This window comes from Coffea eugenioides, chromosome 2 (assembly GCF_003713205.1).
Source record: "Coffea eugenioides isolate CCC68of chromosome 2, Ceug_1.0, whole genome shotgun sequence".
Lineage (NCBI taxonomy): Eukaryota > Viridiplantae > Streptophyta > Magnoliopsida > Gentianales > Rubiaceae > Coffea > Coffea eugenioides.
This window is the reverse complement of record NC_040036.1, coordinates 63286259-63358347: the sequence shown is the minus strand read 5'-3', so window position 1 is coordinate 63358347 and position 72089 is coordinate 63286259. Positions and strand designations below refer to the sequence as shown.

The following is a 72089-nucleotide window of genomic DNA, read 5'->3' as shown; positions in this document are numbered from 1 at the left end:
CATTAAGACTCTCTTGTTGAAGCATTGACAAACAAAATTTGAGTCTTACCAATTTATTGTCATCAGTAAGGTGAGGCTTTAATGCATTTGAATGTGGTTTGATAACACCTTCTTTTATTCGTCGATGAAGAGTGGACTTGGAAACTTTCATTTTGGTTGGTAGAGAACGAATATTTGTTTGACACCGTAGAGGTATTTCCATGATAGTGTTGAAGTCTATCTCTACCCTCTTGCGTCCTGCCGTCTTAGGAAACCTGTGAGAGATGTCAACCGAACCTTCATTAATGATTGAAGACTTTGCTCTTTCCCAAATTCTTTGTACTGTCCTTGTGCTAATTTTGAATTAAGTTGCAATAACTTTGGTTACTCCTCTTTCTAGTTGCCCACCATAATTATATTGCAATAATGCTTCAAATATGGCTTGCCTTTGCTGATTTGTCAACTTTTTCCTAGAAATTTCATAATTTTGAAAACTATAATTATCCATGTTCACTGTGGAATACTATCAAACAGAATATGGGCAATAGACAAATCTCTCTCTAATCTCATTATATATAGTATAAAGACGTCAGAATTATCAGCTTCCAAAATCTCTTTATAAGAGACGTGAGAACAAAAATGTTTAAAAAAATGCATCTACAAATTTTCAATGAACTGCCAAATTTCAAGGAAAGAAAGGAACAATAATAAATGGCGCCAAATAAAAGATTAGCTAAATTATGCTAAGTCTCAAGATTATCTACTTCAAATTGATCAAAAGATCATAAAACAAAATGAAAATAAAAAAAGATAAGCACCAACAAAGTGATAGACGGATGCGTAGAAATCTTACCTTTTTCTGTTGTCAATCTTCTGGAGCTATCTTGTTGATTTTATGAAACCCAAATAGATAGAGAAATAGCCAAAGTTGCAAACGGTTGTCTGTTTTACTTTAACTTGTCTTTGTCTTTTAGTCAAAGTGACTAAATGGCAATATAAGTGGTCCCCAGCAGCTGATTGTTTTAGTAAACATCAAAGGGTACGATTGCAAGAGTAAGATACGTGTGTCCCCATAATGCTACTGTACATAAAAAGTGTGTTTCCCAAAAAGCGTCCCAAATTTTGGGACAGAGGGAGTAGTAACAACGGTCGAATCTATTGAAGCTATTGTCAAGTCCTTGCAAACCTTCAAACTTTTAAAATCAATAGCCTGAGTGACCAAGTTGAAACTCATGATATAACCAAATTGAAGTTTTAATAGACTAGTCAATTGTGGTGTAAAAAAGAAATATGTCATATATTAGTAGATTGGTGAATTAATTTCTTGTGCTTATATCCTTTTATAGAATTAGTCTGCTTGTATCTTAGTGTTGTAAGTACTACTACTACATAAATACATGGATTAATAAAATGTACGTTGATGATATGTTTATACATTAAAAAAACTAATATGCAGATCAACTAGTTTTGTAAAATCTAGAATCCTTTTTTTTAATCATTATTTGAAACTCAACCATGTAACCATACTTAAAACCACCACCAATCCTATATTAGAGGATTTGATGCCATCTCTTGCAATACTTGAATTAGTTCTTATTAATCTAAAAGCTTTTGCTCTTGTCTTTAGTTATTTCTATTGCAATTGAAAATTTATCAATAGTTTCCATCCTATAGAGCAGATTAGGATTGCTTGACTATTAGACAGGTATAAAACTCACTAGATCGTGAATAGCCGAATTTAGGATTTGCAAGTTGGCTTTGTTAGAGAAGAGTGAGATGAAAAGCTTGAGATGGAAAAGAGAGAAGAGAGAGATAAAATTTTGTATATGCTTTTGAAACAAAAATTGTGACGAATGCATAAATTAATAGAATTAACAGCTTTTAAAATATGACCATTTTTAATGATTTTTTAAAATATTTTGAAATCATGTTAACTTTGAAGCACCAAAATTTTATAAAAGAATGTCAGCAATATAAAAATTTTCAAAAAATTTAAAATATCTAGCCTAGAGATTCAAACTTAGCAAGCACAAACTCATAAGTCATGGGAAAATATATTTTTGCGTGAGTAATTGAAGAAACTTAGTTGTTTGACTACGTGACACCATACTGTAGAACCCAAATTTTAGGGTTCTAATAATAATCAATGCGTGCGGGATTATAGAATTGAAGGAATAATAATCACTCAAAATATATATGTGAGAGAGAAGAAAATAAGAAATTCAACTCACAATATTTTTTAAATTTCAAACAATGAAGAAAGTCACACCATAATAGAATACCTTACAAACTCTTCTAAATTCTCTCAAGAAAACATCCTAAATAACGTCCTATTTATAATCTACTAGATTTGTTAGAAAAGAAACCACTTGCATAAGAAATTGCCAAATAAAACACAAATTCCTAAATCACATAACTATTAAAAACCTAATTCCAATAAAACTAATAAATAAATACTTCTAGCCTTGGTTTGGTTTGCTAACATTGCCTCCCTTAAACCAAACTCTCCATTGAGACAAGTCCAACACCATTTTGAGCAATAATTTCTATGCAAATCTCTGTCACAGTATAATGGACATGCAACTCCATCTTGTTACCCGTTATTAATTTCATCTTTATACGTGGCAGTGGACATACGTTGTATTTTGCCAACAATTTTTCAGCAATTTCTTCTTGATCAAATTAGCCACTCATACAAACTCATTTATCACCAAAATCACCATATTTACCACCAATGTAAGTGCCCAAAAGTGCAAAATCATACATTACTTTCTTACCAAAATTATCATTACCAAATAATTCAAAAATAACCACTACCATAATCATCCAAAATTTTCATATTGTCAATCAACTCTTTTTGAGCAAAATATTTTTGAACTCCAGTGAAATTCATATCTATCAAATCAAATATCTTTTCATCATCTTGAAAAGATTCCAAACCAATAAAATTTTCAACAATTATTTTTTCTTCATATACCAAATCAGAATTTTCTTCTTCCTTTATCAAATTACCACATTGTTTTTATTTAACAAATTCATGACTCCCAATTTCTCCAAATAAGGTATGCAATTCAAAACTATCAACTGATTGAAAATTTTCAATATCACCCACATCATCAACAAATCCATCTTTCTCAAAATTCACAAACCAATACTGTGAGAATTTGAAATTTCGGTTATATTTTCTTATAATCCTCTTTTATTTTGAATAATTAATTTATAATTTCTTTGATAGTAATTTACTTCTCTTAATAGTTGTAATAAATAATAGAGTCAAAAATTTTACTTTTACTTTTATAGTTACTGTATGTTAGGGTTTTTGGTGCATTGGGGTAGTGTGATCAATTGATAAGGTGTATGCATTAAATTTGGTGGATAAGAACGGGTATTAACTAAAAAGAGGTATGTGATTAAAAGTACTAAGAGTAAGTTAGTGAATCATAAGTTAAAAGTACAAGAGAGATAGGGAAATAGGCATGAATTGACTCGCTCCGTTTGTTATCGCTCGAGGACACCACTTGACCAAGACTTTCTTTTCCTAATCTTCTTATTTTTCTTTTATTTTTCTTTCCCTAATTTTTTCCTAGGGTTGGTCGAAATTATTGACTAAGAAAGAGAGGAAAAGAAAAAAAAAGAGGAAAAAAGCCTTCTTAGACCAAAAGCTTTCTTCCATCTTTATCTTTCCTACCAACAAAATTTCATTCATTTTGCTCCCTTCTTGACCGACTCTTGAGAGGAAAAAAAGAGAGAAGAAAGTTTCAAGTTTCATCTTGATCTTGCCTTGATTGAGTGAGGAATCAACAAGAACCACAAATCTAAACCGAACAAAGTTGCAACAAGGTGACAAGGAGGCTTGTAGTGGAGTGATTTGGAGAGGAAAGCCTTAGTTTTTCACTTTCTCCTAGAGGGTTAAAGGTATTAAGTTGGAAAACTCTCATTCTCTTTCTTATCTTGCAATTTATTGGGTAGACGACTTGAAATTGGAAGTTTTATGGAAGATATCATGGATTTGTGAGGATTAGTGAAATTTCCAGCCTAGAGTTTAATTTTCCAACCTTGTTTTATATTTTTCAGCCATGATATGATGGTATCTGGCCTTGTTATGGACTTGTATGAAAATTTCTAGGTTTAATATGACTTTTTAGCTTCCGAATAAGGATTTTCTAGTTTTAGTTCCAAATTTCCAACTTTAGTTGAGAATTTCCAGCTTAGGTATATGATGAATATATGCTAAGTATATGCTTGAATATAGCTAGTTTTGTGGCTAAAATAAGCACCTTATGTATCTTATAACTTGTAGACTTGTTTGGGGCTGTTTTGTTATGGCTTGTTAGCTTGGCAATTTGAGGAAAAGTGAAGGCAAAATAGGGAAAGTGCTGCCCATTTTTCTTCTTGTGGGGTAAGTGAGTGAAAGTGGAAGTAGAGGTATGATTTATGATCGATTTGGACTTAGTTTACTTAGGGATGTTTAAGTTGACCTTAATGGTGATTCATAAGCTGAATATTTGCCAAAAGTATACATTACTCAAAGGTGAAGTAACGGTCACTTTAAACGAGATTTTCTAATTGCATATGACAAGCTATAAACTTAAAGGTTTCAATCGTTTCTTTACCAAAACCAAAAGAGTGGGCTTATATTTTCTAGGGTTTATCAAGCATTATGATTACTATTTAAATGATTTTTATTTACTTGGTTTATCCTTGATATTAATAAGCAAATGTCATATATTTTGAAACCCTATTTGATTATATGTTGTTATACGACATTTTATCGTAGATTTTGACTCAAGCCAAGGGGTTGGACCTAAGTTTGATTTTGATAAACAGTGAATCACTGGTAAGTGTCTCCAATTGCATAACCGAACTTGATACTTGAATGCAATGCTTTCTTAATGTGATTGGATAGTACTTGGCTTGTTTGGTTAGGTAAGGGTGTACTTTATCGCACTTGCCCTAATTTGACTAATTGTTGCACACTGGTTACGAATGGTTTAATGTATATGCGCATGACTTGAATACTGTCTGGGATCCCAACCCTATTAGTTAGTTGGTCAAATCGAGCCAGCAAGGGATTGGTCGAGGAGACTAGCGAACCATAAGTACTGTTTATTATTTATTGTGTAATCCACTGGATGTGGTCCATTGGATTCGGTATATTCGAGTATAACCACCACTGTTAATGTTGAAGTTCGGGTCCGGTAGGGGTTTGATTGGTGGATGGTGTTGAAGTTAAGTGGTACTCTACCGAACTTGCTACAGTACCTTGAGAGTTGACGGAGTGTCAACTACTTCTTGACAAGCTACTGCCAAAATGGCTCGCAAGCGTGAACTGTATCCTTATACCTGGAAGTGTCAAATACCTATTTAACATGTTACTTGAAGTGTTATTGCTTATTTCATGAACTTTTGTGCTCGCTCACTTTGAAATTTCAAGTTTTGTATAATGGCCAACTTGATACTTGTGTTGCATGATGTTTTGGAACCTCACTAAGTTTTAACTCACCCAATTAGTCAGGGGGTCCGAGCATGGGCGTGAGGTTAGGACAAGCTGATTTTGTATAGACGTTTTGACTTTTGTATTCGTACTAGCGCTAGTGCTCGTTTAGGGTTAAGAGTTCGACTAGATCTTGAATCTTTTGTTACATTTGAATATTTGAGATAGCCATGTATATAAATATACGTTTTAAAGTTGGAAACTACTGTTTCTTTTACTTTTAAAGTATAATTTATCTTTGAAATTGAGTGAGTGAGACCTGGCAAGAGTTGAACAAACGGTCTGCTAAACCCTGAGGTATGCCCTAGGGAGAGGTAGAGTCGTCACAAATACCAACAACCAGACTTGGGTTTGAAAGCATAATTTTTCTCAATCGTTTGTAAAACATAGTAAATATCCTTTCAAAATCTCCAAAGTATTTTTGTACGACGAATAAAAGTTTAGTAAATACTTTTTGCCATTGTTTTACGCATCACTTGGAAAAACAATTGTGCCTTCTTCTTGAAAACATATTTTGGCAACTCACTTGCATCCACCCAATAAAGAATATCATCCAAATTACATCGTTTAAAATATTTTTCCACTGTTAAAATCCAACCAAAATGTGTATGTGTATTTGTGCTTATAGGAGTCCATATGGCAAAATTTTCACCAATCAGATTTCAATAATATTCTGGCATTATTTAACAATTCATATACCTGAACAAATTTTTTTCTCCCTTCTACCAGGTTTTCGTGACCTCCATGGTTAATTGACCAATCAAATCCTTCAATCTGACAACCTGTAGCAATCAACAAACTTGACAAGATTCCTCTCTGATCTCTGTCTTCACACCTGCAACAATCTAACAATTTTCGGACCAAACTTATGGTCGTATTCCTTACCAACTATACACTTCAAGACCAACTTTGTAGTCTAACTCAATTAACTGAATACTTTTTGATAACTTTGTGCTCTAATTCTTTGACAGCGGAAATGCCCAGAACTAACTGACAAATGCGGGGTATACATATACAATTAGTTCATCAACAATTAAGTTTTACATTTATATCATCATAAATGCCCCACACGCTATTTTTCGCAAGTATACGAGTCAAAAGCGAAAATAGGGTATTAAGGGTCGATCCCACAGGGAATATTTCAATTACCGGTGTTTTTCGAACTTCTTTATTATCTAGACTACCATAAATATAAAAGTAATGAAAATAACACTAGAAATTTCTTAGAGATATGGAATTCCTTACTACTCTTGCAAATGAGATTACCGGTTAAGTGAATGCTATTGTTTGGACTAGTTATGACGTAATTTCCTAATGTATGTGAAACCTACTCTCGTAGTGAATCAACTCTACTTGTAGCTAAGTCATACCTACGCTCGTGATTATGAAATTAACTACAAGTTCATTTATTTTATGAAATTACATGAAACAAGTCACTAAAGCTACAAAGGTGCTCCTCTACTCTCGTGAGTGAACTCCTTAGGCTTATCACTTCCTTGAACTAGTATTAAATTTTAATTCTCATTGCAAATTTAACACCTTAAGATTATCACAATTAATGGCCAGTTAATCATGATTAGAAAAGCAAAAGTGATAAATAATTTGCTCAAGAAAATATCATCAAATAACCAAGTAAACATCACAAACAAGACATAGAAAGTTCATCTATAACTCTAGGCATAAACTTTAACTACACATATTGAAACACAAATCCAAAACTTGCATATTAACCATACTTAAGAATTCAATACAAAAGATAAAGAGTTAGAGAAGAGATAACCCTTGTCATGTGAGCTTCAGCCCATCCTTCTTCATCTCCATCTTCATCCTAATCTAGCCAATACACAAAAGTGGATAAGAACTATACTACTCTATACTAAACTACTAAACTAAACTAATGGACTAAGAAAATTCTAGTGAAGACTACATTTTTGGTGGAGTTTCTCTAGCCTTCCAAAGTTATGAAAATGGTTTCCAAAGGCTGCTATTTATAGAAGATGCAAGAGCCAAATTAGTTGTTTCTAGTTGTCATTTTTTACTCTTGAAACTCTCATGAGTTGTTTCTCCAACTTTTCACCCTTTTTTTGGTCAGATACAGCCGGAATTGCTAGTTGGAATTGAGTTGGAAAAGTTGTGTGAAAGCAAGGCAAGTTGATGAGCAAGTTGCAGAAATTAGGTGAGAATACGCCACTTCAGGAATATGCGACTTCTTCTCGCATATTGAATAGTCGTGTATTCAATTCTGCGCACTTCAACTGCAATTTTCTTGATGATTAAGGCCAAACTAATTCTTGTATAAAACATGAAAGTTGTATTGCGCTAGCATTCCAATGTCTCAAGAATCATCCAATTTGGAGTTCTATAGACTGAGATATGACCAAAATACTATCAACTGGTCAGAGCTCTATTTCAGCTTTAGACAACAAAATTGTACTTCTGTATTTCGACTTTTGACCATGAAAACTACTGAACTGGATTTCGATATTTTCATACCAAATGTAGATCTATCTCTTAAATTCAAAATGGTTCAAGAATCACCCCAATCCGATTATTGTATCTCAAGATATAGCTAAAATACTACAAGGTGTCGAAGTTGTGAAACTTTTCTTCTTTTGTTCTTGATTGCATTTCCTCTCTTGCACTTCATATTCTCTTTTTATCACTTCAAACCATCATCAATCATCCAATTATCTTCTCAAATCATGCCATTTTAATGATTGAATCCTTAAACCTACAAAAACGTAAAATTTTGGCCATTAAAATCTATAGAAATGCAATTTTTACCACTTAAACCATAAAATGCATATTTTTACTAGAAACTTAGTTAATTAGTTAAAAACATAACTAAAACACACCAAAACTAACCAATAAAACACACTTAAAATATATACTTATCAAATACCCCCACACTTGAACCATTGCTTGTCCTCAAGCAATAAGAAATACCAACCAACAATGATCCAACATTTTGAAAATAAACATATATGCACAATCCAACTTCATTTTCTCAAGACAAGGTAAATAACCATTATGCAATCATTCAATTAAGTTTAATTACACATAATATCAAGTAAAAGAGAGCTAATTATACCCTAATTATGCTAGTTCAACTCAATTTCTCATCTTCACCAAATGTCACAAGTAAGTAACTCATATGGTCAATAAAAATGCTTCATAAACTCATGATCATCTTCTTATTTAACTAAAAGAGGGATTTATTCATATAATATAGCTAAATATTACTCAAGTTGTAAAAGTGTCTTTTGACGTGAGGATGTGAGGATAAATATAGCTAAATTGCCGGTTACTCAACACTTCGCATACTCAAATTACGTTACATACTCTTATTTCAAGTACCGTTTTACGCGAAAGTCGACATTTGTAGATGAAGACTCCCGGTTACTAAGTACAAGAACCATTGGAGTAGAACAACTCTTATTCTCTTTTTTTTTCTTTTTTTTTCTTTTTTATCTTTTATCTTTTATCTTTTTCTTCTTTTTTTTTCAAAGCAAAGATAATAACATTCCTTCAAAAAAATAATCATGAGAAGAGTGTTACACTTATTGACCATATTAATCACTTAACTTATAAAATCTAGTAAAGAAAAAGAAACTTCATCAAATATGCAAAATATAGGCATAATTTTCTCCAATTTACAAAATATACTTTCCTATAAATACACCAATTATAATCACATAATAGTCATTTCCAAATTAAATGAGAAAAGAAGGTTTCAAGCCACATACATTTATTTCAAAAGTAAAGCAATTTGAGTTACTAATGGTATGGAACTTGTTACCCCTTGGATAAAATTGAAAAAATTTGAAACTTTTTGGAGCAATTTTGCAATTTTGGACAAGATTTTGAAAAAATTTTGGCAGAGTTTCCCCTTAAAACTAGACAAAACTCCCTGCCAACAAACCCAATTTTTTGATAAATTAAAGCACAAGAAATATTTCCAAGGCAAGTCCAAATTATTTCAATCACAAGTTAATCACAACCAACATATATAATCTCAATTCTCTCCCTCCACACTTAACATGCACGTTGTTGTCAATGTGTAAAAAGGAAAATCAAGATAAAGAAAGTAATACTCCCCTATTGTTGCGATTGAAGTGTGGAACATTGAAGTTTCACAATCCATTGTCCGTGTTTCTTCAAAACTTCATGAGTTCCATTTGAATCCATTAGCAATATAACCTTAAATGCAAAGTAGCAAATAAACTAGATAAGGGTCAAAGATGCAAAAAGTGACAAAGGCATGAAGAATATTTTGCAAATAACTCTTTGCCAAAGTCTCTCACATTAGCACACCACATTTTCCAAACTCTTTAAGCATTTAGCACAATGATCACACTCCTTACCTAGAATAAGAAACATGTTTTCTTCTCTAGGTAATTATAACATCAAGTTCAAATGCATATTCTCCAAAATGTCAAGATATAGTGCATGTAGACATGTAAATATCATAAACAAGTCACATTTTGCCTATTTGAATAGTCCAATTATGCTTAACAACATTCCAAGACTAAGTACCACATTGATCATAAAATAGGAATATGCATAAAGTAAACATTGCGTAGATCATCACATTCCTACATTTGATAATCTAAATATGCTTAGAGATGTTAAATAAGTATAAGGGAGCTTATATACACCAACAAATAACATCACAAATTCACCATCCAAAGTGTATCAATAAACTCATAAGATATGCAAATGGTGAATGTAAAATACCAAATTAAGTTCAAGAAATTTACCTCAAGTTGGTAGTGTGATGGTCGGTGATGCAAATGATGCAAAAAGTCTATGAAAATCACCCCATTTGACCTCCAATTGATTTGGATAGAAACTATGAACCATAGCCTTAATCTGATTTTTGAGATGGTTTGTGTGAATTTCAATCGGTTAAAAAGACTCTATGAAGGTCAAATGATTTTAGTTGGATGATTTCATGCAAGGAAAATGTGTATAAGAGGAGATTGGTAAAGTGTGTGTAAGTGTGTATGAGAAAACGTGAGATGAAGTAAGAAAAGAAGAAGTGAAGAATGGAACTCGTGTTTTGCTCTTTAAAGCAGCCTTATAATACGCGACTTCAGATAAACGTGACCTGAAGTCGCGTTTTGCAAGTCCTCGCATTTTTTGCTTTAAGTTTGCAGAAGACAATACGTGATTTCAATGAATATGCGGCTTTGAGTAGCATATTGGAGTCACGTTTTTTGCTTTAATACTGCAAAAATGAAAACGCGACTCATGGAATACGTGAGTCAAAGTCGCGTTTTCTTGGGTTTCGCATTTTCTTCTGCAAATTTTGCAGAAATGTTAATTTTCTTGAAATTATACATGGTACCCCAATTACTCAAAATGCATCCTAGTTCATTCTTTTGTCAAAATTATCAATGCACGCACATGTAAAATGATCAAAACATGCATTTTTCCCCTTTCTAATAAATAAAAAACAACAATTACTCAAATTGAGGGGTGCAGTTCCTTGATCAAATTTCGCCTTTTTCACCTCATTTTGTGAGGACTTGAAAATTTCCTTATATTCTTTTTAAAAATTCCTTTTAATTTGGAATTTATTATTTTACAGTAGCTTTACTACACATTCACTTTCCCAATAGGTACAAATAATCATAGAAATAAGGATTTCTTTTTTACTTTCATCGTTACAATAAACTAGGGTTTTTACGTCTTTTCGTAATATGAGAATCGGTACGGAGTGTGTATTAAATTTAGTAATTAAGAGTGAGTTTTAAATGATATTACGTGTGATTAGTAGTAATAATAATAAGTTAGTGAATTATAAGTGAAAACCCTAGTACGTGCGATTTAGGGAAAACGGTGTGAATCGACGTGTACCGTTGACTACCGATTGAACACACCACTTGACCACCACTTTCTTACCATAAAATATCATTGATATTAGTGCAAAATATCAGCCCCTTAATCAGCTCTTGTTGGCCGAAAATATTGACTAGAAAAACCAAGGAAAAGAAAAAAATTTTGAAAGTTAATCTCATGGTGACAAGTGGCGGCCATCCCAAGGTTATTGACCAACCAATTTCTTTCATATTTATCACCAAAAATCACTTCAATTGCTCCTTATTTTTGCCATTCCAGCCGTGACATTGAGAGAGAAAACAAGAGGAAGAAAATTTCATTTTCATCTTGAGTTTAGCTCATGTGAGTGAAGAATCAAGAAATATAAACCGATTAACTTCTAAATTGGGAGTTTAGGAAGCTTGGGGTGCTAATGTTTGGGAAGAAAAGGTGAAGGATAACTCTTGCAAGCATCTTAGTGAGGTAGTATGGCTGCTCATCCTATTTCTTTCCCCTTAATCTTGCTTAAGTTTATGTAACAACTTGTATTCTTGGCTTACGATAGCTATTTAAGTAATTTTGATGATTATGGTGGATTTGTGAGTTAGGGTTTTGAATTGGTTAGTTGTATTTCTTATTGTTTAGATAGAATATGATGTGAATAAGCTTAGATAGGGAGTGGTAGTAGTGGTTTTATACATGAATAAGAAGATTATCACTTGAATCCATTAATTTCAGCTTTAAGTTTTTGTACTACAATGTTCTGACCAATTTCATTCGGCCATAATGGAGGCCGAATTGGGCTTAGCTTAAAACATGAAAGTTGTAGAAAATGATGTTTTATTACTGGCTGTAAAATTTCAGCTCAATCCAAGCACTGTATCATGTGAAATGACAAAAATACCCTTGACTGCCATAGGTAGAGTTTTGCGGACAGTTTTGACATTTCACCATTCTGGCTTCATTTTTCACCTTGATCCGTATTAAATCAGCAGTTGGCCAAAACATAAAAGTTGTAGTCTTATGTTTTAGATTTCCAACACATCTAAAAATGTCTCAATCGGACTTATGTAGCTTGAGTTATTGTCATTTGAACCCAGTGCTATTATCCAGCCTGACAGTGAAATTCTGGTTCTGTAATCTGTAAATTCTACCTGGATAAACTGTGAACCGGGCTGAGTTGTCCTCATGAAATTTGTAGTCCTTTGTCTTAGCTTTGAAACGGTATAAATTGTACCCCAATCCTATAAGCGTAGTTTCAGTTGTGACCGATACGCTAAGAGACGTCAAACCTGTCATTTTGTTCTTTACCGTAAACCTTATTTCCGGTCACTTTTCTAGCTTGGTTTTGTAATGGAATGACTTTTAGCCTATTGAACGGCTATTGTAATGAGATTATTTGTGTGTGATTTTGGGGGCTGATTGAGAAAAATAATGAAGTCATAAATGACTGAAAAATAGGTAAATACAAAGGGCGTGCTGCCCAAATTTGCACTCGAGAGCTAGGTAAATGTACTCGCGACTTGAGTAAAGGTTGAGGATGAAACTAACTTGAATCATCTAAGGTATTCAAGTATTCTTTCTTAGAGGTATATAAGTTAGAATCTGGCCGAAACTTGTATCCTTGAAAAAATAAAATTTACGACTAATAGAAATACGTTTTCTTCGTTTCTTCGACTCAAATGAAGATTTCAAAGTTTTATGAGCGAACATAAGTTTTACAAATATTTTACTCATGTCCTTTGGTTTAAATATACTCTTTTCACTTCCAAAACTATACTTATACTTTGTACTAGTAGTTATTCGAATTTTCTTTGGTTCACCTAAATTTTGGATAGTTTAACTGTAATATTTTCTCTTGATCATTATTAGGGTTCCTTGGCGATTGAGGGTATTATCCGGAAGGAAACTTTGGACGTTATTTTACTTAAATAGGTGAGTGTTCTTTGAACGTTATGTTTTTAATGACTATGTGGATTGTTGTGACTATGTGACTCTATGGATATGTTGGATTAAATGTTAAATGTTTTCAATAATTTCTAAAAATGAATTTTGCTAGGCGAGTGTGCACTTTATCGCACTCGACCTAAATGAATGTGAAATTTACAATGATTAAATGATTAAATGTTTAAATACTACTTGTACATGAATGTAAGCATTTGGCTGAACTGGGCCCTTGCCCTTCGTTGCCAGTCGACTCGAGTCAGAAGGGACTCGGTCGGGTGATTGGTGACCCTGGGTTAATATTTGGTATACTCGAGTATGACCACGAAGTCTGGTGGAGACTGGCCAATGTCCAGTAGGGGGAAAATGAAATGAATGAATGAATGGCAAGAATAATGGAGGGGTTTTCACTTACAAATGAAATTATTTTGAATGCTGGAGGAATAAGGAAATGGTTGGTGGAATAAATGAACGAAGGACTCCATGTGAGCATGTATCCTTTTAATGAATGTATTATCATTACTTTATATTGTAAATATTTTCTGGATTACTTGTTATTACATGATTAATGTCCTTATTTAATTATTTGGCTATGTGTATGGAACCTCACTGGGCTTTTAACTCATTCCGTTAGCTTTGTTTTCCTTACAGGGGATGCGAGCGAGTGTGTGAGCCCTGTGCAGACTAGCTTGGTCTAGTTTTTTGAAAATTTATTTTTTTTATTGTTCTCGCGCTAGTGCTTGGATAAGGTTGAATGTAGTAAGAACTTAAAGTTTTTGTTCTAATTGGGATTGTATTTCTGTTTGAGATGGATATGAATGTAAGTATATGTTTCAAGTTTGGAAATTGTTTTTTGCTTAGTCTCGAGGTTATATCTTATTTCACTTGATGAGAGCGATCGAGTCCTGGCGAGAGTTGGACAGGTGGTCCGCCAAATTCTTTGGTTCACCTTAGGGGAAGGTGGGGCTGTCACACATTTGGTCATTTTTGTTTCTATTTCTAATACCTACACATGAAAAACAACAAAACAACTTAAACGCATAATTTAAACATGAAATCATATAAAATTAATATAAATAACAAAAACATTGTGTTGCCTCCCAATAAGCGCTTTTGTTTATAGTCGTTGGCTCGACTATTTTGTCTCATTTCTCAAGAAGGCTTGGTTAATCAATAATCCACCATTTTAGTCGCGGTGGATCACTAAATGGTGACTTTATAGTGAAAGCCACGTATTCTAATGATGTGAAATATGGAAGTGACTTACCTATCTCAAGTGTTTCATAAATATTACTTTGAATATGCACCACTTGAGAACTTACCAAAGGAACATCTGCATGGCTTTCTTGGATGATAATATCTTGAGAACCTACACCTTCAAAGCACTCTTCCAGAGGGGTTAAACATGAATCATTAATGTTCATCTCTTGAGGCTCATCATTAGTTCCAAGGATATTATCTTGTGAAATGGACTCTTGCTCATGGAAACACAAATTAGATGCATTAGTTTCATCAAAATACAATCCACTTTCACTTGCAACTTGCTCACCATACATGCTAGGGTCATAGTGCATATGATTAGAAGAAATAACTTCACACAATGCATGCAATTGGTCTTGTATTCTACCAAAGTAAGAAGCTAATTCATCTAACCTTTCCCTAACCCTATCAAACGATTGGAGGTTGCATTAGTTAGTTTTTCTATAGCTAATTCCCAAGATGGCTTAGAATCGTTAGCTAATGGTTCACTTTCTAATTTCGAAGGTGATGGTACATTAACTAACCTTTCTATTGCCAATTCCTAAGATGTTTTGATTCAAATTGGACACATTCAAGTTGGTAATCATAAAAACATAGAGAATCACTATAAGTACATTGATTATCCCAACCATAAGCATAAGAATTCTCCCGATTAGGACCATATTGATCAAAACAATGATTGCAATGCGCTAGTTCATCATAATAATCCATATTTTGTGCTTGTCTACATGTATGAGTAGCATAATGACCTCCACACAAGTCACAAATCATATAATAAGAATTAAAAGTATTAACATTTCTCTTTTCTCAATTTCATGCATAAAAGTGTCCATTTGAACTTTTAACATTATAACATCAAATTTAGCCTTTAAGCACCTTAAACCATTTTCAAATGACATACCTTTAGTAATTTCTTGGTTACCTCTATCCATGGAGCTTTGCACATGATAATCATCCATTGCTAATCTTCCTTCTCTCATGCATTGTTTCCTTATGTTTTATACTCTCCTTGAACCCCTAAACATGTCGTTAAAGTAAGTTAAAAACAAGTTTAGTCAAGTAGAATAGGTGACTCTAAACATACAAAAAAAGGTTAATTCCACTTTGTCCCCCCAAACTTTGGACGATTATCCACTTAAGTCCCTAAACTTCAAAATGAGATACTTAAGTCCTTAAACTTATAAATACCTCCCACTTAAGAAAAATTGTTAATAAATCCTGAATGCTGTTGGTGGTCGAAGTATCCCATTTTATAAGGGTTTAGGGATTTAAGTATCCCATTTTATAAGTTCATGGACTTAAGTGGGAGGTATTTATAAGTTTAGGGACTTAAGTGTCCAATTTTGAAGTTTAGGGACTTAAGTGGATAATCGTCCAAAATTTGGGGGGACAAAGTGGAATTAACCCTACAAAAAAACATAAACAAAGACTCAAAAAGACACTAAAAACAACAATTAAGACACCGGATACAACAAACATAAGAAAAACAAATAAAAATGCCTAAATTAATAAAGTTATTCTTAGTACCGATATTGATAAATCTTCCCCGACAACGATGCCAAAAACTTGACTGAATTTTAATATAAGTACAATTTGAAATCCAATTTATACCCATTTTAATTGAAGTATACAGGTCAACTAGTAGTTTAGGGTATATATCGAGTCGATCCCACGAGAAAGATTGGACAATTACCGGTACTACTAAAATTTCTCTATTATTTAGACGATCAATAAATTAAAAGAAATAAAACTATGCTAAATTTATGCAAGAAAATAACAAATTAAAGCTCCTTAGGTTATGGTATTCCTAACTACTCATGCAAGTGCTACTTTTGGATCCTTGAATACTACTATCTTAATTAGTTATGGCGTAATTTTCTTATGCAAGTGAAACCTACTTTCGTAGTGAATCAACTATACCTATAACTAATCCATACTTACTCTCATGGTTATGAATTAGTTACAAGTTAATTACCTCTATGAAATTATATGAAGTGAATAACTAAAATCACAAAGGTGCACATCTACTCTCGTGAGTGTATTCCCTAATTTAGCACTTCTTGAACTAGTGTTAAATCTCAATTTTCATTCAAGAAGCAACACTTTTAGATAATCACAATTAATGGTACCAAATTAATCATGATTTAAAGAGTTAAAGTGCTAAATAACTTGCTCAAAATAATAGCATCAAATAGCCAATTAATAAACACTAACAATCACAGAAAGTTCAACCAAACCTAAGGCATAAACTTTAGAAACACATAATAAACATAGAATTCAAACTTGTGTATTAACTAAACTTAAGAATCCAATACAAAAGATAAAGAGTTAGAAAGGTAAAGTAACCCTTGTCACATGAGCTCTTTCCTTGCCTTCTTCATTTCCATCTTTATCTTTGCCTAGCTAATAAACAAGAAGGATAAACTACTAGTTAAACTATCCTATACTATACTAATCTAACACTAAGAAAATGTAAGAACTACATTTTTGTGGTATTTCTTGCTGTCGCGCCCCATTTTTTTAAAAAGGAAAATATTTTAGCTTCAAAAAAATGGATTTTGATTTATTTTGAATGAAAAATGAGTTTTGATTTTAAAAAGAAAATGGGCCTAAATGGGGTTTGTAATGCGACGATTTGGTCCCAAATTATAGTTTAAAAAGGGTTTTTGAAATAAAAATCGGAGTCGCCACTTGGTATTGAGTTAAGGTGTACCAAGTCACCTAAAAATGAATTTTTAAAGGAAAAATAGAAAACCCTTTTTAAACGACTCCAAGTCTACGAAAATCAGAGAAAAAGTTTCGGGAGTCACATTTGAAGAAAGGGAAGGCAAGGATAAGAATCCAAGGCACCCTTTCAACCTAGCCAAGGCTAGTTGCGCGATTTAGTCAAAAATTTTCTTATTTTAACTTAAAGATTTATCACATTTGGATGTACTATATGAATGCAAATCCTAGACCTAAGAGGGTATCGGGGGGTCGAAATTTCTCTTCAAAACTCAATTTGTGCCAATCATATTAATTGTGATGCCCAATTCGGACTCTTTGGAGAGGTCACGAATAATGCAAAAATATGAGACTCTAAAAGGAAAAGGAAAATAAAAATAATTATACAAATATACATGTCCTAAAGGAGTGCATCATGTCGGGTATGGGGAACTAATGTTCGTGACTCAATTTTCCCTTCAATAGAGGAAATACGAGCGTGCTAAGGCCAGAAAAGCCAAACTCGTCCATATCCCATATCCAAGGGGCTTTTCCTATCTAATCAAGCAAATGATTTAATTCTAATGCTTATATGAAATGCAAGTCTAATGTCATGTTTCATACAAAAGGGGCAAGTAATATATATATAAGGGAAAGTATGGGGGAAGGGGTATACATATATAAGGAAAGTGTCATGCAACATGGTGAAATAGGCCCTAAAAAGTGAAAAATATGCATGAGAATGTAATGTAGTCATACGAACATGATCTAACACTCAAAGGGCTCCTAAGGGTCTAGCATTGGACTAGCCCATATTTCTACTTTCTCACTAGCGTTGGACTAGTGAAAAATCGTACAATGGGAACCACAACTAGCGTTGGGCCAGTATGGTATCGAGAAACGGATCACAACTAGCGTTGGACTAGTGTGATAACAAGTCACATTAATTATAACTAAATTAATCATGTAAAAACTTAATGAAAACATGTAACCACATAATATCACATAAACACATAATACATCATCATGATATCTAGATGCAAGGTCCTAAGAAAGCGGTAACACATAGCACATAAGCATGCAAATCACACAAAGCAAACAAGCCGTAACTATTACATTCGGGGGGAAGCCTACTACAATCTAAGAGGGGAAACGGAATAAAATAAAATAATAACCTAGCTATTACAACTTTGGCATTCAAGTGCCTTTCAAATGATCGAAATTGAAAATAACTATACAAAACTAAAAACAAATAAAGTGGATAAATAAATAAATAAATAAAATAAAAACATTCAAAAGGCATGCAATTAAGCACATAAATCACATAGACACATAGAGTCAAATAAAATGAAAATAAGGGATAGAGTGTACCTCCCTTGCAATGGTAATCAAATGAAGGGAAAATAGCTTCAAAACAATAAAAGAGTCAAGGCACCAATTAAATAGTAAAGTATAAACAAAATCACCAAATCCCTCCCAATTGCAACTTAAATGAAATCAAATAATACATAATTTACAAGAAAGTAACTTATTAATCAAATTTCTAAAATAGAAAAACTAACAAGGACCCAATTGCAAATATCAACCCAAGCACTCAAGCCCAAGTGAAACATTTTTAGGAACTTCAAGGGTCCAAGAGCAACGAATGGGTCAAATAATGGTTCAAATTGCAATTACTTTAGGACCTCATTGCAAGAAATCAGAACCTAATTGGGCTTTTGTGGCATAGATGGAAGCTAAATGGAATAAAGTGCAACTTTGAAAGCTATTTTGCATGCAAATGCATGTGAAGCTACGAAACATTGCCTGCAACAAAAAAATTCTGATGAAAGCTTCCTGCAACTCAGCACTTCACAAAACCAGCTTTCAAACATAATCAAATCCAAACACAACTATCACACAATCCTCCCGCTTTGCATCATGAAACTTGTAGATTTAAATACCAAAAAGTCGGACAACAGACATGCAAAATCTGAACACAAGCAACTTCTTGCAAAGCTTACGAAACTTTTCTGCAACAAGAAGATGACTTTCGACAGCCAGCTAAAACTTTAGGAACTTCAGCAACCTTGTGTGGCAAACAAAAATTTTAACAAGGAGCAAGATTCAACTTCCAAGTTCACACTAGACCTTAGGAATTCATTGCCAAGATACTATGTGAGAGAGAGACAGAACAAGGGAACAAAATTTTGAGGTTTCAGGTTCATTCCAAATTATATTCAAGTCAAGGTTTGCTGCTGCAATTTTTCCCTTTGGTTCATCAACTACCCGAAGTAATGGTTAGGCTAACAAGATCATACAATTCACGGGCCATACTTCTATCATTCAATCATCGAAGATTCATCAACACAACAAGATTCATGGTTGAAGAAAGTCATCTGAAAACCAGCGTAGCAAAGGGAAGGGAAATGATTCAAAACCCAGCAACAAAAGCTCAACATTTCACGCATGATGGGATCCAGTTCTCTAAAGGAATACGTTAAATTGACATGGGAAGGGACCATGTTTACTTGGGAACGAATTCTGAACGATGGTGAAGCAACGAGAAAGAACGGACGCTGACTCCAATGAGATTCTCGCACACATTTGCAGGAGTTTCAGCCAACCAGAGCTGTGGTTTTCGGGGGTAAATTCGAAGGCCTTTCCGATGTTTTCTCTCAGAGATTCCTGAACAAGAATTGCTTCTCTGATGTTGGAGAGTGTGCAGAAACCAAAATCCAATCGAATTGAGCAAGCAGAAAGGAGATAATCATGCCGCAAGGTGTGTCGAAAATCAGCCCGTTCTGCCGAAAACTTTGCAGAAATTTCTTCTTCCATTTCTTGTTTTCTGTCCGAAGCCTTTTCCCCTTTCCTGGTTTCTGGTTCTCCTACCCAGACCCTCGAAGCTCCCTCTTCCAGTTTTTCTCTCTTACTGGCCCTCTCCCACTCTCAAAGCTCTCTCGGTTATATCTCCAGCCGCCGTTCCAAAGGCTTCCCTCGTTTGTTTCAGCCGGCCTCTATCTAAAACTCCACCTCTGTCCAGCCGTCGCCACTCTCCTCTCACCCTAGTTCTCTGCTCTCCCTTTTTCTTTTTGTTGCCCGAAGCTTCCTTCTCCTCAATCTCTCCAAACCCTCTTTCCAGTTTTCCTTTCTTTTCGTGTTTTCCTCCACCACCCGAAGCCCCACCTTCTCCTCTCTTAGCTGCTCAAAGAGCCCCTTTTCCTTGCCGCCAAGAATCTTCCTTTCTTCCTTGGCTTTTCTCAACCGAAAACCCTTGTTTTTCCTTTCTTGTTGCTCTCTATTTTTTTCGTTTCTTTTTCTCCAGCTCCAACCCGAGGCTCCTCCCAACCTCCTCTCAGTTCCTTTTGTTCTTTCTTTGTTTGTTTCTTGCTCTTCACCTGCCCGAAGTCTCCTTGTTTCTGGCCACCAAAACCCTCTCTTCCCTACGATTTCTTTCCTTAGCCACTGCCCTCTATTTTTCTTTCTTTGCTTCTCCGCCGCCTAAAGCTTTTTTTCCTCTAGCCCTTTCCTTAGCTTTTCTTTCCTTTTTTTCCGAAACCCCCCCTATTGCTCTGCTTCCAACCCCCAAACCCTAGCCGTCACCTCCTTATTTTTTTTCTGTCCTCACAGCCGCCAACGAGCCTCCTTCCTTTCGGCTCTCCCTTTGCTATCCTTTTATAGGGGCCGAATATTCCTAGAACCTAAGATCAATGGTACCTGTTTTTCTGTATTTTTCCCGGTGATTATTAAGCCATTAGATAGTTTTTTGTACTAAGATTCCTTGATAATTCGGATGGTGAGGTGACCAGAAATTTGAGGAGCAAGAAATAAAATGAGTGGAACCGGGCTCTTCGTTTTTTTTCACTTGAAACAAGCCTGATTTGATTTTTTGCTGTTTTTCTTTTCCTTTTTCATTTCCAAATGAACCAGTTAATTAATAAACAAAATAACGAAAAATAACAAATTAAGCAAAATTGAATAAAATAGACAAATACTAAAAAATAAAACAAAATTGCTATACTTTTTTGTTTGATTGATGATCTTCTTTGTTTTCCAGTGGATTAATTAACAAAAATAATTGTCTTAACACAAAATGAGAATGAGATAAATTAAGCAAAGAAATAATAGTAAAATAAAAATAAATAGATAAACAAAAATCACCTAGAATAAATAAAAAGAAAGGCTAAAATTTGGGTGTCTACACTTGCACTCTCCAAACTCTCTTGAATCTTGCAATTCCATGACTAGATATAGATGAATTTAGTCAACAAATGAGGCTTCAAGCGCCCTTTTTACAGCTGCAAAGTGATTGTCACACGTCCATCAATAGTTGTGAATTATTGGAGGAGGACACAAGTTGTACAAGTGGAGAGCAGCCATTTCTGACCAGAATCTGGCCAAGAATCCGTTTTGGTGGTTTGTATAAGGACCCTCCTAAGGGTCTACATTTTGGTTTTGGTTGTAATTAGAAGGATGTAATAGTATGAGCAGGTAATTATAAGGATGTAATAGTATGAGCAGGTACTTTTGAGGAATGTAATTAGAACTTTTGGGGATTGTATATAATGTATATAGTGTTCTTTCGATTTCTCTAGTTTTATTACTTTAAGTTTTGAGTCCTGGCGCGAGCTTGGCAGGCGGCCTGCCGATACCCTTGGGTTCGCCCTTGGGAGAAGTGGGATCGTCACAGTTGGTATCAGAGCGCCTAGGTTAGAGGACTTGGGCATGTGGGACATACGCGATAGGCACTAGGCATATGTGACCCTTTTAAGTTGAATGATATATTTTAAGCTGAAATGCCGGTTGACTGACGACTTAATGTTTTGTAGGTATGTATCCGGGCAGTTCGAGTGGTGCGGGACCCAGTGGCGTGGGACCGAGATTTTCGAGTACGAGAGGCGTAGAGGATCGAGTGCTGCGTAAGCGGGCGATCCGCTATCGGCAGAGACCTGGAGAGCCTTACACTTTATACTCCCCTTTTGGTCAGGTGGCGCACCGACCTTGTGGATGTTGGTACACATACTGTTACCCTGACGAGATCGTCCTGGCTGTGGACGACGAGCGACACAGCCTGCTTAGACAGTTAGACGAGGCTACAAAGATTGGCCTTGGGTAGACGATGCGTATTAGGGACTTGGAGCAGAGTCTCCGAGAGGAGAGCGAGAGGACGGACGCTTTACGCCGTCAGCTTCAGGACACACACCAGCACCTCTTCGCTATGAAGAGGCAGCTGAGGGATAGGGCCCGGAGTATGTCTGTCGACTGCGAGCTCCTACTAGATCTAGCCGCAGAGGCACCGCCACGAGCCACCGGTCCAGAGAGGATGGACGAGGTGGACACGTTAGGTTCCGTTGGGAACCTGGGCCCTAGGAGAGGCGATTAGGGTCACTTCTGTACTTTTGTTTAGCTAGTGTATGACTTTTGTTAGAACTAGCATGACTACCTTCTTTTGTTATTCGGTTGGTTGACTAGATTTTGGAGCCAGTGCTCATGTGTACATTGGGTTTTGTACCGACTGGAGGTCGGTAATGTGTAAATCTTTTGATGTGACCTTGTAAATATATGTGTATATTTGAAAAGCATTTTGACCTTATCTTTTGTGTGTCTTCTGTGCATACGCTTTACGTCCGTACTTTTGTTCATAGTCTGGATAATAAGTATACGTAATGTTCCGATCTATAGACTTTTGCACTTAAATGGCCTCCGGTACTCGAGGTGGAGGTAGAGGGCGAGCACGAAGCCCTGAAAGGGAACAAGGACAAGAGCCAGATCAAGTAGCTACAGCCATTCAGCGGATGGCTGACTTGCTAGAACGTATGGTCGACCATCAGGGTCAGGGCCATGGGAATGCTGTTGGAAACCCTGGAAATAATCCGGGTAATCACGAAGGAGAGGACCGTGCTTTAGAACGATTCCAAAAATTTGCGCCCCCTAAGTTTGTAGGTGGACCCAACCCTGACCTAGCGGAGGGTTGGATGGACCGTATGCTAGATATTTTTGCCGCGCTTAGGTACTCGGAGGAACGGCAGATATCCTTTGCTGCTTTTCAATTTGAAGGGGCCGCCCGAACCTGGTGGAACGTGATTAAAACCAAGTGGGAGCGCGAACAAACCCCCTGGACCTGGATCAACTTTACACGGGAATTTAATGAAAAATATTTACCACCCATTGTGCAAGAAAAACGGGAAGATGATTTCATCCGCCTACATCAAGGGGCATTGAGTGTGGCGGAATACGAAACTCAGTTTACGAAAATTTTCCGTTTTGCCCCCGAGCTGGTGCTGACGGAGCAAAAGCGAATTCGCCGTTTTACCCAAGGCTTAAATGTGGAGATCCAGGAGGCACTAGCAGCTGCACAGCTGGACACGTTTAGCCAGGCACTAGAAAAAGCACAGCGGATTGAGACTGCCAGGGGACAGGTTAAAGCCTTCCATGACCGGAAAAGGAGGCAACCCAGCTCGAATGACTCAACGATTGGACAGAGTTCGCGAAACGAGCCACCAGCTAAGACGAGTAAAGGCACAGATGGTCCGCGACCTACAAGAACCCTGAATAGCTTTGGGCGAGGTCAGATAATGCAAGAGCCCCAGAGGAGTGCCCAGCGTGGAGGGTCAAGTACGGCCACTAAGCCAACCTGTGGTTTCTGTGGGGCCAATCACACCGATGAAAATTGCTGGAAAAATAGTTCGGTACGGAAATGCTTCAAATGTGGTAGCACCGAACATCTGATTGCCCGGTGCCCTAAGATGCAGAAGGAAGGACTCAAACCACCAACAGAAGGGACCACAACGAAGCCGTCAAATGCAGGGGAAAATCGACCCAAAGGGCCAGCAAGAGTGTATGCAATGGGTCAACACGAAGTGACTGATCCTTCAGTGGGTTTCGAAGGTACGCTTTGACCAAAGAATTAATTTCGAGGACGAAATTGTCCTAAGTGGGGGAGATTGTGAGGCCCCAGTCCATTCGTAAGTTGATATGAGGGTTATTCATTATTTTGTACGGGTAAATTAAGGTTTTAGGGCTAAGGAGAAACCCTAATCTCGGCTAAGATTGAAACCCTAACCTTGCTTATGTAAAACCCTAGTTTATGTATTATTCGTAAGCTCGAGCTATAGTTTATATGCGGTATTCTAGTGTGTGTTTTGGCCCAAGTAAAAATAGGATTCGTTATAGTTTACAGAGGGTTAACAAGTTTGAAAACGGTTGGCAAACTCTGGATTAGCAAACCTCTAGTGTTACAATATTAGAAAGCTTAAGTGGAGTTTTATTTATCGCCCGCCTTTTTCCACATTTTCTTTATTAGAAAAATTTCCCAGATAATTTTTATGAGTAAATATAGGGCCTGTTTGGAACCTGAGTTTTTTGGGAGTTTGTCTAAAACTTTACTGTAGTGCACTGTAGAAGTTTTTGAAAAAATTTTGTAGAAGTTTTTGTAAGGTGAAAAACTTTTTTGTAGAAGTTTTTGAAATATTACTGTAGACGTTTTTCGGATTATTTTTAGAGGTATTTTTAAAACATATTTTTGAGTATTTTATAATTTATATATTTTTAAACATTTATGCATTTATAATACATTTATAAATATTTAGAAATAAATATATTTATATATTTATATAAAAATATATAAATGTATTATATTATATATAATACGTAATATACATATATTTATAAATGTATAAATTATAAATGAATATTATATAAATGTATAAATTATAATTTTTAAATGTATATGATGATTATGTATAAATGTATTAATATAATTAATATAAATGTATAAATGTATTAATATTATGTATAAATGTATAATTAATATTGTTTATAATTTATAATTTATATTGTTTAAATATTTATATGCATTTATGCATTTATAATACATTTATAAATAAATATATTTATATATTTATATAAAAATATATAAATGTATTATATTATATATAATACATAATATACATATACTTATAAATGTATAAATGTATAATTAATATAAATGTATATATTATAAATAAATATTATATAAATGTATAAATTATAAATTATAAATATTTATGATGATTATGTATAACTGTATTAATATAATTAATATAAATGTATTAATGTATTAATATTATGTATAAATGTATAATTAATATTGTTTATGATTTTTAATTTTTATTGTTTAAATATTTATATATTTATGCATTTATAATACATTTATAAATAAATATATTTTTATAGGTATATAAAAATATATAAATGTATTATATTATATATAATACATAATATAAATATATTTACAAATGTAATAATTGTATATTATTATAAATGAATATTATATAAATATATAAATGAATATATTATAAATATATAAATATATAATATTATGTATTAATGTATTAATGTAATTAATATAAATGTATAAATGTATTAGTATTATGTATAAATGTATAATTAATATTGTGTGTTAATATTATGTATAAATGTATTATATTATATATAATACATAATATAATTGTATATAAATATACATAAATATATATACATAAATGTGTAATATATATAATATGTATTATATATATTAAATATATAATATATAATATTTATATAAATGTATAATTACATATTTATATTAATATTAATTTATATGGTATATTATATTTATATAAAAATATAAAAATATATTTTAAATAAAATAAAATATTTATAATATGTTTAAATAAATATATAAATATATAATATTATAAATATATAATATATATAATAAATTTTTGAGGGTGAGGGACTCAAAAATTCAAAATTTTTTTTTGAGGTTACCGGCGGCGCCGGAATAAGTGACCGGCGCCGGGAGAGGTGGTGGAGGCGGTGTCTGGTGTGATGGGTTGGGTGAGGGAGGAAGAAAAGTTTTTGAGAAATTTTTTGTGTATAGATTTTTGAAGTGTGTAGGTAAAAAACTTTGAAAAGTTTTTTGGGGTTCCTGTAGCAAAAGTTGTTAAAAAATTAGTAGCTAAAAAACTTGGTAAAAAACTAGGGTGCCAAACTGGCCCATAGATTTTAGATTATTTTTCTAGTATTGGTTAGTTTTTGAGAAATTAAGAACGTATATCGGACGTGGGACCCACTAGTGCGGTAAGTTCGGAAAAATTCGGCCGATTAGGTTAAGTTTCGGATACTGGGTTTAATTTATCGGGTGCTAAGAGATAATTAGAGGATACTTTATGAATTAGAGTGAGAGGGAACAAAGTGATGACTTGCATTAATGAAGGTGACAAGTGTCATCCTTGGATTAGTCCTTAAGTAAGACTACTATTCCTTGTCTTACCATTTGGTTAAAATATCTCAAAAATTACCAAAAATTCACTCTTTTCTTCTCCATCTTGGCCGGCCTTCTCTAGCAAAGGAAGAAAGAAAACTCTTCAAAGTTTTGGCTTCCATCTAGCTCAAATCCTCCAAAACAATCACTTAAACTTGTTTCTACTCCATAAAACCTCTTCATTAGGTGTTAGTGAGTTGTTTGGTGAAGTGTTTTGGGAAGCTAAGGTGACAAGCAACTCTCCCTCTCTTGTTTTACTAGGTGAGTAGTGAATGAACCTTCTCCTTCACCTAATGAAGCTTAATTTGTGCTTAGTGGTAGTTAAAATGTTGAATTTTGTGGTTTATTTCTTGATTTTGGATGAAGTGGTGAAGTTTTCCATTTATTGGTGATTTTTCTGTTTATATATGAATTTGATGGTGTGGCCTTGTATGATGATTGGCAATGGCCTAAAATGAGGCTAGTAGGTGTAAATGATTGTTAATTGCAAGCACTTTTTGGTTTGGAGGGAAATTTGGAAGACTAGGGTTTCATACCCTTCAATTCTGTCCGGTTTTGTATCTCCTGGTTAGAGGCCGAATTGGCCTTAGATTAAAACATGAAAGTTGTAGGGAATGACATTTTAGAGGTTCCTGCAAAATTCTCAGGACAATCGGAGTAGTGTAGAATGCGAAAAGTCGAAATTACCCTTGCTGTCCTGTTTCTACTCGAATCTGAGAACTGCGATTGTAATTGGTTATTTTGGTTTGGAGTATTTTAGAATTGGTTGTTGAGGCCTTCTTATATAATTTATCCCTGTTTCTTAGCTTTCAGCTGGTTTTGGAATTTCTGGATTTGGACTTATGTAGGCTGTTTTATGATGTTTGTACTAGATTACGGTTTGTGAACCTGTTTTGCGATTCTGGTGTAGTATGTTACATTTTTGACGTAGTTACACTCGAAATTTGACTGAGTGGCCTTCTTCACATTGTAGCCTCTTAAGTCCTGAATATGCCTGTAAAATTTCAGGTCAAACGGATTAGTGTATCATGAGTTATAGATGAAATACTCAAGCCTGTTTTGAACATCAGGTTCTGTGCGTTTTTAGTTTAGCTTCTGTCCGTGACTTTTTCGGTTTTGATCCCGTACGATCTGGGTTTTGACTCCTTCATAAGAAATGTAGATCTTGGTTTTGGCTTCGAAACGGTATAAAGTGAATCGAAATCCGAGTTCCGTAGCTCCTGTTATGACCAAAACAAAATCGATCGTCAGAACTGCCTTGAATCTGGACAGTTCTGACGAGTACTTTGACACTCAAATTTCGTTCTGTTCTGAGTGGATTCAGGTCTTGGCCAAAACATCAAAGTTTTAGCCTTATGTCTCAGCTTTCTAATGCCTTTGGAATTTCCTGATTTGGATTTGTGAACTGGGAGTTATAGTCCAGCAAACATACCCTGTCCGTTACTCTGGAGTGCAAATTCCTGGAACGGTTTTCTGCACTTTCGACCTATTTCTGTTCAGATCCGGATTTAGGTGTCTTCATGAAAATTGTAGACTTTTCTCTTAGCTTCGCAACGGTACCTCATGTACCTTGATCCGACACTCATAGCTTCGATTAGGCTCAAAACAGTTTTGACGGCAAAATGGCTAGGCCGCCATTCCCGTTTCCGTTTTGCCGTTTCCGCACTTACATGTGCCAATTTTGCCGTTTTGCTTATTTTAGGCATATTAGTAGCCGTTTATGATATTATGTGACGCAATCTTCTATTTCAGACGGTGGTGAGTTAGGTGGAGCCGGTGGGGCCTACTAGCTACTTTCGCGACACAAATTTCGAACTTTTGCTCTTTTGTTCGTTGGGTAAGTATTCAGGCCGCTTTTACGTGTTAGTTGTTTATGTGTTTTGATATGTATGAAAAGGGTACCTAGGCGAGGGTGTACTTTATCGCACTCGACCTAAACCCTAATTTGCGCACATATTTGTACATGACATATGTATATGAATCATTTTGGAACTAAACCCCTTGAGCTTGTGGCTCGGGGTGACTTTTGAATAAATTTTGTGAAGTTTGTGAGTTTGGGGCCCGATCTCATGACCTAGATGGACTATTCGAGCCGGTTAGGGCTTGGTCGAAGTTAGTCCAACCTGGTTTGAGGTCACCAAGTTTGTGAATCCGGTTCACCGATTATGTGGACCAAGTTTGTGACCCGAGCTTGTGAACCAAGCTCAATTTCGTTCGCTCGAGCAAGTTTGTGAGGTGCCTGGCCAGAGAGGGTGATAAGGTGTACGGTGGGGGTACAAGTGAAGTTCTACGGACCATTATTTGAGGTCGACGGAGTGTCGGCAGGAGGTCACACATGGCAAACGATCTGGCTTTGGAGCCACCTGTATCCTTATTATGTGATGTTACTTTTCTGATTTTACTTTACTCTTACTATGTAACTGTTGTTACGTGAAATTTACGCTTTTGCCCCTGTTTACTTACTAAGCATATAGTTTACCCCATTCCTTTTGTTTTCCTTAGCAGGGGCCGACGCGGGGACTTTTGTCACACACACTAGTATAGTTAGATGTGCATGTAATAGTTGGACAAGTAGGATGTTTGTTTTAGTTTTGGTGGTTTGTATAAGGACCCTCCTAAGGGTCTACATTTTGGTTTTGGTTGTAATTATAAGGATGTAATAGTATGAGCAGGTAATTATAAGAATGTAATAGTATGAGCAGGTACTTTTGAGGAATGTAATTAGAACTTTTGGGGATTGTATATAATGTATATAGTGCTCTTTCGATTTCTCTAGTTTTATTACTTTAAGTTTTGAGTCCTGGCGCGAGCTAGGCAGGCGGCCTGCCGATACCCTTGGGTTCGCCCTTGGGAGAAGTGGGGTCATCACACTCTAGTTACTCAACATTTCACTTATTCAAATTGTTATGCATACTCTTAATTCAAGCACCTTTTTACACGAATGTCGGCATTTATAGATGCCAACCCCTGGTTATTTGGTACAAGAATCATCTGAGTAGAACAGAAAACTCTTATTCTTCTTTTTTGTTTTTGATTTTTTTCTTTTTTTCTTTTCTTTTTCTTCTTTCTTTTTTTTTCTTTTAAGGTATAAGACATTAAATGAACATTCCCTCATAGAAAATATATAAGAATAATCAAAGGAAGAGTATAGTTTTTATTGACTATATCAATCACTTACTTACAAATTCAGCAAAGAGGAGAAATCTCATTAAACATGCAAAATTTAGACATAATTTTCCTCACTTTACCGGATATACTTTCTAAAATGCAAAAATCCTAATTGCATAATAATCATTTCCAAGTCAAATGAGAAATAAATCTTCCAAAATACATATAAAATTTCAACAAGTGGAAGAATTAAAGCACTTAAAGTTGGAACAAATTGGCCCTTTTTAAAACAAAGACAAAAATTGCAATAATTTTTGGGTCATAGTGAAACATTGGAAAAGATTTTAGAAAAATTTTGACAGAATTTTCCCTTATAAATGGACGAAACTCCCTGCAAACAAATCCAATTTCAAGAAAATTATCCACATGGCAAGACTTCCAAGCACAATTCCACATTTCTAATGCTTTTAAATTCACAAAATATCATCACATGGCATTAGAATGCAAGTTCAAATATTTTCCTCTCCCACACTTAAACTTCACATTGTCCTCAATGTGAGAAAGAAAAAATAACGAAATGAAGAGAAAGTAGTACTCCCCTAATGAACTTGCGCTATCCAAATCCATGGCCAAGTGATGAATTTTCAACTTTAAGAAGTTTTGAAGCACTAAAACCACAACATAAGTAAAGATCACTTGGATGAGCTCATACAAAAAGAATTAATTAAACACCAAAAACTACCAAAAGTGAAGACTAAAGGCAATGATAAAGAAAACATGCAAAGTTGAAAAAAGGGACAGGGTTAATGGTGATGAGCACTCCCTCAAGTAGCCACTTGCTCGAGTGAAGAAGGTGGAGTCGGTGGAACATCAATGCCAAGTTTAGCCTCAATGCGACGAAGGCGCTCAGAATTCCATTTGTGCTCTTTTTGACTCTTCTTCACTTTGGCCTCAATACAAAGCAACTTATCCATCATTTTTTTGAGAAAAGAGTGAGTGTCTTGAGGCGATGATGGAGGACGTGAGGAGGAGGGATCGGTTGAGACCGGTTGGGCAGTTATCTTAACACCTTGAGTTTCTTCAATACGTGCAATTTTAGCTTCTTCCTCTTGTCGAATGTCTCCTTGAGCATCTCCTTGAGTCGAAGGACCACCTGTGTCTTTGATCTTCAAAAGAAATTTGCAAAAATCTAATGTAAAGATGTCCTTCTTCTTGAGGCATGTAGGGATAGCATTAGAGAAATCGACTCCAGCCCTTTGAAACACCAAGGTTAAAAAGCGAGCATAAGGGAAGGCATACTTGACATCATTACTACGAACCACAGCCTACATGTGATTGGTGATAATACTTCCCAATGGTATACCTTGGATGTTGGTTAGACTATGCTCCATTTTGTCCAAAAAATAGATGTCACTTGTGCGTGCCTCATTAGTACCACTTGCTCTTGGAATTATATTGGAGGCAAACAAGTAAATGAGAAGACGATGAGACTCCCGAAACGAGGAAGTCAACACAGAATATCGCCCAATTTTACGAGTGGCCTTGTACTCAACTCCCAAGCGTACAAGTGCCTCTAGCATGTTCCATGAATCCAAATCGCGAGGTTTAAATGTTTTCTTCAAATCAACCTTATATCCAACGTCAAAAACTTGGAGAAGGCTTTGCAAATGAGCTCTATGGAGTCGGACGCTGGTTCCTCGCACTGTACTTGCAATTTTTTTCGTTTCAAAGTGAAAAGATTGTTTGCCCTCCACATTTGCATAAAATTCATGCACAAGCTCTTCATAATAAATGTTTGGGAGGTTGAAGAAATTCTCCCATCTCAACTTAGCAAAGTAGGTCTTGAGATGGTAGACCTCCTCGACATCAGGAGTGACATCCTTCTCTACCAAAATCTTAGCTCCCCTTCGAGAATTATACCAAGCTTCATTTTCGGCGGGGGTGAAGTGCGACCTATCATATAGGATTTGCTCCTCTTGTTCTCTTCTTGCTCTACTTGTTGTTGAGTCTCTTCTTCGGATGATGACATATCTTCAAGCACAAGTTGTCTACTTGCTTTTCTTTTTGAATGTTGTGGTCTAGAAGTAGACGTAGAAGCTTCTCCTTTTCTTTTGGGAGGTGGAGATTTACCCCAACTTTCTTAGTACGAGCTATTGTAAAAATTATTAAACATTAGCTTTATTTAATAGGTACATTGTTAAATAAAGGATAACGAACACTTGTTCGCATTAACTCTTATCTTTAAAGAGGCAAATTCATTAACTTACTTACATAATAAGTATCAATCAACACCATAAGTAAGTACCAAGATTCACTATCAACAACAAGTGTTCTTATAATTTCCCAAATGACATATATGAGTGCAATAAGCAATAATGTCCAAATAATTAGAAGAAACAATTAAACAAACACACAACTCACTCATATCTTAATAACCTAAATAAGCATAATTAAATGCTAAATAACACCTTGACCATGAGTTTTAGGTTTAAAAAGGTCATTAATTTGCTATTTACCAAAAATCTTAGAATAAACATGCCAAAAATCAAGAAGTAAGCAAATTAAGCATACACTTAGCATGTAAATATCTTAGAGCAAATCACCTATCTCACAAACTTTTCTCCAATCCAATTAACTCAAGAAATTAGCTAATAATTATTTAGTCACATTAATTCTCAAAATTAGCTAAAAATTTGCTGAATTCACCAAATAATCACAAGCCCATAAGTTAAACATCACCAATAATCATCAATTACCTCAATAAGTACAATGGAAAGCATCAAACTTCACAAAATGAAGAAATTCGAAATTGCCCAAAAATTAGTAAAAAGTGAAAAATGGCAAAATTCAAATGACAAAATTTGGTGAAGTTTTGTTACCTCAAACTTGTTGGTCGATGATTATGGATGCAAATGGTGAAGAAACCCCCTAAAATCTCACTCCAATTCAGCCTCAAATGGAGAGTTCAAAAATTTGAACTTGTTCTTGCCAAACTCAAATCCGAATTAGAACTTGCTTTTGAAGAAGTTTATGTTATGAAATCATCTTTAGAGGTAAAAGGAAGTGTTTTGGTGAAGTTGGTTTGAAGATTGGATGGTGAAAAGAGTGATTTTAGTGAGTAGTGTGTGTTTTAGGTGAGAGTGTGTGTGTAGGTTGAAGAAGAAAGAAATGAACGGATTCCTCTTTGAGGCTGATGGGCCGCCAGAATTCGGCCGAATTTTGGCCTGATTTCTAGCCGGATTCGAGGTAGTGAGCACCAAAATTTTTTTTGCCTTCCCCTGGCAATCTGACCATGAATCCAACCAATATTTGGCCGAATTTCTGCAGTTTTTTCTCCAATTTTCTACTTGACCAAGTTTCTGCACTCACCCGATTTTTAACTGTTTTCATGTTTTTTAAGAAAAATTCACTTTAAACCATAAAAATGTGCTTTTTTCAATCAAATACACTTAGAAATACATGATCATGCATTAATATAACACAAACATAAAGTACTTTAAATGCATGAAATGTATCAAATGAACATGAAAACTCCCTTTTCGCTTCAATATAGACACTTTTGCAATTGAGATCATTTGCATGAATTCTTGCCATTACCACCTACAAAACACACAAAAATACTAATCAAACAACTAAAAGCTACTAAAAACAAGAAATCGTTGGGTTGCCTCCCAACAAGCGCTTCTTTATAGTCATTAATTTGACTATAGCACCTCATTTTTTTAAGGAGATTTAGTTAACGAATAATTCACCATTTTAGGTCGTGGTGGATCATTAAAAGGTGGCTTAACAACTAGAACCACGTGTGCTAATGACATGAGAGGTGGAAGTAGCTTACCTGACTCAAGTGAGTTGTAAATATTACCTTGTATGCGTGTCACTTGAGTACTCAGCAAAGGAATGTCCGAATGACTTTCTTGGGCTATAATGACTTTGGAACCTACATTCTTAACACAATCCTCAAGAGGGATTATATATGAATCATTTATACTTGTCTCTTGAGGTTCAAACTTCATTCCAAATTCATTATCATATGAAATGGATATTTCTTTATTAAAACACACATTAGATGCATCACTTTGATCAAAATATAATCCATTGTTACATACAACATTCCCACCATTCATAATAGAGTCATTTTGCATATTATTAAAAGAAATAACTTCACACAATACATGTAATTGTTCTTGTATTCTACAAAAGTAAGAGGTTAATTCATCTAATCTTTCCTTAAAAATAAAAAAATTAACACTAAAAAGCTCCTAGAGGTATGGAATTCCTTACTACTCTTGCAAATGAGATTACCGGTTAAGTGAATGTTATTATCTTGGCTAGTTATGGCGTAATTTCCTAATGTATGTGAAACCTACTCTCGTAGTGAATCAACTATACTTATAGCTAAACCATACCTACTATCGTGGTTATAAATTAACTATAAGTTCATTTCTTTTATGAAATTACATGAAATAAGTCACTAAAGCCACAAAGGTGCTCCTATACTCTCGTGAGTGAACTCCCTAGATTTATCACTTCCTTGAACTAGTGTTAAATTTCAATTCTCATTGCAAATTTAACACCTTAAGATTATCACAATTAATGGCCGGTTAATCATGATTAGAAAAGCAAAAGTGATAAATAACTTGTTCAAGATAATATCATCAAATAACCAAGTAAACATCACAAACAAGATACAGAAAGTTCATCCATAACTCTAGACATAAACTTTAACTACACATATTGAAACACAAATCCAAAACTTGCATATTAACCATACTTAAGAATCCAATACAAAAGATAAAGAGTTATAGAAGAGATAACCCTTGTCACATGAGTTTCAGCCCCTCCTTCTTCATCTCCATCTTCATCCTAATCTAGCCAATACACAAGAATGGATAAGAACTATACTACTCTATACTAAACTACTAAACTAAACTAATGGACTAAGAAAATTCTAGTGAAGACTACATTTTTGGTGGAGTTTCTCTAGCCTTCCAAAGTTATGAAAATGGTTTCCAAAGGCTGCTATTTATAGAAGATGCAAGAGCCAAATTAGTTGTTTCTAGTTGTCATTTTTGACTCTTAAAACTCTCATGAGTTGTTTCTCCAACTTTTCACCCTTTTTTTGGTCAGATACAGCCGGAATTGCTAGTTGGAATTGAGTTGGAAAAGTTGTGTGAAAGCAAGGCAAGTTGATGAGCAAGTTGTAGAAATTAGGTGAGAATACGCGACTTCTTCTCGCGTATTGAATAGTCGCGTATTCAATTCGGTGCACTTGAAATGTTATTTTCTTGATGATGAAGGCCGAACTAGCTCTTGTGTAAAATATGAAAGTTGTAATCCTTTGAGTTAGCTTTCTAATGCCTCAAGAATCATCCAATTTAGAGCTCTGTAGACTGAGTTATGACCAAAATACTAGAAATTAGTAAGAGCTCTGTTTCAGCTTTCGACAACAGAATTGTACTGTATTTCTACTTTTTGACTATGAAAACGACTGAACTGGACTTTGATATCTTCATACCAAATGTAGATCTTCTCTTAGCTTCAAAATGGTTCAAGAATCACCTCAATCTGATTATTGTAGCTCAAGATATAGCCAAAATACTACAAGGTGTCGAAGCGGTGAAACTTTTCTTTTTTTGTTCTTGGTTGCACTTCCTCTCTTGCACTTCATAATCTCTTTTTATCACTTCAAACCATCCAATTATCTTCTCAAATCATGCCATTTTAATGATTGAATCCTTAAACCTACAAAAACATGAAGTTTTCGCTATTAAAATCCATATAAATGCAATTTTTACCACTTAAACCATAAAATACATATTTTCACTAGAAACTTAGTTAATTAGCTAAAAACATGACTAAAACATACCAAAACTAGCCAATAAAACATACTTAAAACATGAAAAATATATACTTATCACTAACCTCACAGACTGGCTCTTGATACCAATTGTAGAATCCAAATTTTAGGGTTCTAATAATAATCAATGTGTGCAAGGTTATAGAATTGAAGGAATAATAATCGCTCAAAATATATATGTGGGAGAGAAGAAAATAATAAATTCAACTCACAATATTATTAAATCTCAAGTAATGAAAAAAGTCACACCACAATAGAGAAGTTTACAAAGTTTTCTAGACTCTCTCAAGAAAACATCCTAAATAATGTAAATAATGTTCTATTTATAGTTTACTAGACTTGTTAGAAAAGAAACCACTTGCATAAGAATTTACCAAATAAAATACAAATTTCTAAATCACATAACTACTAAAATTCTAACTCCAATAAAACTAATAAATTAATTAATTAATACTTTTAGTTTGCCAACACATACGTTAGGAAAGTCATTCCTCTTGTCATCTTCCTATTCTACTCATTCACATATTTTGCAAGTTACAAATTATCTTCCTTGCTATCTCTTATCTAATTTCTCCTACACAACCCAAAATCAAGCTACTACTCCCTTGATTGTGTCTAAACAATGTCCTTTCTTTTACGGCCAATATAATCAAAAGTAAAGCAAGAAAAAGATACTGAGAGAGTCAACTGAATCACAAATGTAGTAGTATTCAATATCAATTGGGGGTTCATAAAATTATATGAGTAGATTTATAAATCTAGGGTAAAAAGTATCCAAATAGATTAATCCATTTGTCATTAAGGATAAATAGAAGCAAAGCCAGAACCAACTAGCTGAGACTCGGGTAGCTGTCCCCCCAAAATTTTCTAAAAAAATTCTATAGAGAAGATTAATTTTTAACTTAAAGCTATATTATTTTGCCACCAACATGTTTACGATTATTTATTTCTTATTAGTTATTCCCTCTAATTTCTCTTTATAGTGGCTAGTCTCTTATAACAAACAAATTCTAACTTTAAAATAGAAACTAAGGAAGCGCTACTAGATAAATAGGAAACAAAGGCTAAGAAAGGAAATTAGAAATTCAACTACTGCTATAACTCTATTTATTTACATTGACTTGAATTACAAAAAAGTAAAGGTATTATTCAAACCAAACCCTAGATAAAGACTTTTAATATGCTAGTTCAATCATTGACTCTTTTCAAATTCCATTGAACATATTTGAAGGCTTTTCTCCAAACTCCATTAATCCAAGGAAAATTTTGTTTTCTACAGAGATTTTCTATTGCATTTTAAATTTACTTAAAATTCATTTTTTAGCTATTAATATGTTAAGTTTATAGTTAAAAATATAATAATGTTTATTAAATTTTTAGTTGTTTTTCTGATCCTAAGTTTGTATTTTGGAATTTTAACTTATATAATGCATTAGCTATTAGCTTATTTAGTAGTCATCACATGTGTGTTTATTTTCTCAAGTAATTTGTGACTATTTTCTTTGCATATAGGTGCTATTGCATCGGAATTTTTTGATAAATTAGTACTCCAGACAAAGGGCCATGGCCGTAGGTTATTTAGGAGAAGAATTTGGGAAAGGAAAAAAAAGGAAGATGGATTTGCAACTATTGGATCTTTGATTGTTCCCTGCTTTCTTCCCATCTTCAAACTAAAATTTTGGGTTCATCATTGATAAAAATGCTAAACCATTGGGGTTTAGTCCAATGGCCAGGGAGAGTCTCTTAAACCTCTCCTAGCCACTTAGTTAGAGATTCAAACTCCACTTAGTGCATTATAAGGAAGCATTGTGCTTTCTTTGTTCAAAAATTTCACAAGGCTTGACTATGGTAATGGATATGGGGGGAAAAATGAACAACTAGTGCATTATAAGGAAGCATTGTACTTTCTTTGTTCAAAAAATCTAGAGGGCTTGACTATGGTGATGGTGGTGGGGGGCTTAATGAAGCATTGAAGATTAGAAAAATTACTGTAGACTTAATGTTGCATTAAAGATTAGAAAAAGAAATCTTGAAATTGGATTAACAAAGAGGGGACCAAGTAGATTAAAATGGAAGCAAAAATACACCTGAATATGCAAAATATCTCATGTTGCTCACTCACGTGGAATTTTTTCCTTTTGTGTAGGTCAATTGTTGGATGAAAAAGTTAGTCTAAAAAAAATTACAAAGGTCAATTTTTGGTGTTTTAGTGTTTTGTTCCCGGTTAGACCGATCAATGGTAAGAACTAAAAATAGTTAAGTTTTGGAAGACATGTACATTTAAGATGAAATTGATGGATAGCGAATAATATGAGGATCTTATTGGTTGAAATCAGAGTATAAGGACCAAATGAATTCTGAGAAATAGAAAAAAGTTGGATTGCTCTTTGGCCTTTTTGGTTAATTTGAAAAAAATATATCATTAAGTAGGTGTAATAAACTCCGAATGGTTCAATACTAAAATTAATCTGACTGAGTTCTCTATGCAATAGAATAAGATAATATAGGTGTTACCATTTGTTCAGAAAAAGTTATTAATAAAATTAATTTTATATACAAGACGTATAATCATAGTTAGATAGACGATACATATATAAAATTTGAATTTCATAAAATTCACCCTAATTTTGTAACAGGCATGCAAATGAGGATCAGACTTACAAAATTTTGGTGGGCCGCTTTACAAATATCCCAAAATGGAAGGTTGCCTTTGTAGTTTTCCCACACTTAAAAAGAAGCAGCAGCAGGCGGAACTTGGGTGCCGCCCAATTGAACCTTCCCTCCTCCACCCTGCATTCTCTTGATTCTTCAGATATCACCCTAAAGGCTTCCCTTGTAAGGTAAACCTAAAACCCTTTTCTCTGCTTTTTCTTCTTCATTTTTTTTCTGATTTTCTGTTCTTTGTATTTCGGTGAAAGTTGGAGAAATTTTTTGTATTTTACCATTGTCTTCAGTATGGGATTTGCTTTTGCGGTATTGTGAATTATAGCTTACTGACTTCAATTGGAAATTTGGCTGTTGGATGAACAAGAATTTTTATGTTTTGAAGATGAAAAATCAGATTACTTTCATGGAAAATCAGCTTCAAGAGTCAAATTAAACAAGCCCTAAATTTGATGTGATTAATTAATGAATATTTTGTGGGAATTTGATGAATTTATAGCTATTAGTAAAGCTAGAACTGAAGGTTAACAGTTGTATATTCTGTTGAGATATCAAAAAGTAAAATAGTAAATGGTGTAATAGAACTTTTTCTCGTTAAAATGCTTATTTGAAATATGAACTGATTACATTCTGATTTTCAGCTTAACAAGTTGGCTTTTACTGATGTGCTATATTGAAATGATATATACCTACCTGAAATGAATTGAGCATGCCTAACTTTTTTGCCTTTGACTTGGCTTATAAGCCTTTCCCCTTGTATGTTGATTTTTTCTCATTTTTTTATAGAAGTCACCTTTCTTAATGCTGTCTCTTGTGTGTGGAGGGAAGGGTTTAATTCCAGATTCTTGATGTCTTTCATGAATTTCGAATAGAGGAACTCAACTGCTTACCTACCTGATAATTTCCTGAGCTGTTGTGAATAATCTCTATTTATTCTATTTCAACTGCTTACTGCTGATGTGGTTATATAATGTGCTGAATCTCAACCATTGATGTGCAAAATTTTTATATGATTGTTTAAGCCATATGGTTGGTGGCTGATAGTTTATGGAATGATGTATTGGTTATGACCTCAATGTAGGTTGCTGATACTCAGAATCTTTTTGTATATGTTTTGAAACTTGCAATCTAGAAGGGTTAGGTTGATTATTGTGAACGATTCCCTCTTTTGATGTTCTCTCTTTTCCTTTCTTGCATCTGAACATTTGACTAATTCCTGTATGTGATGGGAGGTTTGCCTTGTGTGGATTGGGTAGAGCTTCTTGCTAGTGCACCAGAGACATCCATAGAGCCTCTTTTGAAATGATTGCAAGCATGATAAAATCACTTAGATGTTGCAGGAAAAATGAAGCAGACTCTGTGAGAGTTAAAAGTTTGGTTTGGAATAACCTTCATTGAATGACTATTAACTTTTGTAAGCAGAATCTGTCTGTCCCTATCAAGTCTCCTAGATGGCCCAATATACCGTAAGCCTAAACAAATTATCTGCAGAGCAGGAGAGAAGAGGCTTGTTAGCTGGCACAGAACAACAGAACAAGCATTTCTCCTTTTCAGTGACCTTACTAAAACAGGAAAAAGCCTTAAAATAAGGATAGAATGCTTTGTCTGTTTTGATAAGCTGCTTTGCATTTTAAAATTGCTATGTCAAAGTGGTTGAGGTTTGCTTGCAATCCTGTATAAGAATAACTCAAAGGACCTTGGTTTCAAATATCATGTTGGGATGTACATGTGTGTGAGATGCATTTTGTTTCTTGTTCCTAGAACTTTGTCAATTTTTCTTAGCTACAATGCGATGGAATCAACCCAGAAGTGAACCCCACTCCCCAGTTAAGATGACAATTTCTTTTAATCTTCCTGTTCTCAATACAGCCATGAACTGTCAGACCCATAGTAGTCTCTCCCTCCCTTTGCATAACAGCTAAAGATGGATAGATAAAATGCCAACTTCCACCACCACCACCTTTTGCTATTCTACATAACTAATATTTTTCACGACTGTGTTCCAAATGCACTTATCTATAATCTCTAATGGTTTTTGTTGAGTGCAAAAGCGTTTCCTAACCTACATGTGTTTGTCTGTTTTGCTGGCTGAAGAAGCTCAGTATTGCTGAATTCACTATTTAGAAAGAGGCATTTTAATCAAATTACAGTTTTGTACGTCTTCATATATATTTGCTATTCACTTACATCCTTGGATTTTTCTTCTTCGATCCCTATTTGTACATGGTTTAGTTATTTATCAGAAGGAGAAAAACTGATGCAGGCTAGCAATAGAATGTGAAATATCTTGATGATATATACTGTGATATATACCGTGCTCTAATTATTGACTGATGCAGGAATTTCAAAACTTTCAACATGGAAGATCAAAATACAGCATCTTCAAATCCACTAGTTAAAGCGACCTTTAAGCTAGGATCCGAAACACATTCTGTTGATGCTAAAAAGGGAGTTCTCTCTGAGCAATTAGTATCAATGAAGGAGCAGAGCATGATGGTACTGAAGGACTATATAACCAAACACAATGTTCCTAACGATGTTCCTGATGAACCAGAGGAAGTCTCTTCAGATGATGAGGGTGAAATTCCTCCTGTGAAATCGAAGAAGCGCAAGTGACTTGTCTCATTCTGTTCATGCCTAGGTACATTATAGGCGCATGCTTGAAAATGGTTTTCAATGAAATTTTAACCAAGCCTGTAGGTTGACTCTGCTAGACTATATTATTGTACAACCCCCAACCCTCCCTTTCTCTTCTTTCTTTTTTTTTTTTCCCGCTTCCCTGAATGAGCTTCCACTCTTTTCTGGACAATGATAGGCTGCTTGGTATCTTGAATCGTGATGCTAGAAACAATCTCATTCTGTAACATCTGATATCTAATGTGCATCACCTTAAAAGACAATTGGTTGGTGTATATAGCAATTCCCTCTTATTTTGGCTTCCTTGAGATATTTCCCTTTGCCTTTTTGGGGATTGTTAAGTATAAACTAAGATCTATCTGGATTCAGGAACACATGATAAAAATATCTCAATTTGCGATATCGATCACATTGTCAAATTTAGAATTCATTTTAACCTTTCAATTGCAAAATTGGGAAATAATTTTCTTGTACAGTTTAAATGGGCATCACTGTTGAAAGTGAAATTATGAAAAATCATCGGTCTCAGAATGAGAACCAAAATCCTTCGTCATTGTGCAAGTTACTACATTGAGGATTTTGAACAATGAAAATCTGTGGAATTACTTTAGCAATTTTACCCTAGAAGTATGTAACATTCCTTCTTGATCACCCATTTGAAAGTTGAAAACCTCTCAAGGCCTAATAAAACATAAAGTAACCACTGTATGAATGCATATCTTCAGATCGTTTTCTTGAACAAAATCTATTAACTCCAGCTGATTTTTTGAGATTTTCACTGCATTCAAAAGCACTCTTTGCAAACAAATCGAATCGAATTGAACTTTTATACTATTATGGTCGATTTAAACTTTTAGGTTCGAATTTGAACTGTATACGAATTTAGGTTTTAAGATCTTATTCGATTCAATCTAATATTTGATATGCTCAACTTTGATATGAAAGTGCAGAATTTTTAAGCTTTAATGTTATTTTACCAATAGCACATAAACAAAATCAACATAATAATATAATAACAGTATAATTTTATATTGAATATCAATAAATTTCTTGAATTAAAATATACAAATTATTTGAGTAAAATACCTTAATCGAATCTTACTTGTTTGAATTATAGTTCGACCTTATCAAAAGTCCAACTCAAATTAAGTTTGAACTGTTTGTTAAGGTCTAATTCATTTACAACCTTACTTTAATCTCATGTAAAATTCCTCCTCAATTCTAGACCACATTTAATCCATAGTAGATACCAAATCATTATCAATTCTATCGTTCTAATTTGCGCATCAGCAACTTTTCTACTCTGCATCCATTTCTTCTCAAATTTATTGGCAGTATACAACAATCCATAACAGATTTGGCCCATCTCAATCACAGCCCTATATTTATCTCCATTCTCCACCCACCAGCACTCCCCTTGTGAGGGCCAGCCTTATTTGCTGTTCTTCAAAAACCAGTTTTCGGAAAACTCTCTACATTATTTAACCATCATTTCATCTCGCATACACACTTATAAAAAAGTGCTACAGTAATGTTTTACACAAAACTTCTCGGTTAAAAATCCAAATGGAGGCAATTTGTTAAAACCTTGAGGGGCTGTTCTTTACAGTTTCCCCATTAGGCCAATTTTTTCATAGCATTTGGCAAATACATATAAGCACTAGAGAATAAGCCCAGAAGGTCCAAAACAGGACCTTATCAAGAATGTCCTTATGCAAACCACCTTTCAAAAATATTGGCAAGAAACTATGAAACAAGCAACCAACTCCTCCGGCAATAGTTGGCAACCATGAGAGGTTTAAAACTCTACTTGGATGTACGTCAAGCGATCAAATCCTTTTGCCTATATTCTAAAAATTCAGACTTTTCTGAAAATGTTGTCAGCAGGTACGTAGGCATCCGTCTGGACTGGTGGTAATTCAGTTCCCTCCGAGTTCTCTTTGATCTCTTCAGTCTCCCCTCCCCCTAATGTATAGTAAATGTAAGTTTATCGTGTTCGAAAAAAAAAAGAAACTATGAAACAAGCAACATGTTGATGTATGGTAGTGAGTAGCTAGTGAACAAAGTAAAGGATTAATGTACTAGTCTTCTTTGCTGGCTAGGTTGTTTTTTTTTTTTCAATTCTTTTATATTTCTCTGCAGGCTTCATTGCTCCTCCTAATAAAAAATAAGGAAAAAGAAAGGCTTCTTTACATGTTTTTGGAAGAATAATTGTCCAAAGGAATTGATTTTACATCTCTAGTCATCACACCTTAGGCATAATTTCACAAACGTTGTACTTATATGAGGTATTTTCGCAATTTTGGGACCTGTAATTTGATCTTAATTTTTTAAATCAGGTATGGAAAATCAATTAGATATTAAACAACTTTCACCAAAAAACTGGTTTTGTTAACTCATTTTTGGAAATTCTATCGTATATAAAATTAGTATTTCACACATACAACATTAGCAGTTGACAAATGAATATTACACACGTAGAAATTTCTAAAGCATGGACGGAACTAGGGAGTAGCGGAGAGGGGTGCTCTCCCATGTTTTGAAAAATTAAAATTTTCTCCCTTAAAAAGTTGAAATTCTTAAAATAATTTTATGTATATCTAAACCTTTGCCCTTGAAAAAATTACAATTATTTCAAGTTATATACTTAAATTTTAGTTGAATTAAAGTTCATCCCCTTAAAGAACATGTTCTGGTTCTACCTATGTTTTGACATATAGACTTTCATAAACAACAATCCTTACGATTTTAACTTCAAAGCAAAAAAATTCACTCGAAATAAAATATCACCTTCTACTATGTCCAAAAGAAAAAAAAAATTAAAGATCAAGCGATGGTGAAGCGGAAAATGAGATACTAACTACTAAGTGGATTAAGGTTTTTTTTTTTATATATAAATAATTTATCATTTTTAAAAAAAAAAAATCTAGTAGAAAAAAATGTATTTCTAAAAACAAAAAAGAAAAGGTAAGAAAAGAAAAGAAATTGTTTTCTTTTTTCTTCTGTCCGAAGCATTTGACCGTTTAAAAGAGAGCAAAGACCAGAATTACGCGGTTTTGTTCACTTCCTCGCTCTTCTCTCCTCTAGTTCAAATTCCAATCGTCAATAAAAATCAGCAGCTAAAAAAGAATCCGAAAAAAAAAGGAAAAAGGAAAAAATGGCGGACGGAGGTTTAACAATTTTGGACGGAAATCAACTGAAAGCCGTGGACTTGAGTCTGCCGTCACCTGACGGCGCCGTTACCGGAGCTCAGCTCTTGGAGTTGGCAGAATCGAGAGTCTCCGCCTTTCTCTTCGGCCTCGCATTGCCGGAGAACCTCAAGTCCGCCGTTCTCCGCCGTCTCGAAATTGGCGATGACTTCAGTAGCTTCAGCGCTAAGGAGCTAGATCGCGAGAATGCCTCCTCTTTTCTTCAGAACTACGTCTCGATTGCCGCTGATGAACTCAAAGGTGACTGTTGACTTTTAAAAGTAGTAAATATTTTCTTTTCCATTAATTTCTCTCTTTTTGAGTTGAGGAATTAGTGTGCTTGAATGTTTGCCCTCTAGTGCTAAATCCATTTTTCTGAATAGAGTGAATGACTGGAGCTGATGTGGTAGCTACTGATTCGAGTTATCCTTGCCAAACATATTATTTGGGGTGGGGGGAAATTGACATCGGGTTTGAAAGTTGTTGGAAGGGCACAATATTTCTGGTTTCAATCTTCGTGTGATCAAAGGGCTTGATCACTACTTCTGTGCTCTAAATTCAATCAACTTGTTTATGGTGTGTTCCGAAGGGAACATGGAGATCCCCTACTTCTAATAAATGCATATCAGTGGAAGCAGACCATCAGTCTATGGATTGGTCTAAATTTGAATCTGATTTATTTTAGTTCTTCTGCACCATTTTTTAGTAATATTTGAATCTCTATAACTTTTGCATGCAATTAATTTGTAAGAATCACCTGCTTAACTAGAAATGCGATGTTCTACCATTTCTAATTCTACCTGGAAAAGGCTTTTTTCTTTAGTTTGCTTCATCAAGTTGAGCGACTCATAACATCAAGGCATCATTTTGTCCACTTGCTATCAGCAACTAAATAAAATACTTTAGTTTTTTTTTAAAACAAATTTTGGTTTAAGCCTTTTGCAACTATGCTGTTAGGTTGATTTCCCCTGTCTCAGTCTTACATGCTCTACGTTTTTTTCTTTTTTATTTTTAATCTGGACAGAAAGAAAGACCTAGTGTCGGTGAAACTAAATCATAAAGTTCTTATGCTTTACATTTTCATATTCAGATGATCCGATGGTCTTGTCAATTTTGGATGGAAAGGCGCTTCGAATAATTTTGGAGGATGAAGATGATTTTGCGATGTTGGCTGAGAATCTTTTCACAGATTTAGACATAGAAGATAGAGGAAAGATTAGGAAGAGTGAGATACAGAATGCTCTTCTTCATATGGGCATTGAAATGGGAGTTCCTCCCTTTGCAGGTTCTCTCTCTCTCTCTCTTATGGGTGCATGTGTTTGTGTATCCATGTGTGAAGTATGTTATTTGAAATCTAGTATACCCATTGAGTGCTCTATGCCATGGCATGTATTGTTGGATTCAGCTAGATTCTTAGGCCTTCCATAACTTTTGCTGTATATGTCTAGTTGTTTGCATGTATGCTGAAGTAAGACAGATATTGATTGGCTACACATAGCCTTTTCTGCAACTACTTGGAGGTGGCAGCTTCATAGTGCATCTGTGCTCTTTTTCTTTGTTACCTTGAATTTGATAAAAGCAAGAGTTTTAGTTATGACATAGCTATTTGACATAGCTATTTGTGAACTTCTTGGGAAGATTTAGGATCTAGTTAAAATTTTATAGTATTCTGCCCAGTTTGAGTTTGAACTTTTTCAGAAAACAAAATCACTACAGTTTCCAGAGTTGATAAGGACTAAAAGAGTATAATGTATAAGATACCCTTTGCAAAAGCAATACATTACAATTGTTTCGGCTTCATATCCTGCCTGACTGAGTAGTAGACCAAACTATCCACATCTACATCGAATAAGTATGCATATATCAGTGAGCTATATTTTGAATGACAGAGGACTCGGAGTGGAGCTTGGAGAACTTAATAATATGCTTGTTCTTCCAACTTCATTTTGTCAATAACATGCACCAGTGAAGAGATGACTTATCTTCCCTCTGATTTTCTGTTTTTGCACTTTGTACCTTCCAGATGTAAACTGTCTTGGGGTTTAAGCACACTCTCCATGTATGTGGTTCTTTTACTTTTCTGTTTTTCTTAAGATCAAGTCTCGGTTTCGTTCTGTACATATCTCATGTATTACCAAGAGCCGGGGGAGATTTTAGGACCAGTTTGAACCTCTGAAAACTCCAGTTATTTGTTTAATTTGGTCTTAAAAGATTAATAGAGTTGTAAATGAAGATTTCATCTAATCCGGTTCTCTCTCACTCATTTTGGCTCTTGGGTGCAATTCCCTCAAAAAACTGTACAAATTAAATCTCTCAAATTTTTTTGTATCTCCCTTGTAGCTCTCAAACAATTTTATTCAAGAACAAATCAGGCTTATTTGAATAATGAGTTCGATGTTGAACAAATGTTTGAGTTTTTTCCTTGCCACTTCCATGATTGTTAAAGCCATCATGTCGAATTCTGCACCATATTTTCTGTTCTGGATTGACCGTATGTTGTTTGAATATTTTTCTTATTGAGTACTTGAATAACAGGACATAAAGTCATTTACATTCTTTTGTTGTTTCTCTTGTTGTTATCGGATGTGCTTATACCTCTAATCCTTCTGGCCTGTTTTGGGGCTTTAGCCTGTAGAAAAGAATCTATGGCACATTTTGGTGGTGAAGGGTGCGGGAAAAGGCTGTGGTAATTTAAGATGATATCAACTATTTGACATGTCCATGTGCACTTTCCTCTCTAGTCTCAAATATTTTGTTCAGCCTGTAAATCTTGAATGTCTCGCATATAGCGTTACACAAGCACCAAATGAATCTTCAAGAAACTATGTTTTCAAACTTCCAAACAGTATAATATTCTTTAGTTTTTCAATATGTCAATTGACTCCATGAAATTCCATTTAGTTTTTATAGTTTGTCATGCAACAACAGTCTGCTGATTTTGATAAGAAGAGGTTAGGACAGGAAAGAAACAATTGAACAAATTGGTTGATGTATGGGCATCCATACCTATGGAGGGAACAGTTACTTAATTTATTAACCTAAGTTTTATTGTCTCTCTTATATTATTTCCATGTAGTGTAAGAGTCTCAGAAACAGTAATTCACACAATTGTAGTTGCTTGCCTGCTCACCTGGTGAAAAGATTTACTTCTATTTTGTTCATATACACAACATATATAATTAAATGACAACAGATTTGAGAGGGACGCCAAAAATTACTATTCTTGTTTTTTTTGATGTGTTGCCTCAAATAGAATCTCATCATGTTACAAGTGACAGATCTTTATGGTGTTCCTTGACCAAGGTACTTTAGTAAATAAGCTTTAGGAGTATCAGGGCAGTATCTCCATCCGTAAGACTCTGAATTAGACACACTAAACTTTTATGGCCTTTCTGGTCTTTTATTCTATTTTCTTGATGCCTGTTTAACTTGACTATTGGACAGTTTGTTTCAATATGTTCTCCTCCATATTGAAGCATTTGTATATTTGTACTTTGTTGGTATCTTTGATTACATCGAATTACTGTTTCAAGGGATGGCGGACAGGCATAGTGCTTTGGCTGTAATGTTTGTTGAACATCAAGAGCTCTTTGAATAGTGACTTTTAACCCCTTGGGCCACAGCTTGCACCTAGTTGTATAAAACCAGGGCTCAATTTTTCATCTGGTCATATTGTCATGCTTATGTTAATTGTTTTAAACAGATGCAAACCGGACGATTGGCTGCTTTTTCTTTCCTACTAAGAATCTCACTAATTTTCAGTTACTGCAGCATCATTTAGTTCGTAAACCTTTTAATGTTCCCTGAATTTTATGGCATTTGTGTGCATTAATATATCTTAAAACTATGCCGTAAACCTCTTCTTGTTATCTACATTTCATGGCTTCGATATGCGCTACTATATTTAAAAAAAAAAAATACCATGATAAGTTAAATAGATAGACCAAATACTGATCAAAATACAACTTCCCACTATAAAAACTGAGAGGCTTTTCTCTTTATTGTGGTATGCCATAAATGTAAGATCCTGGGTTGTATCCAGAGATGGTTGTGTACTGAAAGTGGGGCTTTGAGTTAATTGAACTTCTGCTGATCAAATATAGTGTGCTTGATATACATGTACACAATCAGTATAATTATCTGTATATTGCTGGATTTTTAATACCTAATTATTAGTCTAAGATGAGATTGGCCAGTATATTGTGTTATAATTTAGGACCCAACTGTACAATTTAATTTCCTTTTCATTGAGATATTCTGCCATTGACATGGAAGTAAGAAAACAAAGGTTAAAATATAAGTGAAGAGACCATCTAGATTTATTGCTGCTAAAATTCCCATGATATTACCAATCGAGTTTAATTTCTGTTTCTTCATGGACTTAGTGCATAAGCTTAAATATGTTCCTTGGGTTCAGATATAGTAACTTCAGCTATCTGAACCATAACTTTATTGCTTATTTTACTTAGTAAACCACAGTTTTTTGAAAGGCCTCATTTTGTTCTCAGAGTTTCCTCGACTAAGTGACATTCTGAAGAAGCATGGAGCTGAAGGTGAAGAAGAATTGGGGCAAGCACAATTTGCACAGCTATTGCAGCCTGTGCTCCAAGAACTTGCAGATGCTCTTACTGAAAACCATGTTGTTGTCGTACAAAATGTGAAGATCATTAACGGATCTCAGCTGCGCAAGGTATATTAACGAAGTATGGAAAATGAGGCCTTGGACCAAAGTTTAGGAAAATTTTGTGGCCGACATATTCTCTTCATAGCTAAGCAGGCCTGGAAAGTTGAGTGCTAGTTACTTATATTGGACATATAAGTTGTACTGAGGGGTAGTTGATACACAAGAAACTTCGTGCTGAAAATATCTTAGAAGGCCAAGTTTTGTAAGAAGATGGGCTGCTGTTGCCCTAGGAAGTCAACAATAAAACTCATCCATGGTATTATAAATTCACAAAGTAAAACTTTGCAGCCTACCCTCCCATCAAAGAAACTGGTTATGCTCCCTAGCATAGTAGAACAATATTCTAAGCTAGCATAAGTTGAAATTTCTGCTAAATGACCATTTATGTTTTTCAACCATATTTTTCCTTCTCTTGCATTTACAGAACTTCTCCTGTTATTTTTGCTTCAGTTATGGTTGTAATACATACCTATGTGTTGAGGAATTATATTCATCATCTGCTGAAAACTAAGATATTCATTTTGCTTATTGATCGTGCAGCAGATTCATAATCCATCTAGGAAACTAGAGTAGTATTGAATATCTATGCAACAATGTAACTAATATGGAGGCGGTGAACGTAATGCAGGTTCTGGCTAATGAAAAGCTCTTGAATGATGTTGTGGACAAACTGATACAGGAAAAGAATGGCCAAGCAGATGCCAAAACAACCAAAGAGTTGATAAGGTCTTTTCTTCAGAAGAATGGAAAGGATTTGGGATTGCCACCTCTTAGAGCTGATGAGATGGTAGTTCTCCTTTATGATGCGGTTTTTGCTGATGTCGAGGAAACAAAAAATACTCCAGGATCAGAAGAAAACTTCATGGTTGTCTTGAAGGAGATTCTTGTGAGATTCGCAGAGCAGCTTGAAGCCAATCCAGTATTTCATGATCTAGGCATCTGAACTAGTGAAGATATCCATCTACTTTACCTTCTACTTCATGAACTTCTCTTTCATATTGTCCTTACTGCTTACCCCAAACTTTCGGCACAATATACACCATTGTTAATGTCGTATAAGGATAGAAACTTGTAATCCTAATTTCTGAGCTGGAACTCTATAGTATCTTAAAAGTAACCGGTGGTGTAGATTTTCATGAATATACATATGTTTCGTGTGATTGATACAATGATACAGAGTATGCAGTTGACTATCATATTAGTACTGTTTTTTTTTTTCTTGCGTGTTCTGTTTTTGTTAATTTGTTTAGCTCTTGCATTGAAGGGCATAACTTCCTTTTAAAGCCATCCTGCACTTGACTATTAAGACTTTTACTGGCTTTTAGAAACTCCCTGAACATAAAGATGGAAAAGGTGCACTTTTGGTTCCTTTACTGTTAGCTGTCTCCTTTGGGTGAATTTAGTGAAACGAAAGTGGTAATTCAATTTTCAGAACGGATAAATTGTATTGCATAAGATGCATTAAAATAGACACAAAAACATATTTAAGTTATACAACAAAGTTAGAGACATAGTGAAGAGGATGATAAGAAGTAGAGACATGGTAAAGAGAATGATAAGAAGTTTTGGCATTCTTGTTAAAGAGTAAAGAGATATAGGACTAGCAAACTTTGTACTTAATAGAACTAGCAATTACATTATTAGTGCACAAGCAAAAACCGCGATATCTCTTTTGCTCTGCTTGGATTGTCCAGTATTTTTGTTTTTGAAATTTATAATAACGAACTCCAAAAACACTTCAAATACGCCTGATCTCAAATTCTCCTTGACCATTGGGGCAAGGCCCAATGTTTCTATCCTGCACGTGACCGTTAGACTTTTACTGGTTTTGAGAAACTCCCTGAACATAAAGTAGGAAAAGGTGTACTTTTGGTTCCTTTGCTGTTAGCTATCTCTTTTTGGTTCTCTAACCAAATAAAATTTGCTAATTCAGCCTCTTACCATTTAGAAGGAGAAAACTTAATTTCATTCTATAGCATTTCTCACCAATTTGCAATTGAAAGCATATCTTTTGTAATAGCAATATATTTGAGTGGCGTTTTTCTTCATAGGAATAGTAGAAAATTTGATGAAAAAACTAATAGGCGAGGCACGCAAATGCAACGAGGCCAACAAAATGCACTTGTTAGTTATTTGCCTTCAAATTCCTTGAAGATGCAAGTATTTTGATTACTTATATACCCTAGAATCAAAAACTTAAAATACAGTTTTTTACCTTTTTCTTTTCTTTTTTATACAACACTAGATAATATAGGGCTGATGATAGGTTTGAAGTCTAAATTGAAATTTTGTGAAGATATTCTGTCCAACAAATCCATTTCGTCTCATTTACAAAAATTGTCAGGGTAATTTCAGAAAAGTCCACGAAGATAAGCATATGCTTTAGCATATGTGTTTGGGATAATTTCAGAAACCTCCCCTGAAGTTTCTGACACTTTCACTGAGATCTCCTGAGGTTCTCAAAATTTCACTGACCTACCTTGCTTTTGAGTTTTTGGTAACAATGCAGTCCAAATCATATTACAATATTATTTTTATGTGTGAGAAGGTATTTTTATTCCATGGCTACCCTTTTGCTCCTTGTATTAGTAGAAGATTGAAAGAAGATTAAATGATTAGAATGATTACTAAAGTTGAGGGGGTGCAAGTGCAATACAAAAAATTGTAAGCACCAGATTAGCCAAGGAACAGTTATTTGGCAGCAATTGCAACGGCTAGCTGCAAATTGCAATGGCCAGATTTTTGTTTTAGTAGCAATAGCATATAAAGCAACTTAACTACCTCTACACCCTCAAGCTATTATCATTCTTTGATGCAAGTTTTGGAGTGATAACAAAGTTAATTTGTTGTGCTGCAATTAGCGCTCAAAGTTAAAAGTTTTAGCTGCAACCATGGCCTCTTCAAGCCATAGGGGCGAATCATGGAATTCACCCACATTTTTCTCCATTAAAAATAGGTTTTGCTGCTATAATTGTAAGGCAACCGTAATGATATCAGGGATGAAAAGAATCCAAACAAGTTGTATTTCTATTGTGCAAAGTGCAGGTACTTTGAATGGTATGACAGAGGTGAAGAAGAAGAAGTAAATAGTAGAAGAAACAACCTCAATGCAGAGAGAGGACAAGTTAATAGCAGAAATTGAGATGGCATTCCAGTTAGGCAAGTTGAGGGGCCAATGCAACAGCCAAAGCAGTTTCTGACATCAGGAGCCTTAGGGAATGCACTGATAATCATAAACCTCACACTATTAGCTATATTTATTTTATTTTCATTCATATTGTAAAATCAATTCGATGAACTCATGTTATTGTGTTGCAATATTGTACCAACTAAATGATGCCTTTTCTGGTGATAGGAGATTCATACTAGAAGGCTAAGTTACTTGGAATTCTTTTAAGCACCAATGTAAAACTGTGTATGCAGCCTTTTAGACTTCAGAGTGAAGCAATGAATAGCTACATTATTTCTTAGTCATCCACTATGCCAAGTTTGCAAGCAGTTATGTATGAAAAGTAAATAAAAAGACAGATTAAAGATCAAACAAGGACATTAATTAGCTAAAATGCCTTAAGCATATTAGTAAGAAGAGCACATGTGCATCATGTTAGGGTATCAGACCAACTATTTGAAAAAGAAAAGATCAACAATTTAATAGAAAACAATATCTAGCATGAACGATGAGCAACACATAAGAATTAACGTGCTTCGGCTTAATCACCAAGCCTACGTCCACGGAGAGGAAAACTTGTTCTTACTATGAGTGAAAAAATACCACAAGATTACAACTTGATTCCCAAACCCCAACTCTTGTATAACCCTCTCACCCACTAAGAACTCTCTCACTCCTTTCTTCTGTCTTTGTAGTATGTCAATCTACCTATCTATACAGAACATTACTTGGCCAAAAAACCAAATAACAATTGGAAATCAATACTAATTCCTAAACTCATATAGAGTAGGAAATAACATCTAATTCTAAACCAAATAGGACTTTATTTGACTACTACTTCAAGTAACTAAAATTTAAGTAGGAAACTAGTTACTTTCCACACTAAATAAGGATCTTGACTAAAATAAATTAAGCCAATTTCCTAACAAATCTCCATCTTGGCGAATATTTCTTTTAGCAAACACAGCAAACCATTCTAAAAACTCCATTTGCCATTTTTCACCAAATACCTTGGTGCCTAACTACACACCCAAATCAAGACGGTCTTGTCTTCTACTGATTCAATCGGCAAATTTGACTTGACAAGTAGATCCGTCACCTAAGGACATAAAACCTGTCTTCTTTCTTTGGAGAGTATCAAAATAGTCTAATCTGGAGCAAACATGTGAAACACATCCAAAATCTAAAATCCAACTATCACGAGAAGAAGTATTATTACCTTTGGAGATTGTGAGAATATCTCCACCCGATGCATATCCAGCAACACCATCATAGTCATTCTCATCATTTTTCTTTTGATGAGGGCAATATCTTTTGATATGACCAAATTCATGAAAACCAAAACACTGGACTCCACCCTTTCTCTTGGCCTTTGAATCACCTGCCTTAGATTCACCGCCAAATTGTTTTGCTCTTTTATTCTCACATCGAGCAATTAACACAGCTTCTTGTATCACATCCTAGTTTGTTTTCCTTTGTTTTTCATGATCCAACAAAGAAGACTGCACATTCTCAAACTCTAAAGTATCTTTCCCATACAACAGGGTCGTCACAACACTTTCGTAAGAATCAAAGACTGAGGTAAGAAGTACAAGGACCTTATCTTCTTCCTCAATATCCATGCCAACCTTTTGGAATTGATCCAAAATTTCGTTGAACGTATTCATGTGATCCATGAGACTGCCACCCTCCTCCATCTTTAGTGCATAAAGTTGCCGCTTTAAATGCAACTTATTGGATAAGTTTTTAGCCAGATAAAGCTTTTCCAATTTTTTCCAAAGGTCTGCTGCAGAATCTTCCTCATCTATCACATTGTTTATGATGTTGTCCATCACATAGAGCCGAATCGTGCTCGCACACCTTGCGTCTAACTCCTCAAACTCATCATCTTTCATGCTCTTTGGCTTCTTGTTCTTTCCATTCAATGCTTTTACCAAACCTTGTTGAACTAAAACATCCTTCACTCTTCTTTGCCAAAGAGTGAAACTTGTAGTTCCATTAAACGGTTGAATTGGAAAATGTATAGTTCCAAACCCCATAGTATACTACCATCCACTCAATTCAAATAATTAACCAAAGCCCTAATGGAGCTCTGATACCACTTGTTAGGGTATCAGGCCAACTATTTGGAAAAGAAAAGACCAACAATTTAATAGAAAATAATATCTAGCATGAACGATGAGCAACGCACAAGAATTAACGTGGTTCAGCTTAATCACCAAGCCTACGTCCACGGAGAGGAAAACTTGTTCTTACTATGAGAGAAAAAATACCACAAGATTACAACTTGATTCCCAAACCCCAACTCTTGTATAACCCTCTCACCCGCTAAGAACTCTCTCACTCTTTTCCTTTATTTTTGTAGTATGCCAATCTACCTATTTATAGAGAACATTACTTGGCCAAAAAACTAAATAACAATTGGAAACCAATACTAATTCCTAAATTCATATAGAGTAGGAAATAACATTTAATTCTAAACCAAATAGGACTTTACTTGACTACTGCTTCAAGTAACTAAAATCTAAGTAGGAAATTAGTTACTTTCCACACTAAATAAGGATCTTGACTAAAAGAAATTAAACCAATTTCCTAACACATCACTGCAATCCAACAATACAAACACCATCTGCATCAAACACTATATGTAGCTGGTGAGGATTGCAATTCCATGGTTCTTAATGACTGTAAGAAGGCATTAACAAAAGTATTAACAAAAGAGATTCAAATAGACATAACTAACAACTGAAATTTAGCAGACTTGTCAAAACAGCATGCTGAAACTACGAGTACTACTGATGTTTTCGGTATGCTGATTTGTAGATACGTTTATGCTAACAGATGTAGCATTTTGAGATGTAGTGGAAGGTGGAACTGGAACAACTTGATTAGTTAGAGCAAAGTTGAATTTTTTTGTCCTACCACCAACTCTTGTTGCAGAAGTTGCAGGATTGTGTCCAAAAGGCCTTTCTCTCTGTTACATTTGAGACATAAACTACATCAAACAAAAAACAGCAGCTACCAATTATGTTATTGATAGAAATATGGGATAATAGATTAGGATCATACCTTTCTATTAGCATGAGTAGTTGTAGTAGTTTGCACATTCACTTGAACATGTGCTGTTCCATTATGACTTGGAGGGCATGGATTGCTCCCTTGACTGGAGTGCACAACAAGTACATTTCTATGTGCATGATCTTAAAACATGAGATGTAAGCTGCCATGAGATTTGCTGTAGATAACTCAGGTAGGGGAGGAATGATTATGATAACTGTAGTTTACCCAGAGAACAGCTCCTGACAAGCCTGTATTAGCCATTCCTCTACCCGGTCTACCTCTTCTATTTGCCATCTGTAATACCAAATTCAATATAGCTATAAGTAATAGTTAGGATACAGCTGTAATTATCATATTTTGGCCAATGTATACATGTTCAGTAGGAGTACTATTGCTATTCCTTTTCTGCATAGGTGCTCCTTTGCAAGTCCTCTTATTGTGACCAAAAGCTCCACAATTTTCACACTTAAGAGTGCTTGACCTCTTTGCCTGTGCTGTGCAAGTAGTTTCATTAGCTTCCCTTCTTCTATTTACTCTTGGTCTACCAGGAGTTCTTCTCAGAGGTGGTGGCAAGACAGTTGTTGGTAGCACTTCAGGCATAGGAGGCCATCTCTTCACATCAGGAATGGGATGAATCATGTGCAAGTAAGTTTTTAAATACATGTCTTTGGTGAACCAAACTTCACAATAGTTCTCTAGTTTTTCTCTCCTATATATAACTCCTAATGCTACATGCTTGCATGGAATTCCAGAAATTTGAAAAGCACCACAATCATAGATTCTTTGGCTCAAGTTGACTATGTAGATCTTGTCCATATCACCAATCTCAAATGTATCCTCACTAGCCATATACATCTCACATTTTCTTGATGCTTGGCCAGTTTCTTTCAGTTTCTCAACAATTCTAGGAGTAATGTGAGCAGTCAAGGTACACCCTTTCTGGTACCTTTTGTGCATTTTTTTCATGAACTTTCTTCTTAAACCATCAACCAAAGTGAGTATGAGCTTTTCTCTTAGATCACCAATCCAAGCATTAAAAGACTTAGTAAAATTATTTGTGACATGGTCACACTTCAACTCAGTTGAGAATACATGTCTACACTAGGTAGTTCTTGGAATTTTATCCAAATATTTCCAAGTATTTATGTTAATGTCTTTAATGTTTGCCATTGCATCATTATGTCCTATTGAATCATAGTTTTTCGCTGCCTTCCAAAAAAAAAACTGCTAAGTAAGATACTTGAAAATTGACTCTTAAAGTTGCTGCATATATGCCTGCAGCAATACCTTCCAACTACCTCAGGAATTATCTCCTCATAAGCAAGATTCAATTCTTGTAACCAAAACAAAATGACTTAGCAATCATTTTCAGATTGAACATGAAAAGCTATGGACACAAATTTTACCTTCTGCCTATCACTCATGAATGTTAAATGTATGTTGTGATCAAATGGTCCAAAAAACTCAGAAAAATAGTAGAAGAACCACCTCCAAGTATCCTTACTCTCACATTCAGCTACAGCAAAGGCTAAAGGAAATATGCTGTTATTTGCATCCAAAGCAACTGCTGTGAGAAATATACCACCAAATGGACCCTTCAAGAAACAACCATCAAACCCCACAAAAGGCCTACACCCTTCCAGAAATCCTAACTTTTGTGCTCTGAAACTGATAAAGATTCTTAGAAAGGCAGACTCAACTAAGATATTTGGCCTATCATAATGTATTTTGCATATGCTATTGGGATTATACTTCCTTAGCAGCTCAGCATATCTTGGCAATGTTCTATATGATTCAGCATGTGTGCCTTCTATCTCAGCTAATGCTTTGTTTTTAGTTCTAAAAATTTACATTTTACTAGGCTTCACACCATACTTAAGCAACTCTGCCTCTACCCCTTTGCTGGTCATATTATGATGATCCCTCATGATAGAAACCAACTTCTTGGCCATCCAGTCAGATGTGGCCTCAGCACATTGTTTGTCCATAACACAAGTGTGTTCTGGCTGATAGGTTTTAATCTGAAAAGTGATTGAATTAGCCACTGGTGATGCATGAATTCTCCATTGACATCCCTTAACACCACAGATAGCAGTAACTCAACTCTTCTCATTCTTTAATCTCAAAATGGGAAAGCCTTTTTGAATGACATAGTCTTTTAAGGCAGCTCTAAAGGCATGCACATTGGTGAATAACTGACCCTTTTGAAACTCTATCTCATCTTTGCTATTGTAAATCCACATTTTTTTGTCTCATTACTTGTCTCATAGGATCATTTTCTTCCTCAGATTCAGAATCAGGAACCACAACAAGAGCCTCATTGTCCTCAAAATCAGAAAAATTTGTATCACTGTTCTCACTATATGCATCTAAGGCCCTATCATCAACTACTTCCTCCTCAGTGTCACTGTGCAGGTTGTGTTTCCATGAAGAATCAGAGCTAGAGTCACCATAGTTATCATCCGACTGTCCAATGTCTACAACTACTACCCTGCTAGGAATTTGTTCAATGCCTAAATTATCTTCTTTGTTCATTACTCCCACATTCATTGAGGTATTCTCTACATCAACTAGAATAATTTCCATATCCAAGACATGCAAGTTAATTACTAATTTAGACTTATGTATTTTGAACATCTCAGTAACTGAATCATTATCATTAACATCTATCATGCAATTTTTTCAGGAACTTCACATCTCATCTGCATAAGCATATTAACATTGCCAGGCCTTCTCAGTTACATCAAATAGCAAGTTGATGTATGTATAGCCAGTTGGATCCACATTTGGAATCCTGATTTTGTTCCCATTAGAGTGAACCATAATGCCATAGGCAGCAGCAAGATTCCCCATCCTACAATCTCAGCGTTCACATATGATGATGATCACAAACAAAACATGTTTGAGAAAAATTCATATAGAAACTAGAAACATTGGTTATATAACTCAGCAGCATGCTACTCAACTTTCGTTAACATAAGAATAATTATGATCAACTAATCTTCATAGCATACATGTAGCACAAGATTTCACAGTAGTCTCACACATAATATGCAATGGCTTGAGTTAAGTGTAAAACCCACATTTTTTTGGCACCTATTTTTTATTAGTTTGTTATTCCAATTAATTAAAAAGGTAAAAAAATTACTATGGTAAAAGAAAAATAAAATAAAATAACATAGGATGGGATAAGAGTTCGTAATAAACTTAAATTCTTATCCAAGCCACCTACTAGTGGTTAGTGCCAGGGTTTAGGATTTTATCGAAAGCATAGGAAGAAAATAACACAAACCCTACCTTTCTTTTGTCTGCCTCCCCTAGAGCCAGAGCCGTCAGAGAGTAGAGAAGGAGAAGCAGAAGACAACGTCAACTGATCCGACGACTAGGCACCTAAACCTGTAAGTCCCAAATTCACGCAAAACTCCTCTTTTAAGTTCTAATAGCTGCATTAATTATCCTAGAGATTTTACGGATATGTATTACTTGTATATATATATATATGTTTCGATAAGAGATTAGGGAGGATTCATATTTGGACTAGTAGGAATATGGTGGTGGATTTTGATCTTGGGATGAAAAGGTTGGCTAAATTTGTTGAAGGAAAAAGAAAAAAAAAAAAAAGGGGAAGAGCCTTTCTTTTGTTAATGAAAAAAAAAAGAGAAAGGGGACAAGCGGGGGCCGCCGTCACTAGCGGCAGAGGAAAGAATAGCAAAAGTTGGCCTTTTGGCCAACCCAAGACCGAAAAAAAAAATACAAATAGAGATGATGTCGCCAGCAAGCAAGGTCGCCTGACGTTCAAGCAACCATGGTCAGAAATCCAACCATGGGTCCCACCCGAGGTAGAGAAAAAAAAAAGAAATGGGCAATTTAGATGTGGACCAAAATGTAATATAAAATTAATAAATATCTAATAAATAAATTTTAGATATAACTAGTCCATTTTTATAGTTTATCGTCGGTATTAAAATGCAGGACCCAATTTAAAGTAATTGTTAGAATTGAAGGGTTAGTCATGTAAAATTATACTTAATTAATTACATCTAAGATACTTAAACAAAAATCTAAAACATCGCAATCTAGCCTTATTAAGTCAATTTAGACAATGTAAGATAAGTTCTAAATTATAAAATGAAATGCTTAAAATCATAATAATAAAATTACTAATAATAATAATAGTAAAGAATAATTAATTAATTTAACAATTATAGTAAGAATAATAACAATATGGACTTGGAAGAAATAAATTAAGGATATAAACGAAAAATAAAAATGTAAATACGAGTGGAACAAACTAAGACAATAACTATAATAAGTCAATTTATATAGATATAGGTACACGTAAACATCAATAATAATAACACCTACACACGCATGAGAGTAGAAATCAAGTGAAAGGTAATAGTGACTAATTAACAAATATATAAGGGGTAATAAAATAAAGTAGCAACGACAAGGACGATAATGACAATAATGAATAATGAATAATTATAAATATGTATAATAAGACGATACTCAAGATAATAAACATGACGATGAATAATTATTATCTTTTAAATTAGGAGACTTTACAAATTGAGAACCGTAAGAAACTTTCCAAAAGTGGGAACTTTCTAAAAATAGAAACTTTCCAAAAATAGGAATCATCCAATTTAAGGAAAATGCTGTTAGGGTTCATATAATGGTCTAGACATGAATCTTCGACTTACTCTGAGTTTGTATATTTATGCATTTATAGGAAATAACAACTAATTAGGAAACCTATGCATTTGATAGGTACGGTACCAGTTTAAAAGATATAAGGTAGTTCCATTCGAGCAACCAAACAAAGGTAGGTGGTACTTACCCTTCTGAGATTTCAAAGGTGCAAAAATGAAAATTTTATTTTCAATCTTATTTTGTTGTGTTGACTCGGAGTGTATTTGATTAAATGCTTTACTTGGGTATTTATGAAAGTTATATTTTCCTATATAAAAGTGGACCATGTGACTTATTTGAAATAATTTGATACGTTATTATATACCAAATGAGCTAAATCTTTTATGAAATCACAGATCTATGTATGTGACATGTGGAATAAACTTTTGACAAGTAAAACTCAAAACAGTTATGGAATAGATGGTAGGGGCTATAGTCCTGTACAATTATCATGGTAGCCTGATATAAAGTCCGGCCGATTGACAAGGTCATGGTAGTCTGGTATAGAGTCCAGCCAATTGAAAAAGTCATGGTAGCCTGGTATAAAGTCCGACCGATTAACAAGGTCATGGTAGCCTGATATAAAGTCCGGCCGATTGACCCATGTATGAAAAGAGGCCAATCGGTAGTCATGAAACCTATTGGTTGTCCACCTAGAAGGGGTTTAATCTTTAGGCTGAGTACTCAGTAGCCGATCATCACATGTACTTGTTATGAGTTAATATGAAATGATTTATGAGTTATATAGAATGATTTATGAATTGATCTGAAATGAGACTTATGAATTGATTTATGAATGGATATGGAGAGACTTGTGAATTGAGACGAAATGATTTATGACTTTATGATTTTTCATGTATATTTATCAATAAGATGCTTTTAAATTGCTTGCCACTCGTTACTACTGATTATTTTATAAACGACGTTACTTTCAAATTTATGGATGTGATCGATGTGCAAATGTTTTGATTTGTATCTATATATGTATCTATAAAGTTACGAGTACATGGTCCAACAGAGGGGTAGATATTACCTACTGAGCGATTTGTCGCTCAACCCACTTTTTACCATCTTTACAGATTCTGAAGAATATGAATTGATTTACGTAGAAAACCCTGAGGATGACTTTTACTAGTTTTTAAGTGAACTAGCCACTTCTAGTTGTTAATTTTAGTTACTTTGTTTCCGCTGTTTCAATCAGAGAATAAATGTACGAATTTATCGGATATTCGTAGACTATCTTTTATATGATATTTGTACCGCACTTTACTTAGTTATATCATTCAGTACTTTTAAAGTTTAGTCTAGTTAAATGTTGCCTTGTACTCTTGAGCGGGACTTGAGAATACGGCGGATGTCACGTGATGGGCGTGTGCGTGCGAATGTCACGTGGGTTGAGCAACAAATCGCTCAGTAGATAATATCTACCCCTCTGTTGGACCATGCACTCATAACTTTATAGATATATATATAGATAAAAATCAAATCATTTGCACATCATTCACATCCATAATCATGAAAATAAGGTTATGGGTAATAGGGGTGTCAACGAATCGAGCTGCTCGCGAATAGTTCGCGAGCAGCTCGTTCAAATGATCGGTTTGAATTCGTTCAAATCGAGCTCGAGTCAATCTCGAACTATTCGAATATTCCAATGAATCGAATTCGAGACTAAAAATGTTATGCTCGATAAGCTCGCGAGCTTTTCGAGCTTAAGGTGTATTTAGATATATATAAATTTATATTTATAAAATTACTTAGATATATATAGTTGTAAGCTTAATTACATGTTTTACCTATTAAAATTCAAAATGTAATAGGGGTAGTCTTGTCTTTCCAGATAATTCTAAAAAAAAAAATTCACATATTAGAGTCTAATACTCTAATTAGGTCAAGCGGCTTCACTTCAATCTTGTTCGCCGCTTCTTTCTTTCAATGAATCGAGAGCCTTGTGCCGCTGCTTCAATCTTGTCCGCAGCTTTACCTCACCTCAATCCCTATTCCTTAATCCCCATTCCTCACCTCAATCCCTAATTCCAATTCCAAATCAAACCCATTTGGATTGCTAACTCCAGCCATTTCATTTCGCCATTTCATTTTGATTGGAAGGGGATTGTGCAGCAGGTGCAGCCAGCGAGCGGAAGCTTGGATCTTGGAAGCATGTGCAGGCGTGCAGCAGCTTGGATTGTCTTCCTATGACCACTTCTATCTTTAGAAACGGAATCGGAGCTGTGGAAGTTGTATCGACTTAGCGAACTCGAGTAACTGTGGTCAAATTAATCAAAAATATTTTTCCAGCTAGTATTATATTATAAAACTCCATATCTAGTGCTTTGCCTAAAAATTTTCCAACTCGATAATTTCCTTTAGCTCAAACTAGCCTTGATAGCTATAGTAAATAAGTTCTATAGCTTTTGAAAACTTTAAGTCTTATTTTAACTCCTTTTCTTTCCTTAAGCTTTGCACTTGGATAGTTAACTATAGGAAAAGTTCCAAAATACGAGTTTTACTAATTTTAGTGAAAAGCTTGAGAAACTTACTCGGCAAGAAACCTTATTTTTAGGTAAAATAGTTTAGTAATAATTTTGCAAAAACCATAGCTTTAAAGAAATGTTCAAAGTAACTTCCTAACGTGGATATTAAGAGATTTGTCGATTTATTTCAAGAAAGTAATACAAGTTATTTTTTTCAGGAAAAGTATCTTAATGAAAACTATAGGAAACAATCCTTCTACTTTGTCACGTATTAACCCAAGGGACTCTTGATTTCCTAAGGGAAAGTGAATTAGTAGTATGTAATTATACCTCAATGTCTATAAGCTTAAAAACGGAGTAAAAACTTATAGTTTCAATATTTGTTATTTTAGGGTATCGTGAGGAAGTGGAACTCGAATCCCAATTTGACATCTGAACTTCACTCTTGGTGAGTGTCCCTGTTTGTTCTATTCTTACATGATTAAGTGCTTCCTTGAATTTAAGTGTGATAATCGCAAAAATTGGTTTTGATCCATCGAAGTGAGCGGTGTGTACTTTACCACACTAGTCGTTCGAGTGGTGACTTGTGTAAAGCATTTTTTTTGGGTGAATCCCTCGACGAGTCAATAATAATAAATCAAGTGCTTGACGTAAAGTCGTTGGGTGAATCCCTCGACGAGTCAATAAGAATAAATCAAGTGCTAGACGTAAAGTCGTTGGGTGAATCCCTCGACGAGTCAATAATAATAAATCAAGTGCTAGACGTAAAGTCGTTGGGTGAATCCCTCGACGAGTCAATAAGAGTAAATCAAGTGCTAGACGTAAAGTCGTTGGGTGAATCCCTCGACGAGTCAATAATAATAAATCAAGTGCTAGACGTAAAGTCGTTGGGTGAATCCCTCGACGAGTCAATAATAGTAAATCAAGTGCTAGACGTAAAGTCGTTGGGTGAATCCCTCGACGAGTCAGTAATAATAATGTAAGTTCAGGACGTAACGTCGTTGGGTGAATCCCTCGACCAGTCTAAGGTACACTTGGGTATTATCGCCTTCCTATTTGTTTACTTCAGTCGAATCAATACGTGCTAATTGTTTTAATTGATTGCATGTTTTTGGGGCACCACTGAGCTTTAGCTCACCCCACGTTTAATTGTTTTCCTTGACAGGTCTTGAAGTTTGAGAAATCTGAGCAGTGCTGATTTCTTTTAATTTGTACTTGAATCTTAAGACTGCAGTTTACCGTTGTATTGTATTGTGAATTGAAAAACGTATTGGTTATTTTGGATTGCCACTTGAAGCTGGAAAATGTTTAAACCCTAATTATTATGTTTGGCTTGTATGGTTGTAATCGTGGTGTGTGACAGTATATATCCGGATTGGTACGACCTTATACCTTAGAGGTAACGCGTGAGATGTATAAGAGCCGTCGACTGGCTATCTTCTTTACTGCTATCTCTGAAGTTAATGTAGATTTAAGGATGATCCTATCCGGGAAAAGTTGTTTTGTAACAGATTAGGTTATTCTTCGGAAGGATCCGGGTTAGTGTGCGTGCGTGAGTCCTGGCGAGAGCTGGGCAGACGGCCCGCCAACCCTCTGGTTCGCCTTAGGGGGAAGTGGGGTCGTCACAGGTGGTATCAGAGCTCTTATCGAGCTCGTGCCGGGAAAGGATTCTCGGACTGTGGGGATTGGCTTGTTAAGTGTGAAACAAAAGTCGATAGTTGAGGATATTAGATATGTATGTTGGGTAGGAATCTCAAATGTAGGTAAGTTACTCTTGGGACTGGCCAGCCTGAGATGTAAATTATCCTATTGTCGGATTCTTGTACCCGAATACCAGATATTTCATTCAATGATGTATTTGCAAATTTGGAAGAATTTAGTATATTGCATTATGATGTGATTAGAGATCAAATCCAGAAAAGTAGAACCGAAAGTATCAAGTTTAGCTTTTGAAAGATAAAAGTGAAGAGCCAATAGTGAGATCTTGAAGATTAGTGCCAATTCTGTACTTAAGATGAATAATTTTACTAGTCATTCAATGGTAAATGGAATATATGCCATCTCTTACCCAAAATAATGGTTTAGACATAGAATTGAGTGAAATAGTAGTTTAGACAGGAACTATGCAGTTGTGAACAGCTTTAAACCTTGAGGAGAGTCTTTAAAACTGAGGTGAGATAAGTTGACGAATTTGCCATGTGAGGTGAGTTATCGATGACATTGTGGTTCCTTAAGTTTTACTGGAGGACTATTCGGGACTAACGTCCAAAAGGATAAAGATAACTAGTTGTTAGGTTATTAGAAAAGCCAATGTATGAAATGTTTGAGATCATTTAGAATACTTAAGAGTCATTGATGTACTTAAGTAATGATCATGTTATTCGATTTAATATTAGACGTGGTAGATCTACAATCCACTAAGGTTAAGTTGAATCTAAACTAAGGGGTTGAGCTATTAGTTATGTGGTTATAATAATTTGCGTATTATTGAATTGTTTTCTTTCGTGTTTATAAAGATTGAAGTTTGAGTTATGTATGAAAATATTGAATGTATTCGTGAATTGTTTGGCTCTTGAAGTTGTATGAAATTGGTGTGCAATGTGACTCATATTGTGTGTATGAAACTTGATGACTACGCGTCTACTTTGTTATAATGTTGAAAAAAAAAATAAATAAATAAATTCTCGAACCAACTCAATTCCAAACACCAATGGGTGATAAGAATATAATCAGTAGCTTAACTCATAATAATTGCGAATTCTGGATCGGAGGGCATAAAATACTAGTGGATCTAATCAGAGTGGATATAAAAGGTTATGATGTTATTATAGGAATGAATTTTCTAACTCATCATCATGCTAAGCTTGATTTCAGAGCAAAAGTGTTAGAATTTTGGATTTCCGGAGAAGCAACTTGGGAGTAAGAAGAAGAAATACAGAAAAAGTATTCCGATTTGTTTCTCAAGAAAGTGTGAATTTTGAGGACAAAATTCATTGTAAGGAGGGGAGGATGTGAGAACCCTGAAAATATACATATAAATATCAGTGCATATTTTATTTGCATTTTAATTCTTTAATAAATTTTAGCACTAAGTCCCATTGTTTTTAAATAAGTACATAGAAATAAACGTTATGTGCAAAATAAAAGAATTGTGCTAGACTACCAAACTTCTTAGTTTTGTTACATTAACTTCATATTTCGATGGTAAACTATTTCATTGATCTAAGAATTAAATTTCTTTTTTGAATTCTAGTATTGTAATTAATTGTTTTGAAATAAAAGTGTAAAGATAATTTCTATGTAAAAAATAATAATAATATAATTGTGCCCAATATTGAATTATTCGGTTTTGTTACACTAAATTAATATTTCTCGAGTTAGAGTAATTTTATTGCTTAAAAACAAACTCTTTGAATTCCGATAGCTAATTTAATCGTTAATAATGTTAAGAGTTAATAGGAACCTTAGTATTAAGTTGCATTTGATAATTTTAGACAAAACCATTACAAGTACACTTAGTATACTTAGGACGTTAAAATCTCGATAATCAAATCTTTGCGAGATTAGTATATTATTAAGTATTCAAATTACATTTGGGATAAATTTTGGAATTAGATTAAGTTAGAAATAGGGACTTAAGTGGATATTAGGAGTGGATATTAGGAGAGCAAGTGAAAAGATCAAAATTACCCTCACAACCTCACGAAATAACCGTCTGTCACCACCTCACATTCGGCCAATACATTTCTTTCCCACTCCAACACACAACCGCACAAGCACTCTACCTCCATTGCCAAAACCGCGGCTCCACCTCCACTTTTCTTCACAATCCAACTTCTCACCTCAGCTCCACAACACCATTTCCCTTTCGGATCAGCAGCTGGAGCAAGGTAGGAGAGCTGAAATCCGCAAGCTACACCCAGTTTTCCAGCCGCAACAACCACCACAGCTCCACCATCTGCTCAGCCAAGACAACCCCAAACCAGTCGCGAGCCTAGGGAAATAATTCTGCCCAGATTTGTTCGTGCGTGAACGGAGCATTAGCAGAGGTACTTCTTGATCTAGTTTGAGTTGATTAGAGGGTTCTGGAGCTAACTTAAAATCTTGCATGTTGATTATTAGACTTCGGATGGTAGTTACAAAAACAGCAAAAATTTTCTGATGTGCGATAGTGCTTCATCCGAGACTGATTGGAATGATGCTACCTTAGATGATCAAACTCTGTTATTCTGAGCTTGTTGTGATGTTTAATTAACTAATCACTAACTAATTAAATTGTTCAAAGCTTTGCATGGGAACTTGGAACTTTCGGATGATGAACCAAGGAACATAAGAAATTCTGTTTTGATGTAGTAATGTTGCCGTGAGCTTGAGCAGAAAATGTAAGTTTAACTTGCCTAAATGTGACCGTCTGAATTGATCCCTGTGCTTAATTAGTCAATAACTAATCAGTTAAGCTGTGCATGTAGCAATGAGATGGCCTAAACCAGAAAAATAAAAAGGAAAATTTGAAAGTGGTTCATGCATGATCACCGAGGCTCATGGGAGAATTTCTGGATTTTTGGGAAATTTGTAGTTGCTAATTGAATTCAATTTTTGAGTTAAAAATGTCAACTAGTTAGCTAAGTGTTTAAACGCTGAATTGAGTACCTAATACCATACTTAAACCAAGGAAAAATTCGAACTAAAGTAGATTGGTTGCTGGAAATTTTGGGTGATAGCCGAAGGGGTATGATCCAGAATTTCAATATCGTTGGGAAAATTGTAATTTGTTTCTGGAAATTTATTTTATTTCCTTGGATTATGGTGGCTCAGAATTTCATAAGAGATGCAAATTTCAAGATATACAATTTGTTTAGCAACGAACCAATTAGTACATATAAAGTTGGAACCAAAAACGCTAGTATACAATTGCTGGAAATTCTCTTGTGATTGCCGAATATTGAGTTGAATTATCAACTTGGATTCTGGAAATTTTCTTGAAAATATAATGGTTAAAATGCCTGGAATATGTTGTTTGGGAATCTATAAGGAATGCATGGACGGTTTGAAATAAAAACATGTTGGTGTTAAAAGAAAAAAAAAAAAGGAGTTTTTCATTAGTGGAAAATGAAACTCCAGATTTTCGGATGTCCCTGACCAGTCTCGATAAAATGTTTATATCTTGGTGTAGGAAAATCCGTTTAAGGCACCGTCAGTGGTATTTGAAACTAGAATCATAGACCTTTGACCTATAGAGATTTCGTATTTTTCCTCCATGTGTATCGCTGTCTGTGAATGTTTAAAGTAGACTGTTTTGCATGAATATCCTGTTTCTTTGAGAAACTAAACTTGAATTTGGATTGAGATTTTATCTTACTTGTGGTTCAAATTCTTGATTCAATTGTGGTTGGAAGTAACTAATGTCGTCAAGGGCCAATGATTGATGAAGCCCTTGGCCATTTGAATGACTTTATAAGTACCACGGTGTGATGAAAGTGAATTGCTGGAATGTCTTGGAAGCTTTACTTTTACTTTTACTTGCTTATGTTGGGTTTGCTGAGACCAAGTGCTAATGATTGATGAAGCCTTGGTTGATCATTTTAGTTTATTCGGAAATGCACTTGTTGAAATTTAAGGCTAATGATTGACGAAGTCCTAGTAATTTGTTATGTGATTTTTACCACATTTTGATTCATATTATGATTTCGAAACGGAATCGGAGCTGTGGAAGTTGTATCGACTTAGCGAACTCGAGTAACTGTGGTCAAATTAATCAAAAATATTTTTCCAGCTAGTATTATATTATAAAACTCCATATCTAGTGCTTTGCCTAAAAATTTTCCAACTCGATAATTTCCTTTAGCTCAAACTAGCCTTGATAGCTATAGTAAATAAGTTCTATAGCTTTTGAAAACTTTAAGTCTTATTTTAACTCCTTTTCTTTCCTTAAGCTTTGCACTTGGATAGTTAACTATAGGAAAAGTTCCAAAATACGAGTTTTACTAATTTTAGTGAAAAGCTTGAGAAACTTACTCGGCAAGAAACCTTATTTTTAGGTAAAATAGTTTAGTAATAATTTTGCAAAAACCATAGCTTTAAAGAAATGTTCAAAGTAACTTCCTAACGTGGATATTAAGAGATTTGTCGATTTATTTCAAGAAAGTAATACAAGTTATTTTTTTCAGGAAAAGTATCTTAATGAAAACTATAGGAAACAATCCTTCTACTTTGTCACGTATTAACCCAAGGGACTCTTGATTTCCTAAGGGAAAGTGAATTAGTAGTATGTAATTATACCTCAATGTCTATAAGCTTAAAAACGGAGTAAAAACTTATAGTTTCAATATTTGTTATTTTAGGGTATCGTGAGGAAGTGGAACTCGAATCCCAATTTGACATCTGAACTTCACTCTTGGTGAGTGTCCCTGTTTGTTCTATTCTTACATGATTAAGTGCTTCCTTGAATTTAAGTGTGATAATCGCAAAAATTGGTTTTGATCCATCGAAGTGAGCGGTGTGTACTTTACCACACTAGTCGTTCGAGTGGTGACTTGTGTAAAGCATTTTTTTTGGGTGAATCCCTCGACGAGTCAATAATAATAAATCAAGTGCTTGACGTAAAGTCGTTGGGTGAATCCCTCGACGAGTCAATAAGAATAAATCAAGTGCTAGACGTAAAGTCGTTGGGTGAATCCCTCGACGAGTCAATAATAATAAATCAAGTGCTAGACGTAAAGTCGTTGGGTGAATCCCTCGACGAGTCAATAAGAGTAAATCAAGTGCTAGACGTAAAGTCGTTGGGTGAATCCCTCGACGAGTCAATAATAATAAATCAAGTGCTAGACGTAAAGTCGTTGGGTGAATCCCTCGACGAGTCAATAATAGTAAATCAAGTGCTAGACGTAAAGTCGTTGGGTGAATCCCTCGACGAGTCAGTAATAATAATGTAAGTTCAGGACGTAACGTCGTTGGGTGAATCCCTCGACCAGTCTAAGGTACACTTGGGTATTATCGCCTTCCTATTTGTTTACTTCAGTCGAATCAATACGTGCTAATTGTTTTAATTGATTGCATGTTTTTGGGGCACCACTGAGCTTTAGCTCACCCCACGTTTAATTGTTTTCCTTGACAGGTCTTGAAGTTTGAGAAATCTGAGCAGTGCTGATTTCTTTTAATTTGTACTTGAATCTTAAGACTGCAGTTTACCGTTGTATTGTATTGTGAATTGAAAAACGTATTGGTTATTTTGGATTGCCACTTGAAGCTGGAAAATGTTTAAACCCTAATTATTATGTTTGGCTTGTATGGTTGTAATCGTGGTGTGTGACAGTATATATCCGGATTGGTACGACCTTATACCTTAGAGGTAACGCGTGAGATGTATAAGAGCCGTCGACTGGCTATCTTCTTTACTGCTATCTCTGAAGTTAATGTAGATTTAAGGATGATCCTATCCGGGAAAAGTTGTTTTGTAACAGATTAGGTTATTCTTCGGAAGGATCCGGGTTAGTGTGCGTGCGTGAGTCCTGGCGAGAGCTGGGCAGACGGCCCGCCAACCCTCTGGTTCGCCTTAGGGGGAAGTGGGGTCGTCACAGGTGGTATCAGAGCTCTTATCGAGCTCGTGCCGGGAAAGGATTCTCGGACTGTGGGGATTGGCTTGTTAAGTGTGAAACAAAAGTCGATAGTTGAGGATATTAGATATGTATGTTGGGTAGGAATCTCAAATGTAGGTAAGTTACTCTTGGGACTGGCCAGCCTGAGATGTAAATTATCCTATTGTCGGATTCTTGTACCCGAATACCAGATATTTCATTCAATGATGTATTTGCAAATTTGGAAGAATTTAGTATATTGCATTATGATGTGATTAGAGATCAAATCCAGAAAAGTAGAACCGAAAGTATCAAGTTTAGCTTTTGAAAGATAAAAGTGAAGAGCCAATAGTGAGATCTTGAAGATTAGTGCCAATTCTGTACTTAAGATGAATAATTTTACTAGTCATTCAATGGTAAATGGAATATATGCCATCTCTTACCCAAAATAATGGTTTAGACATAGAATTGAGTGAAATAGTAGTTTAGACAGGAACTATGCAGTTGTGAACAGCTTTAAACCTTGAGGAGAGTCTTTAAAACTGAGGTGAGATAAGTTGACGAATTTGCCATGTGAGGTGAGTTATCGATGACATTGTGGTTCCTTAAGTTTTACTGGAGGACTATTCGGGACTAACGTCCAAAAGGATAAAGATAACTAGTTGTTAGGTTATTAGAAAAGCCAATGTATGAAATGTTTGAGATCATTTAGAATACTTAAGAGTCATTGATGTACTTAAGTAATGATCATGTTATTCGATTTAATATTAGACGTGGTAGATCTACAATCCACTAAGGTTAAGTTGAATCTAAACTAAGGGGTTGAGCTATTAGTTATGTGGTTATAATAATTTGCGTATTATTGAATTGTTTTCTTTCGTGTTTATAAAGATTGAAGTTTGAGTTATGTATGAAAATATTGAATGTATTCGTGAATTGTTTGGCTCTTGAAGTTGTATGAAATTGGTGTGCAATGTGACTCATATTGTGTGTATGAAACTTGATGACTACGCGTCTACTTTGTTATAATGTTGAAAAAAAAAATAAATAAATAAATTCTCGAACCAACTCAATTCCAAACACCAATGGGTGATAAGAATATAATCAGTAGCTTAACTCATAATAATTGCGAATTCTGGATCGGAGGGCATAAAATACTAGTGGATCTAATCAGAGTGGATATAAAAGGTTATGATGTTATTATAGGAATGAATTTTCTAACTCATCATCATGCTAAGCTTGATTTCAGAGCAAAAGTGTTAGAATTTTGGATTTCCGGAGAAGCAACTTGGGAGTAAGAAGAAGAAATACAGAAAAAGTATTCCGATTTGTTTCTCAAGAAAGTGTGAATTTTGAGGACAAAATTCATTGTAAGGAGGGGAGGATGTGAGAACCCTGAAAATATACATATAAATATCAGTGCATATTTTATTTGCATTTTAATTCTTTAATAAATTTTAGCACTAAGTCCCATTGTTTTTAAATAAGTACATAGAAATAAACGTTATGTGCAAAATAAAAGAATTGTGCTAGACTACCAAACTTCTTAGTTTTGTTACATTAACTTCATATTTCGATGGTAAACTATTTCATTGATCTAAGAATTAAATTTCTTTTTTGAATTCTAGTATTGTAATTAATTGTTTTGAAATAAAAGTGTAAAGATAATTTCTATGTAAAAAATAATAATAATATAATTGTGCCCAATATTGAATTATTCGGTTTTGTTACACTAAATTAATATTTCTCGAGTTAGAGTAATTTTATTGCTTAAAAACAAACTCTTTGAATTCCGATAGCTAATTTAATCGTTAATAATGTTAAGAGTTAATAGGAACCTTAGTATTAAGTTGCATTTGATAATTTTAGACAAAACCATTACAAGTACACTTAGTATACTTAGGACGTTAAAATCTCGATAATCAAATCTTTGCGAGATTAGTATATTATTAAGTATTCAAATTACATTTGGGATAAATTTTGGAATTAGATTAAGTTAGAAATAGGGACTTAAGTGGATATTAGGAGTGGATATTAGGAGAGCAAGTGAAAAGATCAAAATTACCCTCACAACCTCACGAAATAACCGTCTGTCACCACCTCACATTCGGCCAATACATTTCTTTCCCACTCCAACACACAACCGCACAAGCACTCTACCTCCATTGCCAAAACCGCGGCTCCACCTCCACTTTTCTTCACAATCCAACTTCTCACCTCAGCTCCACAACACCATTTCCCTTTCGGATCAGCAGCTGGAGCAAGGTAGGAGAGCTGAAATCCGCAAGCTACACCCAGTTTTCCAGCCGCAACAACCACCACAGCTCCACCATCTGCTCAGCCAAGACAACCCCAAACCAGTCGCGAGCCTAGGGAAATAATTCTGCCCAGATTTGTTCGTGCGTGAACGGAGCATTAGCAGAGGTACTTCTTGATCTAGTTTGAGTTGATTAGAGGGTTCTGGAGCTAACTTAAAATCTTGCATGTTGATTATTAGACTTCGGATGG

The 72089-nt window shown here is 34.8% G+C and overlaps 3 protein-coding genes across 3 annotated transcripts in view; 2 read left to right on the top strand and 1 right to left on the bottom strand.

The window, feature by feature from the left end:
• LOC113760017 overlaps positions 1–20020 on the bottom strand; it is a 20850-nt gene extending 830 nt beyond the window's left edge. The window contains exons 1-2 of the mRNA XM_027302595.1: positions 19788–20020; positions 1–254 (exon numbers count right to left, since the gene is read on the bottom strand). The exon at positions 1–254 is cut by the window's left edge and continues 830 nt beyond it. Coding sequence (XP_027158396.1) covers positions 1–254; positions 19788–20020 — 487 coding nt within the window. The remainder of the gene's footprint in view (positions 255–19787) is intronic.
• An 18182-nt stretch (positions 20021–38202) lies between these two features.
• On the top strand, positions 38203–41040 carry LOC113762425. Its single transcript, XM_027305876.1, has 2 exons — positions 38203–38276; positions 40440–41040. The coding sequence occupies exon 2, from the start codon at positions 40459–40461 to the stop codon at positions 40714–40716; it is 258 nt and encodes an 85-aa protein (XP_027161677.1). The 5' UTR covers positions 38203–38276; positions 40440–40458; the 3' UTR covers positions 40717–41040.
• Positions 41041–43802: 2762 nt separating this feature from the next.
• Positions 43803–49805, top strand: LOC113761317. The gene is made up of 4 exons (XM_027304256.1): positions 43803–44186; positions 45016–45210; positions 48434–48615; positions 49238–49805. The coding sequence occupies exons 1-4, from the start codon at positions 43895–43897 to the stop codon at positions 49550–49552; spliced, it is 984 nt and encodes a 327-aa protein (XP_027160057.1). The 5' UTR covers positions 43803–43894; the 3' UTR covers positions 49553–49805.
• Positions 49806–72089: the final 22284 nt, after the last annotated feature.

Bases quoted from the DNA above. Each gene is read 5' to 3' on its own strand.
- LOC113762425 (XM_027305876.1), top strand. From the start codon at position 40,459: ATGGAAGATCAAAATACAGCATCTTCAAATCCACTAGTTAAAGCGACC.
- LOC113761317 (XM_027304256.1), top strand. From the start codon at position 43,895: ATGGCGGACGGAGGTTTAACAATTTTGGACGGAAATCAACTGAAAGCC. The intron at 44,187-45,015 runs GTGACTGTTGAC...TTTCATATTCAG, and splicing joins TGCCGCTGATGAACTCAAAG to ATGATCCGATGGTCTTGTCA. The intron at 45,211-48,433 runs GTTCTCTCTCTC...TTTTGTTCTCAG, and splicing joins GGGAGTTCCTCCCTTTGCAG to AGTTTCCTCGACTAAGTGAC.